Below are 71,270 nucleotides of genomic sequence, written 5' to 3' on the forward strand. Positions count from 1 at the left end.
GAGTGCAGGTTTACTGGGGTTCTTGAAAGCTTCCAGAGGCAGGGGAGAAGCAATAGCATTGCACACATCTTTAAGCAAAGCACTCAGAAAGGCAGCTTCTTCCATGACTTCAAGCACCATCTTCATTAGTTTCAAACCATGTTTCTACTAGCAAGTCCAAGACACCTGCATATAAAGTTCAGGTCCTCTGAAGTCACATCCCAGTCCTCCACATCTGAAATACATCTGAGAGTGTCTTAATGGTGCAAACAGGTGCCGGAGCAGAACAGCGTGACGGTGAAAGGTGCTGGATGGATGTGTCCACGTGAGCTGCTCCAGCCCCTGCTCCTGTACCGCAGGTACGTCCTGAACACATGCCAGACGAAAGTCTGTGAACAAAATATTTGGTTTACACAGAGAAAATATTAGCAAAACTATACAGAATTCAGTGCAGAGTACCAACCAAGAAGTCAGCAGAAACCAAACTTCAAGCCAAAATGCTCTCTTTGACAACTGGAAAATGCATGTGTTTGATCATTATCTTCAAAAAACCCATTTTGTTTCAAAATTGAGTGCTCTCCAGTCGTGGGGAAAGGGTAGAAAGCTGCTCAAAGCAGCTTGCCTCAGCCAAGGCCTGAGTTGGATGCGGGGCTGGCTTTGACCCCATGCCACGGGGCCAGGGCAGACCCTGTTTGCTGCTCGTTTCGGCTGTGCCTCGCTGCTGCTGGCGGGGAATAAGCTATCAAAGCATTTGCTTTTAGCTTTGTTACTGAGGCACTCAACCGGGCAGTTGTAAAACCCCCAAGCTGGGTTGTGACACAGCCTTGGCCTTGGCTGGGGCGCTCTGACCCGCGCAGAGAAGCTGCTCAGGGCCGAGGCCGGGAGAGGTGCCGCTGGGGTGGGCTGCCCCGGTGCCCCCCTGCCCTCTCCTGCCCCCCCCCAGGCCCTAGCACAGCATCACGGCGGATGGCCACACCTCATAAATCCTATTTTCTGTGTTTATTTTCTAAATGAAGCTGAGAATTCATGTGGTTGCAGTATGGCAGCCGCAGTCTGACCACAGGGGCTTGGCCTCTTCTTTCTCACGCTGGTGTGGAGTAAAGCACAGAAGGTGCCTGAAGTCCCACCCTGAGATCGGAGGGGGGGCGGGGGGGCAATCCCCGCGGGGAGCTGCTTGCCCGGGGCTCAGAACTGCGCAAGGGGACTGCTGAACCTGGAATTACTGCCGAGGCTCCCGCAGCGCACACGCTAGAATCAGTAACAAGCATTAAAACGACAGCGAAGGGGGTTGTTCTCACATAACTGCTTGAAAAAGTTCTTGCGAGGATGCGTTTGGCTCGAGGGGGGGTGGGGGGTGGCGCGCTGGCCGCGGAGCGGGGCTTGCAGCGGGCAACAAAGGCAGAGAAAACCCTCCTGCGACACGGAGAATGTGCAAACCTGTACCTCGGCTCCTCTCCCTTTTCCGCACCCCTGCCGGGAGCCGTCGGAGGCTCCTCGGCGGCTGCGACGGGTGCGGACAGCCCCGGCGCTCACGGCTGCCTGCCCGCCTCCTTCCCTCCCCGGGTCTCCGCTTCGGGCCGGGCCCGCTGCCCCCGATCTCCTCCGTGGGCAAAGAATAAACATAATCCTTCACCCTGACCGGCCATCCCCTCGGCGCAGCGCGGCGGCCGGCTCCGAGGTGGAAGGGGGGGGGGGGGCGAGTTCAGAGCCCGGTGGGGGGGGCGGGCGGGCTCTTGGCACGGCGGGAGCCTGGCCCCGGGGCTGCCCCGCCGCTCCCCGCCCCGTCCCGCCGTTGCCCGCCGCCGCCGCGCGGTGGCACCATCGGACCGGAGAGCGCGGCGGGTGCCCCGCTCCGAGCACCGGGCAGCCCCCACCCCCCCCGTCTCACACCCCCCCCCCCCCGCCCCGGGCAGGGCGGTGGCACCGCCGGGGGAGGGGGCGGCGTGCACCCCCCGGGACGGGCGCGCTCCTCCCCGCGGCGGCGGCCCGGGGGCTGCCGTCGGGGCGGGAGGAGGAGGAGGAGGAGGAGGAGAAGGAGGCGGCGGGCAGAGGCGCGCATGGAGCGGGCGGGGAGCAACGGGAGCTGCCCCGGCTGCCGGCCGGAGCGGGGTTCGTCGGCGCGGGCCGCCACCGCCTTGGCGGCCGTGCTCATCTTCACCATCGTGGGGGACGTGCTGGGCAACGCGCTGGTCATCCTCTCCGTGCTGAGGAACAAGAAGCTCCGCAACGCCGGTGAGCGCGGGGCGGGCGCGGGGGGCTGCGCGGCCGCGCTGCCAACTTGCCGGCGGCGGGTGGAGCGGAACGGAGCGGCACCGCACCGCGCCCGGGGCTGCCCCGGCCCCGCGCGGGAGTCGGCGGAGCCGCGGCCCCTCCTTGGCACCGGAGCGGTGAAGGGCTTCTTGGCCCCGGGAGCCGGTGGCGAGTTGCCCAGGAGGCAGAGGAGCACCCGCCCGCCGCTTCTCTGCGGTGACCCGAGCTACCGCGGGGTCCCCCCTCGCTGTCCGCCCGCCCCGTCCGACCTCCCGGGACGTGGCTCTGCCCCGGGCAGCCGCGGGTGGAGGAGCCTGAACTCCCGCCGCCGCGCAGGGAACGGCCGCAGCCCTCCCGCCGCACCGGGCTGGGGGGAGCCGGCGGCCAAGGAAAACCCGGGTGCCAGGCAGGGGCAGGGGAAGGACCGCTCCTGCCTTTAAGACGAGTCTGTGACAACGCTGAACACTTGCTTTTACGGCCCAGCCTTGCATCTGTTTTAACATATTCCTCTTAAAGCTGCTGAGCTTTAGGTGACCAACTGAACGCAGAACACAGATTTTTTTCCATGTTTTTTCCATGGGTAGTTTGAAAGTCTGCTTTGGAGCCTTAGGTATTGACCTCCCTAATGAATTAATCTAGGAAAATTACCAAAATTATATTGATATTAACCATTTCTAAGAAGGCTGTGGTTTTTTGAGGAGGAATGTTTTGCTTTCAAGGTGCTGTTATTTTAGCAAAGAAATAAAACTGGATATGAATTGCTCTGTAAAGAGTTAAAAGGAGTCTGTGTAGCGCTGCTTAAAACATATCACAGAGTATGTTTTGCTAAGGACTACACCACTGCCCACTTCTACAGTGAAAGATGTAAAATGACCTTTAGTTTTACAGATTATAAAATGGTTTTAATGAAATATTTCCAGTGTTTATAATGTGTAAAACAAAGTTGTAAGTGTTTTGGAGATGCTGATCTCTGTCCCTCTCAATCTTCTGTAAATATGGAGTAACTCAACAAAGTTTGGTAAAAGCAGCTGATGGCTAAGACTGACGGGACAATTTCCCCCCAGCGCCCTTAACATTTGATTTATTAACGATAGCACACAAATGGCTACTGGCTCGGGCAGGCGCTGGATGCAGTGACCTCCACCAGTGAGTTGCTCTGTAACTGGCTCACAAAACGTGACCCATAGCATCCACAGTACACAGACATGCTGTACTGGGTTTGTGAGAACTTTAATATAGTTGGGAAAGGGATTTTCCATTCTCTTCAGCTTTTTTTTTTTTTTTTTTTAATGTGAGGACTGTGAGCTTGTGATCAGTGGTTCTGGGAAAGATAAGTAGAGACACCCTTCCCTTCTCCCGGCAAAAGTAGTTTCTGTTATCTAGCTTGTTGAGCAGCAGGCACATTTGAAACTATTTATGTGCTTTCATCACCTTTCCAATTCTTAATCACGTGAATGCATTTCACTTCTTAAGACTGCCTGTGCTGTGAATTAAGCTGGAGTCCCTGTGAAAGTGAAAAAGAACAGCTTTCCCTTAAAGTGACCATGGAGATGTTTTCCAAACCTTAATCCTTGTCAGTAGCTTGTTGTCTGCTCTATGTACAAGCTATCGGGATGGAAGTGTAAAGCCAACACAAGTGAAATCTTTGCTGGCATCCCTGATTTGAGGGAAGGTGGCTCTCATTGCACACAGAACTGAAGGGTGACTAGTGGGGAATTTAGTGTTACCTGCTTCAAAATGGTGGTAGGTGTTGAGAGAGACGTCCTGCTTTGTTGACCTGAGCATCGTTCCCCCTTCAGTCAACAGCCTAAACTGGAAATGCCTTTGCCAAGGCACTGGAGGGATTCAGCAGGAAAGCGAGGTGGTCAGACTGATGGTGATGGTGTGAAGTTCAGTAAGGTAAAACGTCTAACCTCCATCTAACTGTTGTCATCTTGTTTTGCTGAAAAGATCCTGTGTATTTAGGATGTTCAGGCAATATCCTGCACCTGTCCATGTTGGGGAGTGAGTGGGCTGTCTGCCTCTCTGGATGCAGAATGAGAGCGAAGCCAGGGGTCAGCTCGGTTCATGTTCCTCCTGACACGTGAGCAATACCATGAACGAGAGGTCATGCTCAGCTGGAATGCAACAGCCAGGTTGAAGTCCTCTGGACAAAGCATTTCTCTGCTCATGTTCAAACCTACCCTGAGCCAGTCCACTAAATGAAAAGGAACCCATTATGGATGTGTCAGCTCTTGCCAAATCCTGGAAGCGCCAAGCCCTCTGTTTCTGGAGCAAGCTCACAGGGAAGGTAGCGAGAGCCCAGCTACAAGGTCATCCAGCTGGAGCTGGAGCATAAGCTGGATTCGGGCTGGGATGTCAAACTGGCACTGCATCAGTGGCTGTGGTGGGTGATCACTCTTGTGGGGCTGGCGTTTTTGGTCCATCCCCCTGGCCCTCTCTGCAGTATTTGGCACGCTTCAGCGCCTCTCTGCTGCAGCGGGCAGACAGTACGAGTGTGGCTGTCGAGCGGGCTGGCACAAGGAGTACCCTCACCGGCATGGTCAACTGCCTGGAGAACATCAGCAGTTGCCTGGTGCTGAATGAGCAGAAGGAGGTGAGCGATGCCTGGAGGAAATCCAGATTCACTGAAAGCCCCAGACTTCCTCCGTGGCGGACAGTTCGTGTCCACAGCTGGTTGTTCAGTCAGTCATGCTGGAGGACCGCTGGAGTTAAGCTTTCCTACAGCAGCATCCGGCTGCCCGGACACTTGGAGCTGCTTGTATGGTCTGGGAGGATCAAACAAGGGTCCTAGCTTTGGTCCATATGTCCACAGTGCAGGACATTTAAGTGGTTGAGGGTGAAGGGCGTGGGGAATAACTCTGCTCCTCTGACAGGAGGGATGTCTGTATGTCTTTATGGGAGACAGATGAGAAGGGGTGAACTTTTTTGGCAGCTGAAAGCCTTCACAAACCTGGCGACCCTTCTACCCCTGTGCTGGTGGGTTTTAAAAGCAAAAGACCTGACCCCTAAAACTTTCCAAGATAAATTGCTCCTTTCCCACACTCTGGGGAGGTGTAAGGTATATCGGGTGGATGATGGTGTGTGCTGCGGTGTTGCTGGAAGGAGCTCCGAGCGCTGAGTGCTGATTATGACCCTTGTAGGAGATGAGTGAGCTGTGTGCCTCTGCCTGTGCAGCATCACAGCCAGATGAAGGGTGCTGGCATGGCTGAGTCTACAACTTTTCATTTGTGGGTCCTGATGGCTCTACAAGTGTGAGAATCTGTACTAAAAACAGCCAATATTTTTCAATTACTTGGCCTGTTCTTTGGGCAGAGGCTCTGGAATTACCCTTCTCTAGCTCTCCTGAACTTGCTGCAAGCTTAGGCACACAGCCAAAACACGCATACCCTGAAAACCCGTGTCTCCCACCAGTGCCGCCCGGAGCTTCATGTGCAGAGAGCAATTTCTGCTGGCTCATGGGCCTTTTTCCCTCATGGAAACGTCGTCTCTCCGGGAGCCAAATCCTCCGTGGGGGCAGGCAGTGCAGGTACAACTCTGATGAGGTCACCAGGCTCAACTGGCTTTTAATCCTCTGGATATACACTATACACTGATGTTTGCATAGCGCTGGGGATTTTGTTCTTAGACTGTCACACCGGCCAAAGTCAAGCGTCACACACAAGTCTGCATGTATCATGTCAACACAGTTACCTTTGTCAGCCAGATGTGTACTCTTAGAAGAAATTCTAGATTAGTTTGACAAGCCCTCTGACCAGAAAACTTGTTGACTAGCACAAATTGTGTTTCCGTCTCTGAATACTGCCTCTGCCGAGGACCGCAGGCGGGGTAACCAGCCTGCACTTCCCGGGTTGGGCCGCTTGCCCTCTGAAAATATTGGCAAAACCCCAAGTTTTTGTTAGCTTGAGTGGGGTTTTTTATTTATTGTTCCAAGACCTCTGGAACTTCCTGGCTGGCCTCCAACATGTTTCTGTTAATTTTTTTGTAAGAAGTCAATGTTAGGGATTTAGTGAGCTCCTTCATACACTCTGATGTGCAGGTTTTGTAGTTAGAGATGTGAAAAATGGTTAGCAGGTGGTATTGGGTATCTTCCCAACTTGCTTCTCGGAGAATTTTGTTATAGCTGAGATATATCATCCTTATGTGCAAAGATAGTAAGTAATGCTTATATTTTCTACATCTTCTGTATCAGAAAAATTTCATTGTACCTTTTTAGCACCTAGCCTATTGCACTGATAGATTGTTGCTTTTATCCTGATATACCTATTGGCATTAGGCTTTTTGATATCTTTCAGTTTTCTTTATAAAATGTGATGATTTCCAGCTACTAATTCTATAGTGGATTTTATATCTGTTACATATTTTAGTTATTTTTAAATTTGGCTCTTGTCTTAAAAAAATTCTTATTTTAAACTAAATAAACCTTTTCTGAATACTTTTTTGGGGAGGGGAAAGAAGGGCTCTACTAAGGCATCTTTAACGTCTCCCAATAAGCACTGTCACATTTGCTTAATATTAGTGTTTTCTTGCAGTTATTTTTGTGTCTGATTTTTTCTAGCTTTGGGAAACTGAACTTTTAGAGACATTGTGTAGGACTATGTTCTGTTTCCTTATCTCAAATTCAATTGGGAACTGAAAGCTGGTTTTCTTCCAGCTACCTCAGGATTTCCTTGTCCTAGAAAGCTATCTATTATATGTAGGTGTGTTGAGATTATTATGGTGGGTTTGGGGTTTTTTTTAGCACCACAAACTCTATGTAGGTGTGTTGAGATTATTATGTTTTCAATATATATATTTTTTTTTAGCACTATAAACTCTCCAACATCTGCCACAAGCCTAAAATTTCATCTTTTCTTTTGGTACATTGCAAGTAGATGCTGCTCATCTGTTCTGCTGATTCATTTGTCTACAGCAAACTCCCACCAGTGCTTGTGATTGAGCCAGCCCCTGACCCTCTGAAATGTCAGGGATCTGCAGCGGGTTCTTGGATTTCTGGTGGGCTCTGTTGAGGGAAACGTGCTGTTTGTTGATGAAACCGTTTGAAGGTTCCTGGGACTCAAGGAATGTATGGCTGGTGCAGAAGAGATGTTGGAAGTGGTTGGTGGTATGAGCACCCAGCACCTGAGTGCACCCAGTGGGCTCAAGGAGCAGTGAAGAGGGTGTGCTGGTGGGGATGGGTCAGTCCCTCCCTGTGTCCTGCTGCTGCAGCCCCCTGCCCCTGTGGCTCTGCAGGCAAGGGCTGGAGCGGGGCCAGCGGCTGCAGGAGGTGGGAGAAGTGGGAGTGACAGTGGGATAGAACCTGGGAGAAAATTAATTTGGATTAAGGTAAAGCATGAGTTTTAAGTGTAATAACAGTGCAAAGCGAAGAACAGTCTTAACCTACGTTTTCCTAGAAGGTGATTTGCATAGAGAGACACAAGGAATGGTGCTTTGCTTGGTCTGTGTCACAACCCCGTGGCCAAGCTGATGTGGAGAGCTCTGACAGCATCACCTTCATGTGCCCTAGCTGTGGTGGGGGTTCAGGTCAGGCTCCTGCCCAGACCCTTGCCCATCTGTCCTCCCTGCAGGGCTGTGCTGGGCTCTCCCTGGGCTGCGGGAGCAGGGAGGTGCCCAGAGTGCCGAGGAGGAGGCTCAGAGCTGCCGTCCTGCTCTGAGCAGTGTTTGCAGCTCCCATGCTGGGCTGCTCCTTGAACTCTGGAGGAAGCGGCAGCTCATGTATTTTTTTTTTGGGGTGCAGTAGCTTCAAAATATTTCTAAATTGGTCATTTGTACAGCTCCATAAGGGATCCAAAGGGGATTCCATCCCATCGAGTGTGTGAGGTCAAAGCCATCAATTTTTGGTTCTGCTTTTTTCTTTCTCTTTCAATTTTTTTAAAGGAAAAAGCCCCCTCCTTACAGTTCATGTAGATGGTAGTATTTTTAGGAGTGCCAGAACTCTGGAGTCCCTTTGTGAAACTTCGTGGAACTTCCAGCAGAAATCTCTACTCCCCTGTCATGGTTTAACTTCAGCTGGCAACTGAGCCCTACACAGCCTCTCTCCCTCCCCATCAGTTGGGTGGGGAAGGGAATCAGAAGAGTAAAAGTGAGAAAACCTGTGGGTTAATAGGTAAAGCAAAAGCTGTGCACACAAGCAAAGCAAAACAAGGAATTCGTTCACCCCTTGCCGTGGGCAGGCAGGTGCTCGGCCATCCCCAGGGAAGCAGGGCTGCACGGTGGCTTGGGGAGACAAACGCCACCACTGCCAGCGTCCCCCCTTGCCCCTTCTTCCCCCAGCTCTATATGCTGAGCATGACACCACATGGCCTGGGATGTCCCTGGGGTCAGCTGGGCTCAGGGGTCCCGGCTGTGCCCCCTCCCGGCTCCTTGTGCCCCCCCAGGCTCCTCGCTGGTGGGGTGGGGTGAGGAGCAGGAAAGGCCTTGACTCTGTGTAAGCGCTGCCCAGCGGTAACGACAACATCCCTGTGCTGTCAGAGCTGTTTCCAGCACAAACCCAAACCACAGCCCCATACCAGCTAATAAGGAAAAAATTAACTCTACCCCAGTCAAAACCAGCACATTCTTCACTCCCACATGTTGGTTTTCAGGACAGCCCCCGTTTGGAGAAGGACTTAAACACAGCACCTTAAGTTGTGGATGTGCAGCTGGGGAATGGAGTTAAAATACCGTTAGTCACTCAGTAAGTCGTCAGTGCTCAGTGTGTGCTTCAGGTGTACCAGTGCTTTGATAGCCAGATGGTTCATGGTCAAACAAGTGATCATATTATTCCACTAGAAACAGTAATTCTGGTGTTTTGAAACTGAGGAATATTTGTCTTTGCAAAGTGTTTGACAAAAGTTTTATTACAAGTTGGTGCAGGTTTCTATACAGTTACCCTCAAATTAGTTGAAACAAAAATCTTCGATTAGGAAGTGTGATTCTGTGAAGATCTGTGTCTTGCATCATGCAAAATAACACCCTGACAACCTGGGAGGGTCACTTATGGACCTCTCAACAAGAGTTAGCAAGCCAAGTTCAGCCTGGTGGTGGGCTCGTTCTCCTTCTCTGAATCCTTCCAACTCCTTTGTCCTTCATTGCCTTTAGAAAAGGCTTTTCTTTTTTTATTTTCAGCCTCAAAGAACATTACTGCTCCAGGACTTGATGTTTCTGAAAGATTTGGAGAGGCAAGAACTGGCTTAGACAATGGCAGGTAGTTAATTACCTCGCAGACAGTCCTTCAACACAACCTGGAATGTGTTTCAGGAAGAGGGAAGGTGGGCATATGTGTTCAAAGTAGCTGTTCCCTGTGTGACTTGTGGAGTGATTAATTAAAAGGCTTAAGAAGACAACCATCATGTGATGGCCTATAAATAAAACAGAAATTAATTCAGAGATGGTTTTTGTATGCTTTTTTCCCTTTTTTCATTTTCATTGTGGTTTTTGCTTTTCTTTCTCAGTGCAGGATGCTTAATCTCTTCCAAGGCCATCCCACAGCAGAGCAGGGGTGGAGGAGGACAGGACCATCCTTTGGGCTGGTTGGCAAGGAGAAGGCTGTGCCACAGTCCCAGGACACTCTGTTCTTGACAGTCCTGGTCTGAGGGGACTGCTCTTTGTGGAAGATGTAGAAGGAAATCTGTGGTGTAGCTTTATGTTTTAACTATTCTCAGTCCCAAAAGTTGGAATGAGGGCTGGTGAGTCCCTGTCTTCTGAGACCCCCCCTTTTGATGTTTTCTGTTGAGAGACCTCAGATCTTGCTTTGTTGAAGGATCCCCAGCATCACCTTCAGATGTGATGCTGACAAACACTGCGATGGCTGCAGGGGACTGAGGTCCAGCAGCCAAGGGCTGACCTGCCCCGAATCCTTACCTGTTCTTTGACTTAGATGCAACACTCATGGGCCTGGGCTTGGCCCTGGGTTAAATTCAGGCACAGCTGAACTGGATGATGGAGGTGCTGAGGAGTGTGTGTCACAGCTGTGGATCCCAGGCCAGCATAAAAGGATCCAGGTAGAGATGGATGGATGGATGCTGATGAAGTGGTGGCAGGATGTGCCAATGCAGCCAAAAACAAACAAAGGTGGGTAATAGGATGCTTGGACTAGCCCAGGTGTACCTCTTCCCTGACACTGGGGAGGAAAGGTGGAGAGAACTGGCAGCTCATTGCAGACATTTTAGTTTGACAGTAAGGGTAGGTGGGCTCTAGAGACCCTGATGTCTTCTGGGAGGGAATGTAGCTGGCCCCGTGGGTGCTGAGCAGGCATGCAGCCTGCTGTTCCCATGGGCTCTGTGAGCCATAAGTTAAATGGAGTATAATGTATTTCACCTTATTCCTGGCCCTGTGCCTGATCTCCAGATCTCAGTTGTGAGTTTTATTTCTGCAGATATTGCAGAAGAAAGTAGAGCAAATTGAATCTTAATGGGTGGGTGAAACCCATAGCAGAGTCACATTTGGATGCATTAGAAACTGGAGCCCTGGCCTGTGCTGCCAGAGGGAAAAGCTGCCTGACAGGAGGGAGGGAGGGAACAGCTTCCCTAGTGTGCCCACAGCACAGCTCCTGCCAGGCACGGGCTGCCTGCACCCAGTGAGATGGGGGCACAGGGCTCTCCTGTGGCTTTAGCTCTGTCCTACTTGTGGGGTGATTCACAAGGAGGGATTTAGGAAAAGGAGATGTTCTCCACGTAGTCCAAGATTTTCCAGTGACTTGTGCAGGGTGACTAACTTGCTTTCCTGCATGCTGCGGGGTGAGAAGAGCCTACTGATTTAGTTGACCACAGCAGCTTAAGCCAGCCCTGCAACTGGCATACTAACATAGCATAGGAGCATTTGTGGAGTGGGCAGCAGGTAGAGAAGATAAGAGGGAGTAAAAGACTGGGATCCTGGTGTGTGGGAATGGGTTTGGGCTCTGCTTTTAGGGTGGAACTGTTGAAGACATGAAGGAGATGATCCGTGCTCAGGACTTCTGTACCTACCCAATCCACCCACTTATTCTCCCGCTTGTGTCTGCCGGCCAGTTTCAGTGGCAGCAGCCATTCAGATCTCGCTGTCCTCCCAGTTCTTCTTTGGCCACAAGTCCCATCTGTAGGCTGCTGGAATACTCCTGCCTGGCATTTGCCCTCCCCACGTATTGGTCAGCATTCAGCTTTGGGGCTTCCTTGGGCCCGTGGAGAGTCCCCTGGCCCGGAGGAGAGCAGAGTCACACCAGCATTGGCAGGAGGGATCAGTGCTCGCCCATGTGACAGGTGAGGGAAAGAGCTGATGGGAGCTGTGTTTTGAGGCATGCTGATGGAGGAGGGAAGGGTTGGGGATGTCAAGAGAGGTGTGCGGGGCTCTCATTCATGTCCCCGAGGGAACAGTGAGGCAGGGAAGGCAGTGTGGCAGCACTTCCCCCACACTCCTGTTGGTTTCCAAGCAATACCTAGTGTTGTTCTTGGCTGGTTCCTAGGAAAATGGATCATACCATATCCAAAATATTCACTCCTGGATTTAATAATAATAATGCGAAAATAACTTAAATGTATTTCTTTCAGAACCTTATGGTATTCCATGGAAATGATTTCTGTTTATCTGCTGGAGCTGCCAAACATGTACTCCAAAGCCAACGTTCATGCAAGTCGTTGCTCTTTTAAATAGAAGGGGAGAACAATAGCCTGTGACAGTAGCTTTGGCCCCATGCTGTCTGAGGACAACAGCTGTGCATTGCACCATTCACCACCTGCAGCTTTTCACCAAGGTTTCCTGGGTCATATCTCTGTGTTGACATCGCTAGAGAGGCGCCTTGGTGAGCAGAGCCAGGCCTAAGCACCTGGGTAACCTTCCTCTATGACTAACACCTTTTCCAGGTTAATTTGTTCTTCAGTCTCTACACGTCAAGGTCCTTCCTCCTTATTCTTTACTTGGAGATGCTCTAGAGCTTTTTGGAAGTTGCCTTAGTTGTGGAGGAGCTGAGAGGGTGGTGGAGGCCTCTTGTTGCTGGCCTGGTGTCTTCTTTGCAGTGCTGGCATGATCCAGCCCAAATAAAGGCAAACCCTGGCCCCTGTGGTTGATTCTCCAGCCCAGTGCAGTAGCCGAGCCTTATACAGCACCTCCAGGCCAAGGCTGTGGCTTTTCTGTGTGGTCAGGGTGGAGGTCAGAGCTGAAATTCAGGAGGAGTTTGGCCAATGGTGCCATAAGGACATGGGCATAAGGTGCATTAACTGTATCTCAAGGATAGTAAACACCCTTTCCATTTCCTGGTGCAGAGGCTAAAAGCAAGGCATGACAACATAAAATATCCCTGAAAGAGGCTTCCAGTAGCATTTGGGTAGTCTGGAGTTGGCAAAGTTCATATTCCTGCTTTTCACTTACCATTTCCATCATCCTCTCTCATGCTCTCCTCCCTCCACTCTTTTGACTCCTGGTGGAGGGCAGATCATGCTCACACTGATGGTATCTGTTAATATCTGACTGAAAATATATCTGTCTCTTCACAGGTTGCACCATTATCTTATTTACAAATGGCCAGTATGATTTCAGCATCTCAATAAATGGCAGCAGCAAAGATGAAGAGGAGTTAAGTCAGCTGTCCCCTGCTTTCCATCACTAGTTCTGCCTGTTTTCTTTCTGTCCAAAAATATTGGCACCATTTCTGGACTTTTCAGTTCTCTGCTTTGCAGGGAGAAATTAAGCTGAAATAAAGTATACTGTTCCCTTTTATGCAGAAGTAGATGTTATCAGGTCAGAGATTATATCTTGGCTTTTCCAAGGGAAGACTAGAAATGAAAGAAACCTTTTCTACTGTACCTAAGGTGTAAGTCAGCAGCAAGCTCTGCCTTCATGTCTTAGGTCTTATGTCTTAAACAGTCTTTCTACTAATCAAAACTGATTAGGCAAAACTAATTGGACTAAGCTGAAAGCTTGCTGACAAAACCCTTTAAGAGTAGGTGTTGTTGATAGGCTCTGAAATTATCAGATATTGCAGCATGGATTGCAAGCTCTGCTTCTTCCGTGCTTGTCCATGGGAGTTCCTGTAGGGAAGGCAGAAGTGTGGTGTGAGGACTTGCAGAAAAAATGCCTGTGTGGTGGGAGAAGGAAGGACTGGTTTGGTGGGAGACTGCCGAGCTAATCTCTGCCTTCAAACAGGCAGTGCTGCCTGCTGAGAGCTATCATGGCCAGCAGTTAGAGCAAAGAGGAGCAGCAGGAGTCACAGCTCTGTGCTATTCTAGATGAGAAGCAAGCTTGCAGCTCCCGCAGGTGATCTGCTTGTGTTCCTTGCTGTGATACATCTGGGTGCCTGGGGTGCAGAGTGGTGCCTTTCCGCATGTGCCAGCTGTGCCCTTGCACAGCACCCTGTGTTTTAAGGATTTGACAAACCTAGGCTATTGCAGGGTGCCCTCCTTCAGGGCACTTCTCGCCTAGGTTAGGAGTGGACTGAATGTCTAGGCATATGCAGTGGTCTTTATCCAGCTTTATCCTCCCAGGAAAAGAGAGAACTTGTTAGGCAATGTTCTTCCTGACAGAGGCTTACCAGCCAGTTCTTAATGACCCAGGACCTCACTGCGAAATTCAGAGGGCTCTGGTTTCAGGAGGACAGCTGCAGTGGACAAAACATTTCCAGCCTGGTCTAGATTAGCATTGGAAGGTGAGGTGATGCTGTCTGCCACCACCTAGCTAAGTCCTTCTAAAAGGCAAGTCAGGACAGAGGAGCTGGGAACTGACTTGAGGGAAGACCTTAGGTGGGGAAGGTAGGGTTTCCCATGCAAGGCAATGAGGGAGTAAAACTGCCTAATTAGGACAATAGACTAATTAGCTAATGAGAGAAGCCTTCCTGGTGTGGATGTACCATTGAAAGCCATTAATTAAAAGTCTTGCTAAATTCCAGGCTAGACAAAACCTTTGAGATTAGTGTGGGAGCAAGAAATAACCACTGGATGAACACCAGCATTGTATCCCTTAGCAGACACACAGCCTTCTCTGCCTTCTCCATGGAGTCTTTAAAATAATAAATTTGCTTTGGAATAAATTGTACAGGTACGGGAACAGAGAAGCTGGGCAAGCAACAACCAGGGCTTACAAGGAGCTAGACTGTTTGAGCCTTCCTGTGGCAGCATCTGTTCTTCCTTACTGGTATTTCGACTGCAGTTCTCATTTATTTATTTTTTTGAGACAAATTTCTCCCAGGAGAGGCTGGATTTCTTCTGATTGATTGTTAGCTTTACAAAAACAGTTACTGCTGCTGGAGTGTTCCTATTGTTTTGATGAACCAGTCTTTCACAGTTTTTTTCTACCTTTGAAAGTGATTCTTTTGCCCATTTGCAACAAATGTGGGAAGATACCCACATTTCCTCCCATGTGGAATGAAGACAAATGATCAAACGCTGGCACTTTTTTTCTAGAATGTGATCCTGGTTTGTAACCAACCCTTCTATTTTCCTCTCTGCTGTTTTAAAATGAGTTTCAATTCCTAACAATCAGCAAAACTGCGCTAAGAAGCAGTGACTCAGATGGCAAACTGTGATCCCTTTTCCACCTCCTATAGTGTTGATAACGTGGGCAGAAGCTTCTCCTGTGAGGGTGCTGCTGAATGGCATGCCACCACTGCCCTGGCTCCTGCAGAGGTGGCATGAGTGTGTCAGGCCTCTGTTCTCACTGATTTATGGTAGATGCTACTTTATAATGGACCCCTCCCCAGTAGATTTTACTCTATGGTTTAATATGCACATGCAACACCCAGTTAATGGGTGTGCACCGATGTATTTATCTCACTGGTGAGGTTTGCTTGTGAGGTTTTAAAGGTTTGTACTCACAGAAGATAAAAGTTGGCAAGCGAGGTGGCTGGCGTGAAGGTAGTTTTGGTGTTAAGGGAAGAGTGGTTGTGCTGCAAAGTTGTTGTGCACTGTGGTCCTGTATTTGCTGCCATATGGCTGTAGGACTTGGGGGACAGCCCTGTGTTACAAGGGTCCTTACTGCAAAGCTGGAGAGTTGCTTGGCCAAGCAAGAGCTTGCTTAGCCACAAGCTGTCCTTCAGTGTGGTAAAATCCCCCCCAACTGGGGCAGAAGGATACAGCACATCAGTGAAGAGAGATTGCTGAGCAGCACTTTGTCTGGTTTAGCTTTCTGCCATGGACACCTAAGGCAAGTTCATTTTGAAATAGAAGCTGACTGGTTATTCTGCACTGTGTCACCCAAGAAAAGCACATCTTTTCTTAAAGAAGAAGAGACAGAGAAGCCAATTCCTGCAAAGCATTAATTTCCTTCCACATACCCTTGCCTCTCTAATTCTGCTGAGATTGCTCTTTCACTGGGGAAACCAGGGAGGCAGGGGAAAGGTACTATGTCTAGGGTACCTAAATATGTTGGGTTGCTGACTGCAGGATGAGGATGCCAGCACAAATGGGCGCCTGGCAGTGTATTGCACTTCTATCTGTGGAAATCCAGCCGCCCTTTTTGTTCCGATGGGTCTGTTTTAACTCTTGGACTTTCCTCAGAGTGGGATTCTTAGTGTGGGCTGAATCCCTTTTAAAGTAAATTGGGTGGAATTTGAATTGGCAGCCCACTAAAGACCGTAAGTAACTGGTGGTGCAGCTGCATTTGGGCCAGGCACCCTGGCTGCAACGCCGCTAGCAGAGCATAGATGTGTTTCCCTTGGCATTAGAGGAACAGAGGGCTTCCTGTGGGTCCTGAGCATGAGCGTTGCCATTTTAATTCTAATAACAGCACAATTAGAGTGGGTGCTGGTCCCAGAACACATCCATCCCCGGTGTGCACTGGTCTTGTAGAGAGGAGATGGTCCTGGCCACACGTGCTGCGGGAAGGGGCCTGGGGAGGCTGCCGTGCCAGTGCTGCGTGCGGGGCTGGCTGCCCCACGGCCCCAGCTGGAGGCTGGACATTGCTGGGCTGGAGTGCTGATGTATGAGCTGCCACACGGATGGGGACTGCAGAGCCTGGCACATCGCTGTCGGGAACAAGCGGCGATGCGCACACTGTGTGTGATGCCCGTGTAGAGGGTATTGAGCACCCGTCCTGTTCCCCTGCTGTGCTGTGCGTTCTGGTGGGGAGGAGAGTCGGAGGAAAACAGCGTGGATTCAGGAGAAAGAATGACTCTCTCCCTTCTGGGCATCCTAGAGCTCAAAATACTTGAATATCTTTGCTGTAACAGGAAGAGAGATACTTTGCAATCATGCTAAAAAGATACATCATTAAAGACTTCTGATTTGGCACCCTTTGTCCTTCTGACTGGTGCCGACTTTAAAGCAGGTGAGGTAACAGCTGGAGTGGCCTTGAAGTGGCACAGGAATAGCAACAGAGAAAACTGGAGTTGAAACTCCCTGTAAAGCTGGTAAAAGGACAGCCTGAAACTGAAATGTTATTCAGCTGCAAAAGAGATTAAAGTAGTTTCTGCTTGAATACAGTCCCTTTCTTATACATCCACCAGTGATCTTTGTGACTATGTATTTGTCAAAAATGGTTTTCAGTTACCTGTTGTGGAGGGTGTGAGTAGTTAGAAAATTCTTGTTCTGGCTTTCTGGGCATCTGGGAATAAAACCCAATGCTGCTGATAGTCCTGCCATCAAACGGGGCCTGGCAGCTTTTATTCTTATCCTTCGCACTTGGGAAAGTAAGACAGAAGATTTGATCTCTTTAGCATGGTGACAAGCTGTGGACTGTAACAGCAGCATCCTTTCCAGGGGACTGCTGCTGGACGAAAACATTTCAGACACACTGTGTACTGCTTTCTATGAGACAAGGAGATTCAGAGCTGTGGTACCTGGAAGAAGCAAAGATGTGTTTGTGTCCATCCCATCATCAGTTTTACTTTATTCCTGTTATTTCTATTTATGCCTAGTTTGCATTTTAACAGATGCACCAGGGATAACGCTTCTTCCTCTTGAGTACTGTTGGCTGTAGGATGTGAGACCTATAGATCAGCTGCCTGTGGAGCTGTAGTTCCACCCACATTGTATTAGTTTCTCTGCCTTATTCCTTCTCTCGCAATTTAAAATTATCTTGCTTTTAAGAGCTTTTCCAAGCTGTGGAAAGCTACTGACATTCAGAAATTCTCAAACTCCACCACAGAGAACACAATTCTTCTGCATTCTCTATCAGCAAGTGTTTTATAATTCATTATTCTAGCAACACTGAAGTTTTCAAACATGTATGGGTTGCTTAAATATATTGTCTGTGAATTCAGAATGTACATGTCTGAGAACGCACCAGATCTCTTCCTCACAACTCTTGAATTTCCCTGTCTTCCTCACAATCATGCTGTATTAATTCTTTCAGTGATTAACAGTGTCTGCCTAGAATTGTGTTGGGAGTATCTTAAGAAGTAAGAAGCCAGTTAAAATTCAAAGCAGCACACAGCAATCTTGACATGGAACTTGAAAGTGCTGCAAAATTATGCCTAAAGAGACCAAGCACTTCTGTTTTAAAAGCTGCTCTGTCCTTTTCCCTTCCCTCTGAGCAGTAAAAGATCTGAATTAAAACAGTTCAGGTGAACAACAAAACATGTCTATATGTAAGCAGCAAAAAAAGAAATAGAGCAAGATGTGTCCAAAATTATTTTGTGAAGCAGCTTGGAGCCTTCTAACGTCAGATCTGCATACTGAATTATTATGCAGAAAAAAACCCCTTTGTCCATGTGAATGGATTCGGATAGGCTTTAAAAGGAAAGGGTGACGTGAAGTCTGGTGCTTGGGTGCTTGGGTTTGCCGTGTGATGAGGACACTGTCTTTTGGAGTCACCTCTACTGCCATCCTCTCAGTCCCCCCTTTCCTGTGACGCTTCCCTGGAAGTGGGGCAAGACAGTTTCACACTGGGAAGCAATGTAAAGCCAATGAGCAAGGTTTCATGGCATGGAAAATATTTGCTCTCTTCTGCCAGTCTTCTCCTTCCTTTTCCTTAATCTCTGAACATCTCCATGCATAATCTCTCCTCTAATTATAACCACATTGGAACCAACAGTGTGGTACCTAGTAATTACTTTATTAATGAATATTTATTCGTTCCTATGACTTTCTTTCTCTTACATTAAAAAATGGATTTTTATTTGCCATTGTTCAAAGTCAAGAATGTAGCATGTATTTAAAAACACACACAAACCCAAACTTTTTTTTCTGTTTGGGGGAAAAAGAATCCTAACCACAACCCATGTTCAAGACTTTCTAAGTGTCTAAGCAAAAGTAGTGATTGTTTTTGAGGAGTTAAACTTGTGGAGTTTTAACTGAGAACTACACAACCTTTCAAGGTCATTGTGGCAAAGAAAGATCGGGGGTGTGGGTGTGTGTGTGTGTGTGTCCAATTTGCAGTCCAGCTCTGGGACATCTGTTTTGCAAAGCTGCACCTGGGGAGGTTTAGGTGGCTGGGAAGGTGTAACACGAGTGACTTTACACTGCATCCTTCCCCTGCTCCTCCCGTGTGCTCAGGCTGCGGGCAGGGGCAATGCCTGGCCTGCCGGAATGGAGCCTGTGTGCTGAGCTCCAGCACTGCTGTGACTGGGCACTCGTACACCACCACCATCAGTGACTCACATGCTTTGCCATCTCACCAAAAGTTGCAACTTCTACTAAAAAAAAGAATCGTTTTATCAGTGGCTCTGGCAGCCCAAGGATGTGTATGAAGAGCTTCCTTAAAGGCTAAAGGGACTGACCAGGGATGGCTGTTTTACACTGTTGCTCTGAGAGAATGGAGATGAGCCTTCAAAGCTGGCTTGTGCTGACAGACACAGCCAGCCAAGATGTTTGAGCTGAACAGCGGACTTTTTGCATGATAATTGATATCCAGATATTGAAATATGCTGGTTAAAGAAAAACAAATTATTCTATCTGTAGTATATCAATGCATCATTCTAGCTCATGGCTTTATCTAATTCAACTTTTGATTTAGATTCTGATTTTTCACACCATTCAGAAAGCTTCACTGGACAAGGAGCAGGAAAGACTGTGGGAAGCTGAGCACTTGTTGACTCTAGCAGCCAAGTCCTCTGCAATCTTATTCCTCACCTAATTAGCAAAGCAAGATAACTAGAGGGTAGCATTTTGTATAAACTCAGAGATGCAACCCACCGTCTTGGTTGTGCAGAGCAGGTTGTAAATCAGGCAATGCCTCTTAACTTACACATGTCTTCACCTCCTGCTCTGAGTAGACAAAAGAAGTGCAATAGGGAGTATTGTATGTATTACACATACTTGGCTATGATTCTCCTTTTAGGAATGTTTCCTTCTCCAAAGAGCCAAATAAGAACTGTCATCCTAAGAATGACTGATTAAGAAACTGCAACATAGAAATATTAGGAGAGGGAACAGCATGTGGCCCTTATAAATGTCTGTAGCAAGTGTGGAGAACAAACCAACTGGATTTGACTGCTGGAGATACCTTTAACAATTAAAATGTGAAGTAGCCCAAGAAGAGCTGGTTGTACATCTGTGTGCATCATAGATGGTGTAGTTTGGTTTTGCTCAGCATCCAAGACTTTCAAGCCAAAACTTTGGGGATGTTTCAGTAAGAAAAGTATGTTGTAATTACACAGTGGTTAAAAAGGTATCTTTTCTTGTCAGAAGTGTATCTGGCCAAATTGTAATGGCTTTTTTTCTCTTCTTCCATGGCTATTTTTGTTTAAGACCTGCTTTGCAACAAAGCTGGTAAAGCTTTTTTACTTCAGAAAGAGGAGGAAGGTACTTCAGGTTAATCAGCAAGGCTTGGAGGTATTTTATTAACACCCCTATGGGGGAAGCCTGATTCTGATTTATTTGCAGAAATTTCACAATTTGTCAGTGCTGTCTGTCAGGCTTCCTCTTGAGTTTCAAATGACTGGATATTAGGACTGGTCCAAGTAGAAAGCTTTGTTTGAACGTGAACTTCACCAGAGATTACCTGTGAACTTTCTTGAGATCCTAATGGACACATGGAAATGTTAAGGGTTTAGAAGAAACCAGTAATTACTGATCAATGTAGTTGGTGTTTTAATTCACATATCCATTCTAAATAGAACTTTTCCAAAAGCTTCTGTCTAAATTTAAATGGACTGTTTATAGCAATCAGCCAGTAATACAATATACTGAGCAAAATGTGCTGAGCATATGAAACAAGCAGGGTTATTAAACCACGAATAAATTGTTGGTTCAAATCAGTTTGCACTAATGATAGTGCCAATTTAAAGAAAATGTACCATGTAATTCAGAGTGTTTCAGAATTAATAATAATAATTACATTCTTAATCACCAGGAGGCAATGTTTCTTTCCCTTGCAGCTGAGGAAACCTTAGTAATGTAGGATTTATACTTCTCTAGATGTAAACCTCTAATTTCTCCGTAGCAATCATATCGGACATGTGCCATTGTATGGGATTATTCCCCTATACTGCATGGGAAAAGACAAAAAAAGATTACAAATTTGGCCTCATATATTGTTTTAGGAAAAGAATGTTCCTGACTCTTCTTTTTTCTTCTGTGGGGAATTGTCATGTCCAGATTTGGGTTTTGGTGCTTAGAATTGGAACAAAAAGTCAAAATTCCCTGCAGACTGAAGAAGGTTGATTCCAGCTTGTCAAAACACTGAAAGATGAAAACATGTAAATGTGCATCTAAGGTAAAACTGAATGTTTGCATACAGTTAAGTTGAGATGAAGTAAGATGAAACATGTTTACCTATCAAGCTCATTAATTTAGTCATTTGCTACTAAAAACTCTGTCCAAATATCAGCATGTTTCCCATGTAGATTTTGGATTTTGGTGCAGCAATGTTTTCTTTACTTGAAGAACACTGCCTTTGAAAACGTGTGTTCCTAACAGCCCTGTACAGTTGGAAAAGGACCTGGGCCTTGGGGTATTCAGCCCCCAGCTCTGCCTGCGGGGTCACAGCTCCTGCAGCCGGTGGGCAACCATGCCTGGGGGATGCAAAGCTCACCTGTGCGAGGAGTGGCCAGCTGGGATTTGGCAGGGAACAGAGGTTATGTGTTTTTCTTGTACAATGAATCATTCTATAAATTGTGCAGACTTTGCTTTAGACAAGAAGGACCTCTCCTCTGGGTAACCACGTTGTCTCCAAGTATGGGTGGCTTCTTCCACCAGTTGTGCTGCGGGAGCCTGGTGCCCAGTGCAGCTCACCCACCCAGACACCCAGTTACGGCTCTCCTGGAGACTGCTGAGCTAACCGCAAAGTTAGGCTTAAATGATGCAGGCTTATTTTGAAGGAGACTTGTAGAGATCTGTCAGATTTATAAACATGCATTTTCTCTGAATACATCTTTTCTGGCCACTGTTCAAGCAAGGGCTCCTATAGCATCAGCTCGTGCCAGGCACAACATCTTCCCTCCCTGCCTGCCTAGGCTCAGCCACTGCTTTCTGGCATATTTTCTTCTCTAGGTAAGTAACTTGTTAAGTGAAAGCTTTGTGTCTCAAGTGTCTTGTAAGGTTTTCTTACAGGTTCACTGTAGTAGTGTTTAAAAATGAACTCTCTTATTAGAAAAGCTGCTATGTTTTATTAATATTATATATGACTCCAGTGTGCCTGTCTGTGTGTCAGGGAGGAGCCCTCCCTTGAAGGATCATTATCTCCCTGCTGCCCACTATGGTTTCCTTGAACTTTTCTGTTGGCAATGGGGCATAAGACCAAGTGACCCTCAGGTCTGCTTTGATGTGGCTGTTCTCATGCTGAGAGCGTTCATCATCCCTTTGATCTCCATGAGGTGTGAGTGTGTGCCCACAGCAATATCAGGTGTGCCAGCACACTTGTCCTTTGCTGAAAAGTAGAAGCAAGGACCAAGGGAGTGGTGGTAGAAATGAGAAGAGGAATGGTAAGGACATGAAGGATTCCCTAGGCTGTGGGAAGTAGATTTATGGGTGTCTTAATAAGACTCATGTTTGCAAATGTTTTTCTGCCTTTCCTAGTGAGCAGCAGCAGTTCAATTCTGTTCTCTTTAGGAGAAGGATCATTTATACTTTCAGCATGGATGCTATTTCCAATTTTCCACATCCTTTCAGTGCCTCAACAATTTCTTGTGAAGATAAAATGCATTTGTCTTTTTTTTTTTTTTTTTTTTTTCCCAGCTGAGATTGTGTGGTGTCCTCTATTAAGGCCTCTGGGACTGTGTATCTCTGGGAAATGAGTGGAGATAGGTAATCATTCACATGATATTGTATGCCAGCGTTGCAATCTGTGTAATTATCTAAAAGACTGCACACCCTGTGAGCTACAGAGTTGAAGAAATTTGTGGTTCCTAACCTGGACATTATCTATTATTTACTTTTGTGGGTAATTCACATTATGTTATTCGGGTTTCCAAAATACATCCCCAGAGTACTGGTAAATTCTGAATTTTGTTTTGTTGTGTATTAAGGATTGGAAGAGTTCTCAGATTATTTGTAATGAACATTAATCATAATTATAGGCATGCTATTTTTTGAGCTTTTGAATTTGTGTCCTCTCAGTGTTTGTGTGATTGTTGCAGCAGCTGCAAATATTGATGTAAACACAAGACCACATCCACGGAAGGAACTATGTAAATGATCAGAAGAGTGCTGCACACTGAAGTAGGGCTTTCCTTCCCTGGACTTTGAATAGCATTACCAGAACCGTTACCTTCCCAACACATTTTCACTTTTCTTCATAATACAGAGAAGTGTCAGCTTTGTCTTCCTTTACAACAAAACTCTGTACATGGATAATAATCCCACTAAGTCCTGATATCATATTTTTAAACCATTTGCACATTGCAGGAGAATGTATAAGTGAGGGAGGGTAAATATTTAGAGAAGAAAACTCTCATAGCCTGAAGAGAGGGGGTGTATGATATGGATGCATCATCCACGAACATGTAGGATGCACTGTGGTGAGGTAAGGCACAAAACATCTTTCTCATGATGTGCCCAAAGGCACTGGACCTGACACTTCCAAGAAACAGCAAACTTGGGTTTATTTTCAGAGGGCTTGTTCCCATGCAGTCTCTAGCATGCTACCCTGGCTCAGGGCTGCATGTTGTGAACAGAGCATTTTAATTTCCAGCTTTGCTTATGGAAAAATGAAGCAGCATGTTGTAAGACCTGCTACTTCTTGCAGAGGTCACACTGATTCAGTGAGAACTGGCTTTGGCTTTGTAAGATATGGCCATCTGAGGGGAAAAAAATCTGCGAATCCTGGCTTAAATGGATAATGTGAAATGCAGATGTGTCATTCTGCCTTGCCCTGATGTCCACAGGGGCAGGATTGAGCCTCCTGCTGCTCACATGGGTCTTGCATTGTTCCTTGAAAGTGTCAAAAGTGGAAAGCAAGCTGCACATTTTGGGTCCCAGAGGGAGCGTGCAGTGCCCTGACCCCCTGGCTTTCCCCAGCATTCCTTCCATCTTTGTTCCCTTCCTCATGCACAACCTGTCTCCTGGTTTTACTCTTCCTTCCTTCAGTGCAATCCTATATGCAAACAATGGGGAGAGAAATGGCAGGAGGTATTGTTTTCCTTCTTTCAGCTCTGCAGGCTGGAGCCATCCCAGGAGGGCAGGAGCACGGTGCTCCTGCTGTCATGTCCATCACAGAATGAATTTGAGGGTGGCTTCTGAATTTAAAATGAACTAGCAGCAGTTCTAAGCATCGTCCTGCATGTCCTGCTCTTGCTCCTGATTTTTCTCTCTCTACTTATTCATTGAACGCAACCTCATGTTAGAGAGGGAATTGTCCTACTGGCTCTGCAGCAGGAAGGCAGTACAGTAGGAGGGGACACTTTACTCCATCAGCTCCCATCGCTTTCATCTGTGCATCCTAGCAGTAGTTTTCCTCGGGCATTTTCTCACTTAAAATCCCTATGTCATCCTGTTTTTCTTATAACGTGTTTCCTCCTGCCCTACTTCGTCTCTCAAGAATGAAAAAGTTAAAAGTCAGCATTAAGGCTTTTACAGATAACTGCTTATTTTTACCATTTCCTGCAGGCAGAGCTCAAAAGTTGAAAAGAAAGATGCACTAAGCTGCAGCTGTGCCTCAGAGGGCTTCCTTCTTCATGGAGCATTCAGGCTCCAGCCAATTCTTTAGTCAAATTTTCTTTCTCAGCCTGCATTTCAGAATATGACCAGTTAATACTGAAGGAATATATGGCCTTCAGTTCTTACTCTTAGGTTGGCTTTCAGCCCTGTGAGACTTCTGAAATGTTGAGATACAGGTGTTTACAGGTTTCCTTCCAGGAAATGGGCAATGGCAGGACTGCACGTCCTCAAATGAGTGCAAGATGGTAATGTTTTACAGTAGAAACCCTTGTTGGTGAAAGGTGAAGTCATCTATTTCCTTGTGTTTTGCAAAACACAATTATTTTATATTATGGGGAAGAATAAAATAATGGTTTTGACATCTTCAGAAAAGAAGGTTTCCATGTAAAACTTTCTTGGAAAAAAACCCACTTCAGTTTTATTAAGAAAGTAAAAGAGCTTGAAATCACAGTGAAATATTCTGTTCCTATTTTATTCATTCAGAAATTTCTTCTTGGTCGATGTACTGGAAGTTAAATTTTCTGAAGTACTGAAGAACAAATTGTGTTGTAGCAGGAGCCAAACACTCTTGTTCCAAACAAAAGGTTGTTTGTACAACCTGTGTAGTGGTGTGTGCCGAGCAGCCAGAAAGCGTAAGAGAAAAGAGCAGCGAGAATCTAGACACGACAGTTTGCCAATCTTCCCGTTTTCCAGTTTTTTAATTACAAAGTTTCTCTTGTTTCTTGGATGGAATAACACACATCCAGAGCCAACAAGCAGTTGGCCTTCAGTGGCCTGATAAATTGTTCTTAATATCTGGAACAGGTTCATTTCATTTAAGTAAGGGAAGGCAAAAAGAGCAGGCTTTTCGGGGCACTGCCAAGTAAGAAGATTAAGTCACCATTAAATCCATGACTGAACTGATTTATCTATGTTGGCTAACACCATTTCAGCCTCTTTGTCTTGCCTTTTTTTTTTTTTTTTTTCCTTCCTTGGGTGGCAATTCAGGTAACCAACAATCTCGCTGCTGTATTGCAGCACTACATGGTTGTTGCTCTGCTTAAAACTAGGTTTACTGCCCTCTTAACATTTTTTAAGCAGATTTAGTTTAATTTTTTTCATGGCAACTTTTTTTTCTGCGAATGTACCATTTCTTTGAAAACATGGGACTTGATTTCTGGGAATATGCAGTCTTAGTTGTTGTAGGCTACTGCAGAACATGCCTGCAATGAAGAAGTTGCCTGTATTAATTGCCGCGTGTATGTGTCCATTACTATTCAGTACCAGCTTTGAGCTTCCTTTCAGGAGACCTATTCCTCACCTCCATTGTGGGCCTGCTTGTAGTTGTCTTGCCAATATTTGTTTTCCTCATTTTAGTTTCCTCCTGATTGGAGGACTGGAGCCAGTTGAATTCTGTTGGAGATTTTTTCCACCTGTGGGGTATTTATAAGGTGTCTGTCTTCTGTGGATTCTTTGCTAATTTCCTGGTCTTGGATTTTGCAAATTCTACCAAGAAACATATATGCCAACTATTATCCCTGCCTTTGTGAGTCTTGCTGGAGCAGTCGGGACTTCAGGGAAAAGTCTTGGTTTAGAAGAGACTTCTGCTAATAACTCCTTGCTCACAATGAGATATTCAGTTTTTTTCTTCTAGACTAAGACACAGAAGATGAGTTAGTTTGACTTGAAGCCAGCAGCAACCTCTCAACAGTATTGTGATGTTACCTCTGATTTTTTTAGTTTTTAGCATCATTTGTACAGAAGATGAGTAAAATGTTGTACATCAAAATGAAGCTAGTTTTCCCACAGGCTGGTTCTGCGTTGGGTGAGTATGAACTTAACTGAAACTCATCCCAGTCTGTGATTTTGTAACAACTGAATTACCCCCGTACCCCATTGTAAATGCTGCCATTATCCCAAAGCAGCCTTTGCATATGATTCAGCCCATGCCCGTCTTTCAGGCAGTCTAAGAAACTTGTAGCATTTACTATAACAATGATTCACAGTGTTTTGTCCTCCATAATTACAAGACCATCTGAGGATTGTGCAGAAAATGCTGATAAAGGAACCCAAATAATAAAGTGAAGTAAAGAGCATAGGTGTGTTCCTGTCACAGAACAATCCAAGGTCCACAGTGCAGCTGTAGCTGCTCCTGGTGGAAAAGCTTCTTTGCAGACACTTCAGTAGGTATCGCTTCCATGGAGCCACACCACTTTTGAATCTCTGCCACATGTGCTTAAATGTTCCCACGCTGGGCCCAGGGAACAGAGTCCTGTGGTATGTTGTGCTGTGCATGTGTAGCAGGAGGCATAGGGGGTATTTTGTTCTTTTGATGAAAATTTTGTCGCTTTTGCTCTTAGTACTTCAATGTCCTTCACATGTTCCTTTCCTGAGCAGATGTTGCAGTCCTATAGCTGCTTCAGTCTTCTTGGCTGTTACGTAGTGCTGTTGTTACGGCCAGGGTTACAAAGCCATGCTCTTGTATATAGACAGCAAAGCTCTTTTTCCTGGAATATGAGCAAGTGTTCAGTTTTGGGAAGCCAAGAGGTTTGTGTGAGCTTTTCGTGAAGTGAGACCCACTGGGAGATGTGCAAACAGCAGGAGCCTGAAGGGGAAACCAAAGCTGGACCTCAGTTCCTGATGCCATGGTCTCTGAGAACAAGGAATTAGCTTTGGGCTCCGGTTACAGAGAGGGAATTGTCTGCAGGCTGTGTGTGACCACCTCTGTTCCAAACCAAGCAGAGATTAAACAGGCAAAACTCATAGTTTACCCATGAGCCACATTACTGCTTTCTCAGATGCTGACCTGCGAGGCCATAGGCGGCTTCTACCCCATGCCAGGAGGACAACAGTGTGTTTGTCCTCATGCAGTGTGATTTAAAGTGGGTCTTCCCAATTATCCCCTAGAAATCAGCTAGTGAGGTTTTTCTGGAGACATCTTCAAGCACTTTGCAGACTGACAGGCTGCGAGCATGGAAGTGTTGACAGTCCAGGAATGGACCATGACTGTATTCAGTTGCATCCAGCTTAGAGCATGAAAGATCTCCAAGTCAAGTGGAAGCTGCAGGGTAACTGCTGGATGCAGAAGTCCAAGTTAGGAGTTAGTCAAGGGCTCTTCTGATGCAGACAGCTACTGTTACAAATCCCCGGTCGTGTTTGTTAACCCAGCTAGCTCTGTCCTTTTCCAGGGCCACAGCACCACGATGGGGTAGCAACTCCATTGAGTTCTGTGGGAAGAGTGTTGCCTGCTGAATTTATAGTTGCGTGTGCTGCAGTTCAGTATTTCTCATCTAAACCCCTCCCAGTTTGGGGACTGAGGGAAATGCCCAGACAGGTAAATAGGGCTGTGCTACTGCCAGTTTTATCCTGCTTCTTTCCATTGTTTTTGCATATCACAGGCTCCTGAGATTGCTCTGCACAAGGTGGTTCAAAATGAAGTGTTCAGCTTGGGAGAACTACCCAAGAGCCAAAAGGTGAGCACATCAGAAATACTTTAATTTCTATTTCTATTCTGCCTTCCACTGAATGACATCCTTGTACTTTTAAACACCAGTGAATGCAAGGAAAGCAGATCTTCTGCTGGCAGAGCAGGAAGCTGAAACACACAGAGGCAGGGGTTTGCTCAAGGCTACATGGCAATTAATTGGGGAAGCCCTTGCTCGAAACGAGTATGGGTCTCTTGTTTCTCCTTGGAGTCAATGCTTCAATATGAGACTAGCTCTGACTAATTAAATGCAGAATTACCCAGTGTGATCACTTCCAGCCCTCTGCCAGCACTGTACCCTCACACCATGGGGCTGGCTGGCTGGTTATCTACTTAATTTGTTTGGTTTTTCAGTGTTTCTTTTGGGCCTGACTGAAGCAGAATAATCCCATCCCCTCTGGAAATCAGCATCCTTGAGGCAAAATGTACAGCTTGGCTTGCAGGATACTTTTCAGTCCCAAATATTTCTTGGTGGCTGCTGTGGTACCTCTACAAAATCAACTTCAGGTGTGACTTGTGTAAGCCTTGTGCATTTCTGTTCCCTTCTGTCCATCCCAGCAGTCTTCATGGGTGAAACCAGTGCCTGGTGGTGGTGCAGAGAATTTGCGAGTGCTGATACCTGAGGACAGGTATGGCCTCGACCTATGTGGGAAGAAGGAAATGTGTGGTCTGTTCCAGAATGGCATTGGTATTGATGCTACAGACTCATCAGCATCCTTCACGTTGAATATGTGCATATTTTTAAGGAATATTGTAACACAAAGAGAATAATGTTAAAATTTGGTCTGGTAAGATTTATTACTTTAATATTGGAGGGTTCCAGCTGATACCAGATTAACATATTCATAGAGTTTTAGGAAACACTTGGATATTAACAGTTACCTTTTAATCTGAAATCTTTGCAAGGGTCTCATGTCACTTCTGAGCTAATGACTCAGCCTGTCTTTAGAAGAGGTTGAATTTCTTTACATGGCGTTTTGAGACTAAATATGAAAGAGGGAAACTGGCCCTTTATTTTACCGAGTTCCCATTTGATTTAACAGCTGCTGTGAGTTCTGTCTTGTCTTTTTGTCTGTATTTGCTGCTTTGGCAGTGTGTTTCTGGCTGTCAGAGTCTTACAGAGTTCTAATGAAGTACAACACTTTTTTCTATTCCCCACAGCTGTTATTTGTCATTTAATATAAATCTACCTTTTTATTCCTGAATAAATGACAAAAGGACAGTATCAGAAGGCAGTGCTGGCATGAGAATTTCTGCTTTGTTGCTAACGTATAAGCAGCCATCACTCTCCTTTTAAAGGATGTGTTATATAGCTGAATTTAGGAAAGGCTTTGAACTCCTAAGGAAACTAAAGCTGGACTCTTCCCCTGTTCTGCCCTTTGCTACTGCCTTGTCCTAATTAGCAGTTAAACTCCATGCTCTGCTCTCCTGGTGCTGAGGTACTGGTTTCCGGCAATCGTGCTGAGTTTGTTTTTCATTGAGGTGCAGTCATGTCCTGGTTTTGGCTGGGATAGAGCTAGTTTTCCTTCTTAGTAGCTTGAATAGTGCTGTGTTTTGAATTCAGTGTGGGAATCCAGTGTGAGAAGAATATTGATAATATACTGATGTTTCCACTTGTTGCTAAGAAATCAAGGACTTTTCAACTCCCCATATCTTGCTAGTGTGCAGGTGTACAAGAAGCTGGGAGGGAGCAGAGCCAGAGCACCAGACCCAAACTGGCCAGTGGAATATTCCATATCATATAACATCATGCTCAGTATATAGATTAAGGTTGGCCAGGACACTCACTCTCTTCCAGAATTATGGTTTCAGGATTTTTCCTCCTCTAGGATCACTAGCTGGAAACAGGCTGGGCGTTGGTTGATGGGTGGTGAGCAATCGTGTTGTGCATCACCTGTCTGTATATTCTATTATTGCTATTATTATTATAATTTTTATTTAAAATTTTATTTCCTTTCAATTATTAAATTGTTGTTATCTCAACCTATGAGTGTCCTTACCTTCATCCTTCCAATTCTCTCCCCCATCCTCTGGGGCGGAGTGAATGTGCAGCTGTGTGGTGTTGGACTGCTGACCAGGTTTAAACCATGACAAGTCAACACTGTGTTGCTTCATTTGTGCTCCCAAATGAAGGCTGTTAGATCTGCTGAGTTAGCAGACGTGGGCCCATGCTCCTTGGGGTGCATCTTCCCCACCCTGGAGCCAGGGAGATGCGACAGGGAGAGCTGGGTGATGCGATAGCCTGGGCACAGTGTGCTGCAAGAGCTGGTCTTGGTTATATTGTGTAAATCTGTTACTGAAGCTGCAAATCCTGGTTCCTTCTAGCTCTGACATTACAGATAACTTCCTGGATTCCTTAGAATACGTACAGATACTTGACAGAGCTATTTGGGTCTGTTAAAAACTTCATGTGGCTGGACAAGGGTGGTCCTGCTGGACTGAAGATGACCTCCTTGCTCTCAGAGGTGTTTCCTGAGCTGCCTAAATGACTGTACAACCCATGTTGGTGCGTTCACATGCCTGACAGGGAAATGCACATCATATCATGCCAAGCAGCCAGCTCTGCTCAGAAAGCAGAATGTGTTTGCTGGATTCCTCTCGGGTTTCTCATTAATGTGCAAAGTTCTCATCTGTTTCTGGTAATGCGTCAAGCAAACTTTTGAACAAAATTCCTGCAAAGCTTTTTTGTAGTGCATGCTAAGATCACCTTGGATCTCCCTGTCCTGTGTTTCTAACAGCTTGCTTTTGAGGCTCCCTATAAAAAGGAAGTGGGCAACATGCTGTGAATTCTTGTTGCCTGCCTTGACGTGCTTGTGTTACACTCCAGCTGAGGAGTAGAAATTCTCATCCTTTATAACCCTGTCAAATCAACCCCCTCTAGGAAGATATTTCTAATGATACGTGTTATTGCAAGTACCCTTAAGATTTCATGATGAATGCATGACATTGGTGTTTGCATTTGGACACAAGGATTTCTCACTAGAAGACTCTGCATTAAGTCCATGCCTCATTTAATCCTTAAATCTTCTGTTACTGTGGAGTTTGCTGATAGACAAAAGTACTTAACTGGGGACAGGAAACAACATGGGGATTACTAAGGAGAGGAAATGGAGAGTCACAAAAGGTTCTGAAGAGACTGGGAGGCAGGAAGTAATATCTTAAGCTTAATGAATGACAGCTCTTTAAAAAATGCTGTTGTTAGGTAAAGAAAGTCTAGGAGTGGGGAAGAGGGCTTTTCAGAAATTGCATAGAGTGAGTGAGGTTTTTCTTTTAGAAATTTATGAATCTTGATCGTTTCTCTTGTCTTTGGAGAGCATGGCAAATTAAAATGTCCTCTAGAACCGATAGACATTCCAATACTTCAGGAGCAAAAGGCAGTGTGAAAACCTGTAGCTCTTCTATTTTGCCCTGCTTGGGGGGAGGTCTCATGCTGGCTTAAGGTGCTGGTAAGTTATTCCTTTGTTTCTGAGCTTGCTCAACCAGCACATGCCTAAACCCTTTTTTTCTAGCAAGTGATGTGGAAGGCAGCTTGGATTTGGGTAATGGCAATGTTGATCTAGAAATGCTCCTTGTCAGTAATTTTTAGGAGACGCTGTGCCTGAGAGGGATGGTCAACCCAGGGGCCCTTCCAGCTCTGTTGGTGCTGACGGGTTTCGTAGTCATACCCTCGGCCATACAAACACGGAAGGGGGGAGCAGAGTCTCCCTTACCAACCACCAACTGGCTTAAAAGGTCCACGTGGGGTTTTCATTTAAAGGGTTGCACACAGCCCTCTCTAGGCCTTTCTGGCTCATCATGGGAGTCATAAGGCTCGAGTTACACTTTACCACTTTGAAGTATCCTGGTATGGATATTAAGTAGTTTCAGAGAGAAGAAATCTATGTGATTTATTTCTTGCTAAGGGAAGTTCAACAGGGATAAAAAAGGAAAGGGAGGGGAAAGTTTAAGGGGACACTCAAAGTACTATCACTTGATGGTGATTATACAACTCTAAAAATAGGCCTGCTCTTATCACTACAGACTAGAAAGTAGGACTCGGGGGCGTTTCAGGATTAGGCAACTGAGCTAAGTACATCAGAATTTCTTTGGCTTATATGGATGGCCTTTTTTCCTTTTTTTCAGAGCAAAATCCAGTGATGCTCTTGCACTGGAAACTGTCAGTGGCAGAGGTATCTGCCAGCCTCATCAGTTGTGATCCACAAGTGCAAGATCTCCCTTTTAATGTGCATATTGCTGCCTATGAGTACAACTACTTACTTCAAGAGCTTCCTCCAGTAATTTAGGTGTCAGTCCCATGAAATCTTATTCTTCTTCAGGCCAGCTGGATATTAGCCACCATTAGACTCTGTATTGAGATCAGTGCACCCATATGAACTATTTGTTCACACAGACTCGTGTCAGAACATGTTTACTGTGGGCTTTGCCACAAAATGTCTTTTTTCTGTTAATATACTACACATTGCACCTCAAAGATAATTAGGTTTTATAAGTCACTAGGAAAAAAACAGAACCAGATGCCTTCCAGCAATACCTGTGGACTCCCCAGTCCAAGTTCCTCATATCATCAATCATTTCTTGTGGCCCATCCTGTACCCAGCCTTGACATGAGTCCTGTAAACCCTGTGGCATATCTGGAGCGAAGCTCTTGCTTATGTTCTGGGAAACACTGTTTTTTTGGACTCATTTCTGGGAAAATGGAAAGGGTCCTTTAGGGCATGCGTTGTTTTTTTGAGGTAATTTTTTCCAGTATCATTTTTATTCTTATTTAATCAGCTTTAACTGTTTTCATTGGACTTTTGCCGATGCAGTTGTATCAGAGTCCCTAAAGTGTTCCCAGGTGAAAGTAACTCTCCTTTTCCAATGGGATTAGTAAATAGTTGTGAATGAACCACGAGGTACAGAATAGATTTTTTTTTTTTTTTTACTTTCTACTCTCCTCCTCTCACGGTTCACATAGTCTTGATGAAACCATCAAACTTTGGGTCTCTTTCTTTCCCCATCTGTAATGTAAGGAACATTACTCCTCTTCCTAGCAGACTGTGAAGGCTGGATGAACCATAATTCAGGTAGTTCAATCTTTTTCCTTGCCATGGGGCTGGATGCTGGCTTTGGAGGACTGACTATGCAGAGAAGTGTAAGTAGCTCCTCCAAAATATGCTGCTTTCCTGTCCCTCATGGTACCATTTCTCTTCCAGCCTCATCCTCACTGCATATGCATACTGTGGCAGTATCTGCTTCATTGCCAGGACCAATGTGAGGCCACAGGAGAAAAAAATGTGAGGAATTCTGTGGACTAAATCTACCTCATGGTTTATTTGTATAACCTGCTTTTATAACATTGGCCACCAAATGTTTGAAAAAATACATTAGGGTTATCAGAAGAAAAGCCAATGAATTGCAGTGTGGCATGGTAAAGCATACAAGGACTGTGCTGTAGCCTATAATGAGGTTATCACCTTGGAGATAAATGGGATCCCAGTTATATTTCTTTTTCCTAACCTAGTGGCAACTTCTGTGCACAGCAGAATAAATATCCTGCCCCGATTATCACCCTGATATTGCTCTAACACCCAAGCCTTCACTTTGGTAAACTTTATTCAGTTCAATATTTAACTAGCAGACCCTCTGTTTTCAGTGCTGAGAAGATGAGCAGAAAGGAGCTGGTTTGTTACAGTGATTGGCAAAAAGGCCATTCCTGAGAAAGCTGGTATGTTCCTAGCACATCTCCATCAACATCAAGGTGGGCTGGCCCCCGCCCATAAGTCGTGGTCAGTGAGGTCTTTGCTTGGCCAGTGAATTCCTCACCCCAAGCCCAAATCAACAAGTGACTTTAGGAGGTTAGCTTTGGTTTAGGAAGGCATCTAGCCTTTGATGATCACATCATGGAGTGCCAGGGTGCAAAGTTGGTGCATCAGAGAGGAAACCCCAAGTAGGTTAAGTCTGGAGAATATCTGAGAGCACCAAGGGGAGAGTAAAGATGGAGAGGAACAGGCCTCTTTTCCCTCCATCTCCTGCCAGCCACGTTTTCAGCATGTTTACTCAACACATTTATAGCAAGAGGAGGAGGGTGCTGTGTAATTACAGTGAGGACAGATTTAACAGCTAAGGCAAATTAAATGCAGATCTGTTACGGCAGACTGGAGTGTTCATTTGCCTGTGAACTGCTTCCTGCAACTCTCTGCATGATGGGCTCTTCATTACATCCCTGCACTTCCCTTTCTTTGGGCTTTGACACCTGCTTGCAGGACAGTTTTTCTTAATTAATAAACGTAAGATTTGCCCCGTAATACTGTAAGAAAAATGCAGGCTGATACAACTTCAGTTTCATGCTTTTCAAGACAGCTTGCAGAAGTAGCAGATTGGCAAGCCCACTTGCACTCGGTTTGTTTCAGATTTGCCCTACCTATGTGAGATCAGATTCTGGTTCAAGGAATGGCATTTGTTTACCCTCTCCAAAACAGATGGGAAAGCAATTTCAGCTAAATAGTCTGTATGGCACAGACTAACCTGTCTTGGCAGTGGAAAACAGGCATTCATGAAGTTTTTGAGGAGGCAAGATTTGCTGGGAAGGAAAATAGTCCTCCTTAGATCAACCCAGAATGGGAAAAGAGGATAAGATTCCTCTGGGCACATGACCCCATCTCAGCGTCACTGAGCTGAGGTTGCTCAGAGCACAGCTGCTCTGTGTTAGTGTGTGTACCCAGCAAAACTCTGTTCTGTTAACTCGAGCTCTCCTATTAATATTTCTCTAATTATTGAGTTAGGCTTTGTTATGTTAGGAATTATTTCTAGGTATTATTTTGGGCTTAGTTATATTAAGAATTGGCTCAATGGTTGCACTCAAAGAGCTGCAGTCAACAGCTCAGTGTCCAAGTGGAGAGCAGTGACGAGTGACATCCTCAGGGGTCGGTGTTGGGACCGGTGCTGTTTAACATCTTGGCAACATGGACAGTAGGATTGAGTGCACCCTCATCAAGTTCACCAATAACACTGTTGACATGTGGTGCAGTGGACACACTGGAGGGAAGGGATGTGCCCATCCAGACCTGGGCCTGTGCAAACCTCATGGAGTTCAACAAGGCCAAGTGCAAGGTCCTGCCCATAGGTCGGGGCAATCCCAAGCACAAATCCAGGCAGGGTGAGGAGTGGATTGAGAGCAGCCCTGCAGAGAAGGACTTGGGGGTCATAGTGGATGGAAAACTGACTGTGAGCCAGCAATGTGCGCTCACAGCCCAGAAAGGAACCGTGTCCTGGGCTGCATCCAGAGCAGTGTGGGCAGCAGGGCGAGGGAGGGGATTCTCCCCTTCTGCTCTGCTCTCATGAGACCCCCCCTGCAGTTCTGTGTCCATTTCTGGGGGCACCAACATCAGAAGGACATGGACCTGCTCAAGAGGGTCCAGAGGAGGCTATGAAGATGATCAGGGGCTGGAGCACCTCCCCTGTGAGGACAGGCTGAGAGAGTTGGGGGTGTTCAGCCTGGAGACGAGAAAGCTCTGGGGAGACCTTATAGTGGACTTCCAGTATTTAAAGGGGCTACAGGAAAGATGGGGAGGGACTCTTGATCAGGGGTTGTAGGGATATGATGGGGGGTAATGGTTTTAAACTGAAAGAGGGTAGATTTAGATTAGATATAAGAAAGCAATTCTTTGCTGTGAAGGTGGTGCAGGTTGCCCACAGAAGCTGTGGCTGCCCCCTCCCTGGCAGGGTTCAAGGCCAGGTTGGACGGGGCTTTGGGCAACCTGGGCTAGTGGAAGGTGTCCCTGCCCATGGCAGGGGGGTGGAACTGGGTGATCTTTAAGGTCCCTTCCAACCCAAACCATTCTATGATTCTGTGATTCTATTACTTATGTTGATTACTTTTTTGTCTAAAAATGACCTTTATATGGCAAATGACATTTTTTTGTTAGTCTCCTGTTCTTGTTGGATAGAGTGCTAGAGGAGATACTGATGCCAGGATCAGTATGTGTTAGAGATCTGTCCTGAGCTTCCATTAGAAAGTGACGCTGGATTTGGGGCAGCATTTTGTGTTGTGCTGGTCTGTGTCCAGACTGAGCTTCTCCTCTATGGTCTAAGAACACCTTGCTCTCTCCTGATGTGTGGTACTGTACAATGCTACTTTGTCTGAATCTTCAAAAAGGATATTAAACTGTGTCTTGAAAAGGGCATCTGAGTTTCGTATTACAACATCTAATACATCCCAAAAGTGAACCTATGTGTGTTCACAAACAACCCTATGAAAAGCACCTTTAAGTCTTAATAGGAAATCTGGCTGCTTTGAATCTGTGATTCTGTGAATCTCCATCTGTAGTCCTCACCTCACACAACTTCTGCTTTCTGTCCTAAGGCTTACCCAACAGACAAGCCACAGTCTGAAAACGTTTTGCCTGTAGCAGGCTTGGACAAGATTTGGCCCAGAATGAGTTAAAGGCTAAGCGACCTTCACTGATAGAAACATTTTTGTGTGGATTTTTTTTTAATAATAGCTTCATCATTTCCATATACAATTCAAAAGAGTTACAAGCACAAAAAATTGCCTCCCATCCCCACCAACTAACCAGAAAGAGCTGGAACTGGAGAGAGAGACTTATCCCTGGGATTGCAAGGCTGGGAGCCTGAAATAAGCTGTAAGACCTGTCCCTGCAGTGGATGTCCATGGGTGTAGTGACTGGTGTTGTCACTAGGGTTTAGTCAACAAACCGTGCTGGTGAAGCACAGGGAGGAGCAGGAGCCGGCTCCTGGGCTCAGCTGTGTTGGTTTGGCAGGGCTCACCAGGGCAGTCAGGCATGATATTTATTGCTAAAATCAGCTGTGTGTTCAGATCTGACTATATACTCTACCTGACAGCTGCCTAGGAATTGGTTTCTTGCATGTAGCTCCTTTCCTGGTCAGAAACACACTTTGACTGGCACGAATAGCAAAAGAGCATTTTTAAATCTATTAAGCCTGAGTTCACAGATTTTATTTAAGAATAGTAGCAGATAGCAAATGGTGTCAGTACAACTGCTAGGACTGGAAGAGGATGGATGCTGGTTTGTCATTTCAGTAGCTGCTGGCAATAATTCACATTTATGCTTATATAGGGCCTCTCCTGTTTCAGAGCACTTTACAAACCAGTTGATAAATAATGGACTTGGAGTTATCATGGGCTTGTAGAGCTCACCTCTCTGCTTGAGTGGCCAGTGTGTGAGGGTAAACATAAGGGCATCAGCCTGCACTCCCTACACAGTCTGGATGGGAATTAGGCAGCTGCTTAAAATCACATAGTACCACTCAGCAGGGTTTTCAGGCGGAGAAAGGAGGGTAAACAGATGGAATTCAAGGGTGTCCCTGATAGCCAGGGCATCATGTGGAAGTTTGGGTACCTGGACTCCCTCTCCCATGGCTGCAAGAGGTTTTGTTTAGACTCTTCCCACAAGAAGCTGCCATCAGGAGTGGGCAGCCATCAGCCATGGTGTCCCTGCAGAGTCAGAGGCTGCAGCCAGTGTGCGGGCTCGGCTGGCACCAACGGAGGTACAAATGGGAGGGGGGCCCCAAGGTCCTCCTGCCCTGGCACTTGCTCTCCATCAGCCTTGCTGGGATTTGTGGTGTTTCTGAGCCCATTTGGTAGTGATACAGGGAGGAACCGAGTTTTTAAGTTGAATGGGTTGTGATCTCATAGCCTTCCTGTAGGCTGTGGGTGTGGTAGGTGTAACAGTTCAATGACAGTAGTCTGGGGCACATAACCAGAAGGGGTACTTCTCAGCATTTTTTTTTGTATATGTAAAGAGCCAGATCAAGACCACTGCTTAGTCCTCCGTTACTAGCAGATCTAGTTGCCATAATTGCATCCAGAAAAAAACATCACACTAACAAAAGCTAAGTTTAGAAATCCAGAAGTATTGCAGCAGCATGGTTTTCCCTCATGTAAAGGGTCAGAACTTCCAGGAAAACACAGGAAAAAGTCATTAAAAGCCACATAAATGAGCAGAAAGTTGTATTTTTAAAAAGTTGAAAATTGTTGGAGTTAGGTAAAACATCAACTTTACATAGTTTCCCTTTTCTTTGTAATATCTCCAGATCATCTTTTCAGGAAGGTGTGCCTAAACTGATCGGGACATGTTAGGATTCATGTGGAAGAACAGGGGAAGCTTGCTAAACAGTGTTTCTCTGAGATAGTCTAAAAACTTCCTTCTTGTTTTTAAAATACTGAAACTCAGAAAATGGGGAAATTGCTCTGCACTGGTGCCAAAAGACAGCTGACCCCTTTTTAAAGGTCTGGAAGAAGGTGTAATTAAAATCATTTTCATTCAGTTGAGAGTGAATGTCCAGCTACCATCTGTGTCATCCCAAGGGAAAAATCACCTCTTTAACATTATTTCCAATGGTAAGTGATATAAGAAAAGATATGAAATCACACGAGCAGGGTTGGTCTCTAATTTCCAGCCTATTTCCACAGACTTCAGAGCTCAAATACAACTTTGAATCTGGCTGGCCTTAGCCAAATGAAAATTATGAATCTCTGGGGTGTAAACACTGCAAGTGATTGCACTCCACTGCATTCAATTAGAACAGCTGAAGGCATGGTTCAAATACGTTTTTGACAGCAATACAATTAGAAGGTCATGATTTAGAAGTAAGTCTAAAATCCAGTAATCCAGTCCTCCACCTGGCAGTGGAAGCAATTCCTTTCTTTACCCATCAGCCAAAATAATATATGGGGCATAACAAAATAAATGTAATTCCTGGGGAGCTAGTTCTTTCCACTTCAGTAAATACTGTGAGTTTTTTCTCCTGGAAGTAAGTCTTTCTCACAGGTCCAGAGGGAAAGGCAGCTTTCACACAGCCATGGCAATATCCTGATGAGATGGCTAACGAAGCTTGCAGTCGTGATACCAAAGTGATGCAGAAACATCTGGTCACAGAAGGATGCAGGAGGAGGCTGAGAGTTTGTTTTTCAGACTGCCTCCCTCTCTGCCTTGGCCTTGCTCCTGCATGGACATGGGGCTGGCACAAGGCTGGGAGCAGCACCAAGTGCCCACAGCTTTCCCATAGGGAATGATGCCAGTAAATCAGGTAATCATTGGTAGCCCACAGCACGCTGCTGTCCTCTGGCTTTGTGCCAGAGACTGTGCTGAGAGATCTCAAAGGACTTTTGCCAGGAAAAAGTTAAATTATTCTGGAGTTTTATGCTTTTGTCTAGGACCTTCATGGTGCCCTTAAACTGGATATTTCCATGTTCTCTAACCTTACATCCTAAGGATGCTGTGGGCTGGCAATACCTCCTGTCCTGTCCATTACCCTCCATATCATTTTATGCAGCACAGTCAGAATTTGAGACCAGCTGGCAGCCAACTGCATTGTCTGTTTAACTGCAGGAAAACACACTTTATCCCCCCCTGAATTCTGATGGGGTAATGATAACAGATAATTGAATGAATGCTTTTCCCATTCTTTTGTTTATTCCTTTCTTTGAACAGACTCCCTAAATACATAAATAAAATCCTGAATTAAAATTTGTGGATTAATGAATTGAACAACAGATCTGTTCGTTGTTTTTTTTTTTTTTTTCCTGTTGCCTGGATCTCAGGGAGAGTTTCTCTGATTTTCACTTGTTCTCTCCTGTCAAACATTTTCAGTTGTCAGAATGGGTAAGTAACATGCTGGGCTGTTGTATGGGCACGTCAGATGGATCAGTGTTTATCAGAGTGCTGAAGAGTGACAACAATTAACAGTCTGTGATTTCTCATGTGCCATTTTGTTGTTCTGTGTGTGGTGTTCACTGTGCCCTGGAAGCCAAGAGCTTGCGTGGAGCAGTGAAATGGGTTGTAGTCCCATATAGAAGGATGGTTCTTAAATGCTCTTTGATGGGGTAAACACTGTCTTCCCCAGAGTGATCCTTTAGAGTCTGTGTTGTAAGAAATTCTTGTCAGTGAGGGCTGCAGGCTCACGATCTCCCAACACCACAGTATTATCCTTCTAAATTGCAGCAGTGTATGATCAATATGATTGCACACGCTCAGTGATATCTTTATATTATAAAAAGAACAAAATTGGTCTGAAAGTGTTTTCTATGAACTGCCACTTAGTTTGCAGAACTGAGCACAGGCTTCACGTCTGCAGACTAGAGGTTGCTGAACTACAAGCAAACGCAGAGTGAATGGCAGGTAAAAACAAACAAGAAAAGGAGGCTATCAAAGCTAAGAAAGAGTCTCACTACATGCCGAATAAAGCTTTTTTGACTTTATCTTTTTGCCTGGGGCAAACAGTACATTTTGTTTCTGTTTTGCAGTGAGCATAAGGTTTGGAAGGTTAGAGAATATGACGTTACCGTAAGTGGTCATCAGAGGCTTGCTTTACAGTCATGATCTGTTAAATTTTTTACTGAACCTTATTATATATATATCTCTCTGAGGTTGATGTGGGTCTTAATTCCAGTTTATCTCCTTGTAGACATGAGTCTGAGTTTTTTATAAAACCCAAAAGGAATACCATAAAGTTTAAGATGTGTTTTATTATAAGCCACAAATAGTAAGGTGTCAGCACAAACATACCAGTTGCCCCAATAAACTTTTAGCCTTATGTCATTGTGTATCTTAGCATGTTTTTCTCAATGTAGGTTTTTATACCTGTTGTTTTACAACTGTCAGTTATTCTGGCTGCAGCTGGACAGACGCCAGGGTCTGATCTCATTGCTGGGAAGATGTTGGGACAGTGTGGGGACTGGTCAGGCAGTAAGGCCCCATGGCACTCATGTCCATTGTTCTTGTGGGTCAGCTTCTCACCTGCTGGCCTTGAGGCTGTTGTATGCAGGTTTGTGTGCCTTAAAATGCTGTGCTGAGCACAGCTCAGAGGGCTGCAAGGTGGCTGACAGGAAGAGGCAACCCGGACAGTAAAGCCCTCTTTAGCCCTTCCCCCTTTTCAACTTCCATCAGTTGAAGCTGGACTCTGCCAGACGAGCAGAAGTTGATCTGCAAAACTCTTGGCTTTGAAGCCACTCCTGTCACTCAGGACATTTAAATTTCAGGATTGGGTTCACAGCTAACAGTGTTAACTTCAGGCTGCACTGAACATCTGTATCTTGTTAACCTGAAGCAAACAGTTCTGTGGTATTTCAGCATGGAATGTGAGTGTAAGAGAGCTTTATATGGATAACAGAGAACAGGAGTTTTGGGTGCTTGGTTTGGACATTTTGAGATGTAGAAAAATAGCTAATTTTCAGAAAAATATTTTGCCTCCATTCCCTTCTCCCCCCTTCCCCTTTTAACCCTGTGTCTATGTTCAAGATATCTAAACCACAGCCCATGTATACTAAAGGACAGCCTCCAGCTCTTGTGTGGGAACAGCAGATCTCTGCAACTGGAGCTTGTGTACCGAGGGATTTCTGAGAGCCTCTGGAGGCAGGCGGGGACAATGACCCTTGTATTTGTATAGCAATTCTCAGTTAATCTCTGTGGAAGAATGATGTGCTTTTGTATGAAAGTCAGGTGCTGTTAGGGCAGCCTGTCATTGAACACCTCTATGTACGTGGTTTATTGATTTGCAGAACTCATTGCGGTATTTCGACATTTCCTAGCACCAGGACTTGACAATAAATCCTCAGATAACCTGTGTTGTTGGATAATCCAGGTAAAATGAGAGTCAGGGTCAAGGAACTGCTGGAATACAGGAGCAGGCTGTTGGAGTGAGCAGAAACAGTATTACAGGAGTGTGGGAGGGAGGAGGGGAGCTCAAAGGCAGCAGTACTAGGGCAGAAGATGTTCTGGGATAAATTCCCTTTTGTATTACTCACACATGTTTATAATCTGCTCTGCTGCTGGGCTTTAAGGTTGGTTTGTGTTGGGTTTTTTTTTTCAAACAATTTGTGGATTACACTGTGAACAGTGTATCATACCTCTAAACCTATAGCTTTGTGTTGGACCTCTGTAATGTAAGAAGATTAAAAGTTTCTCTGGAAAGGTGGCCAAGTCTGTATTACTAGAGTGCTTGTGACAGACTTGACTTTCTCATGCTTCTTCATGTATGACTCTAACTGGGGGATGGAGCACAGTGGCACACAAACCAAGTTACACCAAGTAGAAGTTAAAAACAGGATGGAAAATGTGAAAGCTAATAAGGAAATACAGTCACATGCCAACAAAGAGAAAAAAATACATCTGAAAATAGTGTCACAGAAGCAGATGATTTAAAATGTGAGATAAAGTCCTGATGGTATTATTTATGGGCAGGACTCCTTTGTTTTGTAGTGGAAAAATGTAAAAAAATACAGTAGTGAAGATCAGTGGCAGAAGACTGCTCTTTACATTGCCTAAAAGCTACAAATTAGATGGCTCCCCATTCTGCAATGTTTTTGGGAGTGAGGGTCCAATCTCATCCTACAGAGGACAAGGACAAGAGCCTTTGGCTGCAGGGCGCAGCACACAGTGGCCTCATAGCAAATTGAGGATTGCAAGGCTGAAGCAATTTTTAATTAAAGTTACTCTTATTTTTATAATTAGCCAGCAGCCCGTTCCCATACTTTGAAGGACATGTTCTGCTTTGTAAGCATGCAGTGTGCCCCCTTTTCTCAGTACTCAGTCATTAAAAAATTTTCAGGACTGCCTAACAAGTGGCTATTATATGGGTCTGACCTTCATGTTCATCTCACCAGAAGAAAAATGTGGAGTTCACCACACGGCCAAATAAAATGGAAGAGGAGTTTGTTTCTGTGAAATAGTACTGAGTGAACCTTTCTGACCTTATTTTCAGGGACCTGACACCCTGCCAGGGCGATAGCCTTCTAGCTGATAGGAGAGCCAAGACTGCAAGGTGAAAGCACAGAGCAGAGGATGGCAGGTTTGCTCTCCAAGTAAAGGAGGAGATTATTCTTGTCTTGACAAAACCATCTCATTTTTTCCCTGCTGGAGCAACATGCAATGAAGTTGTGTCAACTACTGAACTACTAAGTCCATCCTGTGAATATTTTTTATAGATTTTTTTTTTCTCCTATATTTTTACTTTCTTCCAACTATTTGAGTTGATGAAGAAAGACTGACAGAATGCTCCCAGCAGCTGGCAGTGATGTGGTGAGGCTAATAATTTTCCCTATGACTTTGCTAAGCTTTGAAATCCACTGGTGTGCTATCTTAAGTAGGGAATATCCAGCTTTGTTCTGCTTTGCCTGATTCAGAACAGGTTGTTGAATGTGGCTTTCATTCCCAGCAAATGCAGAGGCTTGCTCTCCAGACACCTGTGTATATAAATATGTATCCAAGTGGGACAGGTCCAGTGAAGAGGGAGGGTTGTGGTGCCATCAGTGGAATCTGTCTCTAGCATCCTCTGAAAGTCTCCTTAATTGGGTTGCTGATACCCCTCTGTCTCTGCTTTTCTGTCTTGAAAATTTTTTGGAAAAGCTTTCCAAAAGGAAATTCTGGTGCTGGAGACACATTTTGCTTTTTGTTGAAGTGTGTATTCATTTTTGATCAAATGAATAGAAGTTTCTCTGAAGAGCATTCCCTCTCTAGGGTGCCTGCATGAGCACTAAGCCTGACCACAGGTGGTTTTGCCCTTGACAGTGGGTATGGAGTTAATTATATGGGGACCAGGTTCAGTGACTGCATTTTAAAAGGCTCCAAGTAAGGTATTAAATCAGCAAAAAAGCAGCACTGAGGCACAGCAGCCACAGAAGTTGTGTGCTGTGGTAAACCTGTGTATGTGAAACCCCTCTCTGAAAAGATTTCAGCACTTCGCATGACCTCTGCTAATACTTCTTTTTAAAAGGCACTTTGTGTCAGCTGTTTCAGCTCCACACTGCTGCGGGTTATTCTCAAGTCTGGTCTGTTTTCCAGTCAGCGTGAAGTGGACTCTGCTGCCTGATATGAACTGTTGACTTGTCCTGATAGTTTCTGTTGTCAAAAAAACACAGCAATGAGCCAACTGCAATGGCAATGCAGCTGTGATTTCTGCCAGCCTCTGGGTATGTTTTCCAAATACTGAAGCCAGTGACCTAGCTGAACTGAAATCTCAGTGAGTCCTTTAATGGGTACTACTGAAAAAGACCTCTTCCTAGTGCTTTTTTTCATATAATCTAGTAGACAGCAGGATATGAGGGTTTGAAGAGAACCGTGATCAGTTGGATGGGATGTTGCCTATGACACTTAGGGGCATAGGTGTTAACACCTTAAATGTGTTAAACATAGCCTTTACTGGCACTCTAGAAATATTTTACTTCCTGCCACTGCAGATAGACCTGAAGGTGTATCTGGAAAAGCAGCTGATTTTTCTAGAGTGCTGTCCTATAACTGCAATGTTGAGCTCCTCCTGAAATGACAATTTGTCTAGTCATCAAAAAGCTGAGTATTGATAGATGTCCTTTTCAACATTATAGCTGATCCTGTAGTTAAACTAAAAGAACTCGAGGTCCCTTTCTTAACGCATTCCTCTATTCTGACTGGGAAACTAACAGAAAGGGGTTTTTGCATAACTAAAAATGAACCAGACTCATAAAATGAGTAGTAACTGCCGTTAGCAAGTCACTGGTTGCCCAGGTCATTGGAGGCTGGTGTTGTCCCACACAATGTGCCATTTTCAGTCCAGCAAGGCTTAAATTATTTTATATTTGCACAGACTCTTAACTCTCTCCATTTTAGAGCCTAAATGAACAACCTGCAACATACACTCTGCAAGGATGGCTGACATCAGCTTATTGATCATATTCCCCGCCCAGCCCAGACAGTGTAGGAGTGACTGACCTTCCGTATTGCATTGAAAAACTTTAATATTAAAGGAACATGAAAACATACCAAATAAGATAAGCCCATAAAGACTGGCTGAACCATGGGTCCCAGAAGAACACACGCTCCTTAGCATGAACACTGCAGAAATTCCGTTGAAAATATACCTGTTCACATGCAGAAGACCAAAAAATACCTTTCCTGTGCAACTGCTGTCAGTGCAATGAATAAATCACTTGAAAACTTAACCTGCCTGCCCCAATTCTTTGGCCCATGATGGACAAAGCTTATGTAAAGTGTCACTATGTGATGTTACAGAAAGTATTGTGTCCTATACAGTATTTAAAGGAATTAAGTTCTCTGCAGGACAGCAAATGCTAGTGGCTGCCTGGTGACTACAGCCATGCTGGCTGATTTACAAGGTGAGCAAAATCTTTTTCTCTTACATGACTTAGAGGGACACGGGAACCTGACCCACAGCCATAGCTGAGTTAAGGGTAACGCTTCCAGTTTAGAATTTTCTTAAGAAGGAATATGCACGTTAATCATGCCTAGTTATTTTCCATTGCTGCCACTGGTAGAGCAAAGTCTTATTTTCTAGGATTTCAAATCCTCAGTGGAGGGTAGAGTGAAGCCCATTAGAAGAGTTAGGCCTAAAGAGGAGTTCTGAGTTGTGAATTGTCTATCTGGACCTACACTAACCTCTCATCGTCTCTCTCCTTTTTGTAGGCAACATCTTTGTCGTCAGTTTGTCTGTTGCAGACCTTGTAGTTGCAGTTTATCCATATCCTCTGATCTTGAGTGCCATTTTCCATAATGGATGGACCATGGGAAACGTTCACTGCCAGATAAGTGGGTTCCTGATGGGCTTAAGTGTCATTGGGTCCATTTTCAACATCACAGCGATTGCAATCAACCGCTACTGCTACATCTGCCACAGCCTTCGGTACGATAAGCTCTTCAACCTGAAGAACACTTGCTGCTATCTCTGCCTGACCTGGATACTCACAGTAGTGGCAATTGTGCCAAACTTCTTTGTTGGCTCCTTGCAGTATGACCCCCGGATTTACTCCTGCACCTTTGCCCAGACAGTGAGTACATCATACACCATCACAGTGGTGGTGGTTCACTTCATCGTCCCACTGTCCATCGTGACGTTTTGCTACCTACGGATCTGGATTTTGGTAATTCAAGTCAAACACCGGGTAAGACAAGACTGCAAGCAGAAGCTCAGAGCAGCTGACATCCGGAATTTCTTGACTATGTTTGTGGTTTTTGTGCTTTTCGCTGTGTGCTGGGGACCATTAAACTTTATTGGCCTTGCTGTTTCAATTAATCCTTCAAAAGTGCAGCCACATATTCCAGAATGGCTTTTTGTCCTGAGCTATTTTATGGCCTATTTTAACAGCTGCCTCAATGCTGTGATCTATGGGCTTCTTAACCAGAATTTCCGGAAGGAGTACAAAAGGATACTGCTGACACTCCGGACTCCCAGGTTGCTGTTCACCGATGCGTCCAAGGGTGGGACGGAAGGGATGAAAAGCAAGCCATCTCCAGCCGTAACAAGCAACAACAACCAAGCTGAAATACACTTATAAGTCCCAACAGTACTATTTATTCTGGATTACAGTTGTATATATAATATAAAAGAGCCTTTCTATGTGTGCATTTCACAGCTGGTGTTGCTGGGCCTCATGCAAGGAAGGAGTCTGCTACCTTTCATGCTTAGCTTATTGCTGTGACATCAAGGCTTTGAGTAAGGAATGTCAGAACAGAAACGACTGATCTTTATTTTATTTTATTTTATTTTTTCATATGCTATCTTTCACCATGTGCCTAGCTAGTAAGTTTGGTTGCTTTTGCCACAAACATGCCAATACCCTCGGAAAGGGAAGCGTTCAGAGTGCATGGAGAAATAGTTATGCTTGAAATGCAGCCTTCAAGAACTGGCAAAATTCCCATGAGTTAAAACAAACCTTTCCTCCCTCCCTCTGAATTCTATTTTTTTTAGCATTAAAAACCCCCAAACTATAGCAAACAGAGTGTAAACTGCATGACTTGTTACCTTTTCAGTTAGGTAACAGTATTAGCCAGCAGGCATACATACTGGCATGATGACTTCCACTGCATGTGCATTTGTTTTTATTTTCTCTTAAGCTTTAGAAGCCATCCTGGGCTAGGTGTGAGGCAGGCATTTTAATTGAATATCTACAGATATTAAATACCCTTGTACTCTCCTTTCCAGGTCATGACTAAGAGTGTAACATATGATGTAATCTGAATGCAGGAAAATACTTGGAGCCTGATTCTAATTTAGGCAGTGTCCTGTCATGGCCTGCATTCATTCCAAACATCTTTCAGAAGTCCCTGCTACATGAACATCATAAAAAAGATGAACATAGCAGAATCCCATCTGTTTAATGCAGATGCCGGCTTGTAAGTTCCAGGAATATTTACACTTGTAGACAAAGGGAGAATGGGAAGGAAATGTTTGTTCCAAACACCTCTCCTTTTCCCCACCACATAACATGAAAAAACATGGAGATTTTTTTTCCATTTTATTTATGTACAAAACTGTAATTAATTCATGGAGCTGGGAGAGGAAAGCTACTTAAGCATATTCATGCATCAGTTCTCAGTTAATGCCTGAACTCTGTTTTTGTCATTGGAAACAATGTCCTGACGTGCTGGGAAGGCCAGTATCACCAGTTGGAAACAACACATGGGCAAAGAGAAGGCTGTTTCTTTAATGGAGTGTATGTGTGTGGTGGGGGTGATGGCAGCTGTCTGTAAATATGACTTTTTTTTTTTTCCCTTAGCTTCACTGTGAATTAATCTCTTTATAGTTTTAAACATCTGCTTTGACACAGTCCCATAAAATCAGCAGGTAAAACTCCCCTGGTGCAACTCTGCCTTCAAGCTAGTAAACCTGGCTTGATGCTGGTGTACTGAGAGGCACAGTGGGAGATGTGTGATGGAGAGGAGCAGGTCTGAGCCCCATGGGTCTAGAGGACAGCAGCCAGCCCTGCTCCTGATCATGGAGTGCAGCCTTCTCTCTTTGATCATAGTCAAAGCAGGTGTAGTTCCCAGGGCTGAACCCTCAAACACTGAGAACCAGGCTTTGCGATAGCATGTAGGTGCTTAGAGATGGTGGTTTGTAGGATTTATAAAAACCCTGAGCAGGATAAGGGTCTAATCCTTGGCGAAGTTAACAAGCCATTTGTGCGTTGTTTGCTGACAGCAACTTGTTGCTGAATGTCACCTCTGCTGATTTTTCGGGGGGAAGAGGAGTTGAGAGAAATTAAACCCCTTTATGAAATGGGGCAAGAAACATTGCATGGCACGTTGCTTTGGTGAGGACTGGTGTGCATGCTGCCACGTGGTGAAGGTTGCTGCAATGCAAGGGGGGGGGGGGGGGTCTATGTGTTTACAGGGCACCCTGGCATTTCATGAAGTTTCAGACTTGAACATCTCAGCCACTTCAGATGATTATTGTTTTAAAATGTACTGCAGCCAGTCTCCCATAATAGGAATCAAACTGAGTTCTGTTTTGGCCTCTCAATCTGCCTGAGTATGGCCAAATAAAGGTATCTTGACCCTCAGAAATAAAGTGGAATAATTCTGAGTCAAATGTGGATAAAAAAAGCACTGTGGAATCCATAACTGCACAAAGTGTTTGTCCTGTTGTGCCAAGAAGATAACCTGTGTTCTGTGACTAATCTTCAAAGTAATTTGCAATTAGCCACAACAGTGTTAGTTAGAATCACACTAGCAAATAATTTTAAGCATCTAGCGCCAAGCCAAATATGCTTCTTTCAATTATGAAGAATCTTGTACAGGTTTGCCAAATGTCTCAAATACCCCACAGGTGGGGTTTCATTTTATGGATTGTCTTTTTAATTGAATGTTCGGTGAAGACAATGTGATATTTTTTTTCTTAAGCTTGTATTTGCACTATATTTCTTACTCAGGCTCCAAAGTAATAGCCAGCAAGCATCTGAACCAACCAAGTAAGCCAAAGAGGTCCTGAGCAGGCAAGCTGTGGGAGTCTCTGCTAGCACCAGGTAGGAAGAGGAGCAGCACAAACATGATAGGGCACCTCTCCAGGACTTGCAGAGAGTCGCTGCTGAACCAAACTATGCAAAACGATAGGGGGATCTGCTCATCCTCTGCTGTAGGGTCTGAGCCCGACTCCTGCCCAGGTCTTTGCAGGGGACAGGCTAAGTACCTGCTGTGCTGGGGTGGTTCTGAGCAGCTCCTGCATGTGCAGACCCTGCCACTGCCCCACGGGGTGGCATGGGTCTGTGATGGGTGCCGTCCAACAGCACAGAGAGCTTGCTCTAGAACGACCTGTTCAGAAGTGCTTTGGGTGTCCCATAATAAGTGAGGACTGCCCAGGAGTGAGCCTGGAGCTGGGCCGATTAAGCTGCTATGGTTGGAGTCCTGAGCTCAGTCCTGCTAGAGCTGAGGTGTTGCAATATGAAACATGAACAGCAGGGAACATGGTTTCAAACAGAAGACACTGTGCCATTTGCTAGCACTTTGATACAGAGATGGTGCTTAGAATAAGATAGATTTTTATACTGATTTATTTTAAAACTACCCAAGCAGCTCCTTATTTTTATGTTAAGAAATGGATAACAGGGTACAGAGAGTTTATTTTGTTAACATTTGTTTACCATAAAAGGGAAGTGTGTCTTAAACTGGGAATCTTGAACAGTGTCAGAGTTTCCCTGTGGGAATATAGCTTTAATCCAAATTTGCGCTTTCAAGGAGATCCCACCGCTTAAATCACGCTCTGCCAATTCCACCTGTTGTTTACCTGGCCTTAAGTCTCAGAAATAACATTGAGATCTCCTAGAAACTAGTTTTAAATCACTTGCTTTGGATTTGACCTGGTGGTGTTGAATACATGTTCTAGCCCCAAACTCTAAAATTGTCTTAGTGAACATAAATTTATGGAGAGGCAGTATTGCCATGAACGAAGATGCATCTCCTGACACAAAGAAATACATTTGGATGTTGCTAATGAATGTTGCTTAATCAATTTAAGAAGAATGTAACCAATATATTTATATATAAATATATATTGCATTTGATGTTTCCGTTTTATCATTTGGTTAAGAATCCTTCAGTATACTTTCCTATTGCTATTTGTGTTCACGAAGTAGATTCATTCCCTTTACCTGTTAAAACTGTAATAAATCTGTCATCTGACTGCTTATTGATTTTTTTTCCACTTGCAGTTATTTTTTAATAAATATTTGGAACAACGGCTTGGGTTTTGTTGACACCCAGAAAGCAGATTGAATTGATGAATATAATTGAGTTCAGGCATACCTCATCTGCCCAGCTCAGACCTGGAAGAGAATGACCCAGTGTCTCTGGGACGCCTCCTTGGATTCATGTGTTTTTCTTCCACCTGCCTGTGAGCCAGCTGCCTGGTGCACTATGGCCTTCCTCATCAGGGAAGAAGCTTTCTTCATACTGCCCTTGGTCTCATCGCTGTGTGTCCCTCCAAGGCACCTTGACTTTCTTGTGTCTATCCATCGAGTGCTATGGAAGCAAAGACATCCATTTCCTTGCCCTACAAACTGTGTTGCAGCTGAGAAGGAAAGCACAGCCAAGCTGGGAATGGGAGGGTGTAGGAGCTGGGGTGGTTGCAAGTCAGAGCACAAGGTGGAGTTTGAGCTGTAGGGGAGGGTTGGAGACAGAGAGTCTCCCTGGGCTGCAGGCACAGTGAGAGCTGCCACACTCTTGGTCTCCACTGAGGAGCTTTATGAGGATTAGGACTGCTCTATCCAAGATGATTTTCCTTTATTTTTTCCCCACCTCTCTTTTGGAGCAGATTTTGCTGTATTCATGCAGTTCTTCAGACAATAGGCTCTGTCTGTAGGTTGCAACAATTATATTTCACAGAATCACAGAATCATCTAGGTTGGAAAGGACCCTGGAGATCATCTAGTCCAACCGTTCACCTAGCACAGTTCCCACCTACAGCATATCCTTAAGCTCTAAATCAACCCTACTCTTGAACACCTCCAGGGATGGGGACTCCACCACCTCCCTGGGCAGCCCATTCCAACACCCAACAACCCGTTCTGTAAAGAAATGCTTCCTAACATCTAGTCTGAACTTTCCCTGGCGCAACTTGAGGCCATTCCCTCTTGTCCTGTCGCTTTCTACTAGGCTAAAGAGGCTCAAACCCAGCTCTCTGCACCCTCCTTTCAGGGAGCTGTAGAGGGCGATGAGGTCTCCCCTCAGCCTCCTCTTCTCCAGACCAAACAATCCCAGTTCCCTCAGCCGCTCCTCACAGGACATTGTGTTCCAGACCCTGCACCAGCTTTGTAGCCCTTCTCTGGACATGTTCGAGTAACTCTGTGTCCTTTTTGTAATGAGGGGCCCAAACCTGAACACAGTGATCAAGGTGCGGCCTCACCAGTGCCGAGTACAGGGGTAAGATCCCTTCCCTGTCCCTGCTGGCCACACTATTGCTGACACAAGCCAGGATGCCATTGGCCTTCTTGGCCACCTGGGCACACTGCTGGCTCCTGTTCAGCTGGCTGTCAATCACCCCCCCCAGGTCCCTCTCTGACTGGCAGCTCTCCAGCCACTCCTCCCCAAGCCTGTAGCGCTGCTGGGGGTTGTTGTGGCCCAAGGGCAGCCCCCGGCATTTGCCCTTAGTGAAGCTCCTGCAGTTGGCCTCAGCCCATGGCTCCAGCCTGCCCAGGTCTCTCTGCAGAGCCTCCCTACCCTTGAGCAGATCAACACTCCCACCCAACTGGGTGTCATCTGCAAACTGACTGAGGGTGCCCTCGATCCCCTCATCAGATCATCAATAAAGATGTTAAACAGGAGTGGCCCCGAAACCGAGCCCTGGGGGACACCACTCATGACCGGCCGCCAGCTGGATTTAACTCCGTTTACCACAACTCTCTGGGCCCTGTCGTACAGCCAGTTTTTTACCCAGCGAAGTGTGCGATTGTCCAAACCTTCAGCAGCCATTTTTGCCAGGAGAATGCTGTGGGAAATGGTGTCAAAAGCCTTGTCGAGGTGAATTGCATCCACAGCCTTTCCCGCATCCAATAAGCAGGTCGCTCTGTCATAGAAGGAGATCAGGTTTGTCAGGCAGGACCTGCCTTTCATAAACCCATGCTGACTGGGCCCGAGCATCTGGTTGTCCCTCAGGTGTTGCATGATGGTGTTTAGGATGAGCTGCTCCATCAGCTTCCCAGGCACCAAAGTCAAGCTGACAGGCCTGTAATTTCCCGGATCATCCTTCCGACCCTTCTTATAGATGGGCGTCCCATTGGCCAATTTCCAATCAGTCGGGACCTCCCCGGTCAGCCAGGACTGCTGGTAAATGATGGAAAGGGGTCTGGCGAGCACCCAGCCAGCGCCTTCAGCACCCTCGGGTGTATCCCATCTGGTCCCACAGACTTGTGTATGTCTATGTGATGCAGCAGGTCACTGTCTCCTGGATTGCAGGGGGGTCGTTCTCCCAGTCTCTGTATTCTGGCTGAGGAGGCTGGATTGCATCGATACAACTAACCTTGCTATTAAAGACTGAGGCAAAGAAGGCGTTAAGCACCTCAGCCTTCTCCTCATCACTTGTTACCAAATTTCCTCCTGCATCTAGCAGGGGACGGAGACTCTCCCTGGACTTTCTTTTGCTACTGACATAGAAACTTTTCTTGTTATCCTTGATTGCAGAGGCCAAATTAATTTCCAGTTGGGCTTTAGCCCTTCTGATTTCCACCCTGCATAGCCTCACAGCCTCTCTGTAATCACTGTGTGTGGCTAGCCCCTTCTTCCAAAGGCTGTAAACTCTCCTTTTCTCCCTGAGTTGCAGCCAAAGCTCCCTGTTCAGCCAGGATGCTCTTCTCTGGCGTCGGCTTCTCTTAGAGCACCTGGGGACCGCCTGCTCCTGAGCCATTAACACTTCCTTCTTAAAGAGCGCCCAGCCCTCCTGGGCCCCTATACCCTTCAGGAGAGTCTCCCAGGGGATCCTTTCAAGCAGGTGCCTAAACAAGACAAAGTCAGCCCTTCTGAAGTCCGGGATGTCAGTCCTGCTTAGCTCTCTCCTGACCTCTCTAAGAATAGAGAACTCTGTTATTTCATGATCGCTGTGCCCTAGTCAGCCTCCAACCTCCACATCGTCCACCAGCCCTTCTCTGTTCACAAAGAGGAGATCCAGCAGGGCACCTTCTCTGGTCGGTTTACTCACCAGCTGCGTCAGGAAGTTGTCTCCCACACACTCTAGGAATCTCTGGGACTGGTCTCGTTCTGCCGTGTTGTATTTCCAGCAGATGTCTGGGAAGTTAAAGTCGCCCACAAGAACAAGGGCAAGCAATCGTGAGATTTCACCTAAGTGCCTATAAAATATCTCGTTCATATCTCTGTCCTGGTTGGGTGGCCTGTAGTAGACTCCTACTACAACATCTGCCCTGTTGGCCTTCCCCCTGATTCTAATGCAGAGACACTCTGCCCTGTCTTCACTGCACCTGTGCTCGGAGCAATCATAACAGTCCTTAACATACAGAGCCACCCCACCACCTCTCCTTACCTGTCTGTCCCTCCTAAAGAGCCTGTACCCATCAATTGGCACACTCCAGTCATGGGAGACATCCCACTATGTTTCTGTAATAGCAACAACATCGTAATTTTCCTGTTTCATCACAGCTACAAGCTCCTCCTGTTTGTTACCCACGCTGTGTGCATTGGTATACATGCCCTTCAGATGGGCCGATGTTTTGCCCCCTTGCCCCTTCAAATCTAGTTGAAAGCTCTGTCAATGAGCCCAGCTAACTCCTGCCCCAAGATCCCCTTCCCTCTCCAGGACAGGTGCATTCCCTCTAATGTCAAAAGGTCAGGTGCCCTGTATACCAACCCATGTTTGAAGAATCCAAAGCCCTGATGGTAACACCAGTCTTGGAGCCACCCATTCATCTGCTGAATTCTCTTGTAATCTTCCTCATCCATCCCCCCAACCAAAGGGATGGAGGAGAACACAATTTGTGCCCCCGACCCCTTAAGCAGTTTTCCCAAGGACCTGAAGCATTTCCATGCTGGCTTGACTGGATCTGTTTTTGGGAGAGTCTCAGTGCCATTTTCAAAGCACAGGAGATGGGAGTATGGAAGATGCTCCAGTTTTAACTTCAACTTGAGCTCTCCATACAATTTTTTTACACAGACCAAATGCCTTGTTGCTGTTTCCTAACCAGATGTGTAATCACGGTTTTAAGGTAGTAAAAGCTGAGATTATCCATTAAAAAAAACCCACTGCTGAACAACCGTGGAGCAGACATTTTGAATGAACAAGCACTGTTCATTCAGTGGCATTCCACAGCAGTACTGCTACGTTTTTTTGCTAACCTTTTCCAACAGGCACTGGACTTCATCTGCTGATTCCACAGTAAAGCCTGCAGTGCTCGATGATGTGACAGGCTGAAAGCAGTGCTTATGATAGTTGCAGATCCCAAAATGTTTGTCTGAGTAGAGCTGCTAGAAAACCCTTGCACAGATGCTGTTGCTATGTCTGCCACATGGAACTGAATGAATTGAACTGTCAGAAGTGAGGTAGTGTTATTTATTTACTTACTTGCCACAAAGTATAGTGGCTGGGAGATAAGATACAGCTATAAAAGACAAGAGGTGTGATAAATCAACACCAGGATAAAATCTCACTCATGGTGACTATTTAGAAATCAGTATTTGTCTTAATGTATTTCCAAGCTTATAATTTATAACATGAAGCCAGTCAGTAAAGAGGTGCTGCATATGTATTTAGAATTTTATTGGAAAAATGTAAATTACTGGGCCTAATGCAATATTTCTTACCATAAAACCCTGAGATAAGAAATGCAGAATGGGTTTTTCCAAGAACTCTGTGATGGGATATGCAAATTTTTTTCTTTGGTGATAAGAGCCATAAAATTTGTATCACTCATGAACTACATTTGTGAATGGAAACTCCATAATATTGTTAACTGAATTTTCATTTTGTAATGCTTGTTTATAACATCCATTATTCATATGTTAGAAGTAATGCACTGTACAGAAGAGATGGAATTTAAAGTAGGGGTCAGTCTCCAGAGCAAACAAGGTGGGTCTGAACCATTAACTGAAATATGTTTCTATGTTTTCTCCCCCGCATGGTGTGTCAGGGGCACCCGCCCCATGAGAGCAGAGCTTCTTGGCTGCTGAGGGGTGGCAGCTCCTGCCTGCCTTTGCTCTCAGGGCTCGCCATAGTTGGGGCCTTTGGCCAGTGGGAGCCGCTGTTGAGCACAGGTCAGGTCGGCCTGGGTATGAATGGAGGCCCCTGGGGAGCCATTGGGAGCTCGTCCCCTGGAGCAGCAGCTGCGGTCGAGGACTCTCCCCTTGGGTCAGGACGCTGCCCAAGGAAACTCCTCGAGGGGCCTTGGGTTGGGACGCTGCCCTGAGCAGGTCCTCGAGGTTGAGAGCCCTCACTTGTCAGGTGAGTGATAAAGCATTTTGGGTGGCTGTTAAACCCGAGGGAGTGGGGCTTTGTTCTGCGTTTTGGGTTGCCATTAAACCCTAGAAAGTAGTTCTGTTCTCCTCTCACAGATATTTGAATGTGTAATTTACGGAGAGATAGTTAATTGTGTAATAATAAATTTTTTAATTTTGGTGGTTGGTGTTTGAGAGCCTCCATAACACATGGTCTCCTGATAAGGTTTTTAACTCAAATAATAGCTTCTAGAAGGCCAGGGAAACTAATATCTTTTAGGTTAGTGGCAATGGCTGTGCAGTCATGGCTTGCTTAGATTACCTTTTAAAAAGACTGAGCCATCAAACCATTTTATAAATCTGACCATTTGAAGTACATTTATTTTGCATGTAGAATATTTTGAGTAACACATTTAATAAATTGTGATGTCTTCTGCACTGTACTCCTCCTGTGAGCAAAACTCCTGAATTTCCCTGGAAGTAGGATGCAAAATTGTTTCCTCAAACTGTAAGCAGGTTGCTTTGCGTTGAGATAGGTTGCCAGTGGTTTTGATAAGTGTGTAGGACAGAGGTATTAATGTAGCATCAAAATACAACCATCTCCTGGGTGGAAAGCAACAGCTGTTTTGCAATTAAAAAAAAAAAACAAAACAAAAATAGAAAAAAGTGCAAAAGAATTTGCAGGAAAAAAAAATGAAAAAGACATTTGTGATTGCATTGCAGCACCCTGGCTCCCTGCGACATTGTTCTGGCATATCTGGGGAAAAGTAATTTCTTCCAAGATTCTCCTACAAGAGGAAATGGGTCAAGAAAATTATTTCAGGAGGCTGGGGCATATGCAGCACCACTTCAGTTTGTGCTGGAGAGCAGGCCCACACCATGTTTGTGCTGCTGGCCTGGCTTTTCACACGGGCCAGTGAGGTGGCCACCATCACAGGAGCCCCTTATTGCCCAGCTTGGTTCAATCATAACCAAGCCATGCATGAAAGTGGTAGCAGGGCTAGAAGCAGCACTTAACCACAAACCTTGAGGACAATTTCTTCCACATGATACTCTCTCCTATGTCCTAGATCAGAAGTTAACCTCTTCCTTCTCCCTTGCTACTTCTTGGTCTCCCAAGCAACACTAAAGACTCATCCATAGGAGCCCCAGTCAGCAGGCCCTTGTCTGCAGGCCAGCGCTGAAACAGAGGGGATAGTTGAAGGAAAAAGAGCTGTGCTTTGGCCTGAAGCCCTTTGGATTCCAGTATAGACCTTCTACTGCTCTTCTCATTGTACAGAAACTTATATATACATGCAAAGCCAGGGTTTTCCTAAAGGAATTAATACCAATCATGACTTACAAAGTATTGACTATATAAAAGTTCTGATTTTTCTCCTGGATACTACAGAGCAGATGCAAAACACAGCAGGTGCTGGTAATGTTTTCCTGCCCTTGGGAGAACTTGTCAGTTTATCTTATTTTGACATTTCACTGCCTGACACTGCTCTATAATGTAAAAGCACATGCACGGTGGTTAGAGGTGAAGTCTTATAGATTCACTTATAGTTGAACAGCTGAAAATCAATGTTACAAGCAACCAAAAATGTCTTTTATGTGCATGCAGGGGAAAGCTGGTATTTTTATTTTTACTGAGGAAATATCAGAGAATACAGGGGTTTGCACTTTGTGTTATTAGTGACTAGAGAGGGTAAAATGAGCTTTGCTTTAGCTGCCATGCATGTGCTTTTCTTTTGCCTTGTCAATAGGTGATGGAAACCTCAGTTTATTTTTGGCATGTTCTTAGGACTGCACTGGCCCACAGAGTAGCCACCAGAGCTCCTGATGACACCTACATCCCACAGGAACCCTGGTGATGAAAGGTTAAAAATGAAAACACCAGACAAGGCCTTGGTAGGGAATAATAGGCAGATAAACCATGCACAGATGAGCACTGGGGGAAAATTGTCAGCATTTATTGGCTGTGGGCTGTGGGGGGACCAGCCCTCTCCCCAGTGGGCTCTGGGATGTCCTGTCGTGGTAGAGACAGACACGACAACTTTTTTGCAGCAGAATAGCCATCTTTATTGCTCCCCCCATATCTTATATACCTTATCCTTTTACCCGTACACCATTCTCATTGGTTACATGGCTGTTTGACTATTACTTTATTGGCTACTTTTCTTAAAATCCCCCACTGTTCGGGTATCTGACAAACACAGTATTTTTCTTTTCTCCTTATCTTCAGTTCCTTTCTCAAGCTGACACATCACTCCTCCGGGACTTTTCCAGCTGCTCAGGGGTACACAACAAGCTGGTCACGGTCAAACTGTTTTCTCTCTCTCTCAGGCACTCGGCAGGCCCGCTGCCTCCCCCAGCAGTGTCCCTCATGGGCTGCTCTGCTTCAGGGCCTTTCCTCCAGAGGCGGAGCCTGCGTGTCGGGGTTGTGGGTGTGATCCCTTCCAGGCTTTCTCTGGAGATGGACCAGGCACAGATGAGTGCTGAGGAAAAAACTGTCTTCTCTTGTTGGCCTCCGAAAGTGTCCATGGCTAAGCGGCAGCTGGCAGCACATTGGCCTCAGGGCAGCTGAATGCCTGGGGCCCTGTCCGTGCGCCAGTCCCTCGCGGGCTGCTCCCTCTGGACGCTGTGCAGACTCAGGGCCTCCCACCATTTCTGGGGACCTGCCTGGTGCTGTCAGCAGGGGGCCCCTCCTCTTTCTGTCCTGCCATGCAGAAAACCCTGCGCAGAGCCTTGAGAGCCCTCCTGAAGAGGGAGGGCCGTCGCCGTCGATTCAGGGTGTGCTGGAGGGCGGTGATGCCTGCGGGCAAAGGCGAGATATAAGCGAAGGTCTGGGTGAGCGGGAAAGCTCCCGCCTGAGCCCCAACACCCAGAGCTTCCCCCAGGGAGGGCTGGCAGGGACACGGCCAGTCCCTGTGCTCACAGTGCTGCCGGCCTGGGTCCTGAGACAAGGGAGAAGCTGCTGCGTCTCCTTTGTTGTCCACTTCATTGTCGTGCGCTGCCAGGGAGACAGTGTCTGTGCTGGCCTCTCCTCGATGGGCTCCGGACGTGGGAGAAGCCACGTTTTTTCCATCCTCGCATGCTGGTGGTTTGAATGGAGCTGTGCTGGCCTGTTGCAGAGGCTCTGCAGCCGAGGGAGACTCGGTGACCTGAGGTGCCACAGGTGTTGCTGCTGTCACGGCATCCACGCTTTGTGACAGAGTCCGCTGTTCCTCCGACTGCTGGCCGGGTCCCAGCATCACAGCCACAGCCCTGGACAGGACATTGCTCACAAGGCTCTGGGCTATGTCCTGAAGAGCTGTCTTGCAGGCTGCGGGGCTGTGCGGGGCAGGCACCTGGCTCTCTGCCTCTGCTGCTGTTACCCTCTCACTGAAGACAGGAGGAGATGGTGCCTCCTCTTGTGCCGTAGCAGCAAGAGTTGTGTGGTGCCCCTCAGGAGCTCCGGCCAGGGCAGAGGCTGCTGGCTCAGTGTCCCTGGGACCGGCTGGGGCCAGAGATGAGTTCTGCAGGTTGCCAGCTGACTCTCCTGCTGCCTCTGTGCCCATGCTGCTGGGTCTGCTGGGCTCCTCCTGGGGACCACCAACATGGGGGTCCGGGAAGAGCTCCAGGATAAAGGGTTTAACCCATATGTGGATGGTGACATGTCTCTGTTGGGATGGCTCAGCACTGACCTGGGTGTTGAGGATGGTGATGTATCTCCCTTGGGATGGCCCTTTGTTGGCCATCTGCAGGTCACCAGCTGACTCTCCTGCTGCCTCTGTGCCCATGCTGCTGGGTCTGCTGGGCCCCTCCTGGGGACCACCAACATGGGGGTCCGGGAAGAGCTCCAGGATAAAGGGTTTGACCCATATGTAGATGGTGACATGTCTCTGTTGGGATGGCTCAGCATTGACCTGGGTGTTGAGGATGGTGATGTATCTCCCTTGGGATGGCCCTTTGTTGGCCATCTGCAGGTCACCAGCTGACTCTCCTGCTGCCTCTGTGCCCATGCTGCTGGGTCTGCTGGGCCTCTCCTGGGGACCACCAACATGGGGGTCCGGGAAGAGCTCCAGGATAAAGGGTTTGACCCATATGTAGATGGTGACATGTCTCTGTTGGGATGGCTCAGCATTGACCTGGGTGTTGAGGATGGTGATGTATCTCCCTTGGGATGGCCCTTTGTTGGCCATCTGCAGGTCACCAGCTGACTCTCCTGCTGCCTCTGTGCCCATGCTGCTGGGTCTGCTGGGCCCCTCCTGGGGACCACCAACATGGGGGTCCGGGAAGAGCTCCAGGATAAAGGGTTTGACCCATATGTGGATGGTGACATGTCTCTGTCGGGATGGCTCAGCACTGACCCGGGTGTTGAGGATGGTGATGTATCTCCCTTGGGATGGCCCTTTGTTGGCCTCATTTTCCTTCTCCTCGGCCAAGGCCCATGGCTTGTCCTCTGCCACTTGCACCCCTGCTGTCCCCGCCTGCTGCAGAGTGGCTTCCCTGTGCTGAGCCAGGCTGAGCCCAACGCCGGTCAGGCAGCTCCTCTCCAGATCCTCCAGAGGGGCTGCCTCGATGGACAGAGCGTCCAGAAGTTCTGCAACAGCCTGGTGGTACAGCAGCGGCAACCTGCCTTCCCCCCTGCCCAGGGAAGGTGCTGCAGGGGCCCTGCCGGCAGCATCGATGACCCCACATGGCTGGGGACCAGGCAGGGGCTGAGCTGCGGGGGCCTCGCTGCTGTCAGCTGCCTGCATCTCTGCTGTTCTTTTTCTCGGTGCCTGATCGGTCCTGTGTAGATGATCCAGCTGCGCTGCTGGCAGCTGCCAGCAGGGTCCCTGGCTCCCAGGGAAAACCTCTTCCACGACATCACGCACAAACCAGCGGGCTGTCTTCTTCACAGCTGTGGCATGGGCTGTGCAGCTGGGCGGGTAGGGCGTCTGGATCTCCACTCTTGTTCTGGTGTACCGGTCATAGCCTATGCCCCGAGCAGATGAGAGGAGCTCTCGGCGGCCGATGGCTGCTGCTTCTGCACCCCTGGCAGAAGGTGCAGAGGGTGCTGGTGGCAGGGGCGGCAGCTTGGGGCAGGTGCTGGCAGCTCCTGCTGGCTGAGGTGCAGGTGCATGCCTGGGTGCCGCTGCCTTCCTGGGGAGATGCATCAGGATTTCCAGATGGTCTGGCTCCTCCTGCATCACTCTGATGTGGGGCTCTGTCACCCTGAGCACCCGGCTGTCATTCTGCAAGAGAAACCAAGGAGAGAGGCTGAGTGACTGTGGCCCTTTCCCCTGCACCGCTGCATCCTGGCTGGGAGACCTCCTCTGTCCAGGTTGCCCTGCCAGCCCCTGGGCAGTGCTCAGACCTGCAGGGGGCTGCTGCCCCTTCCCAGAGCTGTTTTGGGAGAGCGCTGGACCCCCTGTGGCCCTCTGTGAGACAGCCGGGAGCCCGGCTGCTCCGTGTTTTTCTGTTGAGAGTTCGTTAGCTTGGCAGCAGAGGGAGGGATGGAGGGGGGGAAGCCAGAGGCCAGCCCCATAAAGATACACACTGTCAAGCATCTGCAGGATCTTTCTCTGGGCCAGGGTAAAAACCTTGTGCCGAGCCCCCCGTGCTCTCCTGAAGAGGTAGGGTGGTTGCTGGCCAGGTGGGGCATGTGGGAGGATGGTGATGCCTGTGGGAGAAGCAGAGCTGGAGACGAGGGGCTGGGTGGGCGAAGCTGCCAGCTGCTGGGTGGGTCCCTGCTTTGCAGCTGCAAACTTAGCCCAGGACCTCACTCATGAGGTGCTGGGCTGTGTCCTGCAGAGCCACGGCATAGTTCTCGGCACTCACCTGCCTGAGACTGAGAGTGGGCCGTCGTGACTGTGTCTGGCAGAAACTCTGCTTCCCGTCCTCCTGCTGCCTGACCTGCCCTGGCCCCACTTTCCTGCCCAGGGAAGGTGCTGCAGGGGCCCTGCCGGCAGCACCGGTGACCCCACATGGCTGGGGACCAGGCAGGGGCTGAGCTGCAGGGGCCTCGCTGCTGTCAGCTGCCTGCACCTTGGCTGTTCTCATTGCCAGTGCCTCATCGGTCCTGTGTTTGTGCTCCAGCTGTGCTGCCAGCTGCCAGCAGCGGGGTCCCTGGCTCCCAGGGAAAACCTCTTCCACGACATCACGCACAAACCAGCGGGCTGTCTTCTTCACAGTTGTGGCATGGGCTGCGCAGCTGGGCGGGTAGGGCGTCTGGATCTCCACTCTTGTTCTGGTGTACCGGTCATAGCCTATGCCCCGAGCAGATGAGAGGAGCTCTCGGCGGCCGATGGCTGCTGCTTCTGCACCCCTGGCAGAAGGTGCAGAGGGTGCTGGTGGCAGGGGCGGCAGCTTGGGGCAGGTGCTGGCAGCTCCTGCTGGCTGAGGTGCAGGTGCGTGCCTGGGTGCCGCTGCCTTCCTGGGGAGATGCATCAGGATTTCCAGATGGTCTGGCTCCTCCTGCATCACTCTGATGTGGGGCTCTGTCACCCTGAGCACCCGGCTGTCATTCTGCAAGAGAAACCAAGGAGAGAGGCTGAGTGACTGTGGCCCTTTCCCCTGCACCGCTGCATCCTGGCTGGGAGACCTCCTCTGTCCAGGTTGCCCTGCCAGCCCCTGGGCAGTGCTCAGACCTGCAGGGGGCTGCTGCCCCTTCCCAGAGCTGTTTTGGGAGAGCGCTGGACCCCCTGTGGCCCTCTGTGAGACAGCCGGGAGCCCGGCTGCTCCGTGTTTTTCTGTTGAGAGTTCGTTAGCTTGGCAGCAGAGGGAGGGATGGAGGGGGGGAAGCCAGAGGCCAGCCCCATAAAGATACACACTGTCAAGCATCTGCAGGATCTTTCTCTGGGCCAGGGTAAAAACCTTGTGCCGAGCCCCCCGTGCTCTCCTGAAGAGGTAGGGTGGTTGCTGGCCAGGTGGGGCATGTGGGAGGATGGTGATGCCTGTGGGAGAAGCAGAGCTGGAGACGAGGGGCTGGGTGGGCGAAGCTGCCAGCTGCTGGGTGGGTCCCTGCTTTGCAGCTGCAAACTTAGCCCAGGACCTCACTCATGAGGTGCTGGGCTGTGTCCTGCAGAGCCACGGCATAGTTCTCGGCACTCACCTGCCTGAGACTGAGAGTGGGCCGTCGTGACTGTGTCTGGCAGAAACTCTGCTTCCCGTCCTCCTGCTGCCTGACCTGCCCTGGCCCCACTTTCCTGCCCAGGGAAGGTGCTGCAGGGGCCCTGCCGGCAGCACCGGTGACCCCACATGGCTGGGGACCAGGCAGGGGCTGAGCTGCAGGGGCCTCGCTGCTGTCAGCTGCCTGCACCTTGGCTGTTCTCATTGCCAGTGCCTCATCGGTCCTGTGTTTGTGCTCCAGCTGTGCTGCCAGCTGCCAGCAGCGGGGTCCCTGGCTCCCAGGGAAAACCTCTTCCACGACATCACGCACAAACCAGCGGGCTGTCTTCTTCACAGCTGTGGCATGGGCTGTGCAGCTGGGCGGGTAGGGCGTCTGGATTTCCACTCTTGTTCTGGTGTACCGGTCATAGCCTATGCCCCGAGCAGATGAGAGGAGCTCTCGGTGGCCGATGGCTGCTGCTTCTGCACCCCTGGCAGAAGGTGCAGAGGGTGCTGGTGGCAGGGGCGGCAGCTTGGGGCAGGTGCTGGCAGCTCCTGCTGGCTGAGGTGCAGGTGCATGCCTGGGTGCCGCTGCCTTCCTGGGGAGATGCATCAGGATTTCCAGATGGTCTGGCTCCTCCTGCATCACTCTGATGTGGGGCTCTGTCACCCTGAGCACCCGGCTGTCATTCTGCAAGAGAAACCAAGGAGAGAGGCTGAGTGACTGTGGCCCTTTCCCCTGCACCGCTGCATCCTGGCTGGGAGACCTCCTCTGTCCAGGTTGCCCTGCCAGCCCCTGGGCAGTGCTCAGACCTGCAGGGGGCTGCTGCCCTTTCCCAGAGCTGTTTTGGGAGAGCGCTGGACCCCCTGTGGCCCTCTGTGAGACACCCAGGATCTGTGCACATGGCACTTAGCTTGCTCTGGGTCCCAGGCCTGCCTGTCCCCTCTGTACCTCCCACCTGCCCGTCGCCAGCTCCCCGGGTTGGGAAGACGTTGGGCCCTGTCTCCCTCTGTCTCCTTACGTGTGTGCCGTGGCTCCCAAAGGCCTGTCAGCTCTCTGGGCAGGAGAGCTGTTGCTGCCTGTCCCCATGGAGGGACGAGGCCTGGCTCTGGCTGCCCTGCGGCACTGCCTGTGGCCCAGCTGGGGGCAGGAGGAGGAGCAGGCATGGGATGGAGGCAGCTGCCTTGGCACAGCAGCTGCCACCATGCCAACCAGGCCAGCCCTGGCACCGAGGCAGCTCCGTGCTGTCCTATCCCACCACCAGTCTCTCCTTCCCACCCCGTCCCTCACCTGCCACCTCTTCTCTCTTGTCAGGCGCTTGGGGGGCTGGGAGTGGCTGTTTGCCTCCTCTCCCATGGGCATCTTTGGTGTCCTCTTGCTCAGATCTACTATGGGTCTCACCCAGGGGAGATGCTGCCTCCTGGGGAAGCGTCTGCTCTCCTGGGAGTGAGCGCGCCCCAGGGCTCTCGCTCCTTACATATCTCCATGGTCACCACACAGGGCCATGGCACAATGGTACTGCACTGGCTATGTCACAATGGTCTCCGGGTTCCATGAGGCCCCCGCATCACAAAGCCCTGGCGGTAGCCATGGAGACGACCACACCCATGCTCTCCCCTCAGTGAGGCTCTGACCGGCCCGGGCCAACGCCTCTGCCATGGCCCCGGTGCCAGGGGCCTCTGCAGACCTCGGTCCTGTGTGCGTTCAGCAGCTCTGGGTGCCACCACCCTGTGCCTTATCCACAGGCATTGCTCCCACACAGGGCCCCCGGGCCTGGCGATGCTCTGGGGACCGTGTACAGAAGCCCCGGAGGGCGTGGTCACGGGTGTGGGCCTCTCCACTGTGACCCCCAGGGCTTCGTGATGTGGACGGCACCGTGCCCAGAGACCACTGGGCATGCCAGGGGTGCTCCTGGGAGTCACCGTGGGCCGCGGGGGGACCAGCCCTCTCCCCAGTGGGCTCTGGAAGGTCCCTCACGGGCTGCTTTTCTTCAGGGCCTTTCCTCCAGAGGTGGAGACCTGTCACAGCATCCGCGCTTTGTGCTAGGTCCACTGTTCTGCCAGCTGCTGGCCAGGTCCCTGCACTGCACCCAGAACCTTGGCCAGGACCTCGCTCAGGAGGCATGGATTGTGTCCTGCAGAGCCACGTCGTAGGCTGTGGGGCTGTGAGGGGCAGCCTAGCTCTCTGCCTCTGCTCCTGTGGTCTGCTTGCTGAGGACAGGAGAAGATGGTGCCTCCTCTTGTGCCGTAGGAACAAGAGTTGTGTTGTGCCCCTCTTCCTCAGGAGCTCCGACCAGGGCAGAATTTGCCAGCTTGGTGTCTGTGGGACCAGCTGGGGCAGGAGATGCATTCTGCAGGTCACCAGCTGTCTCTCCTGCCACCCTGGGTCCAGTGTTGAGGTCCCAGTGTGGGTTCCTCTCATGCCTCTCCTGTTACCCTGATTCCAGAATGGGGTTCCTTGAAGAGCTCTGGGATCAAGGGGTCCTGACTCTCTGGGGTAAGTGCAGCTCTGCATCAGGAATGGGCACTGCTCATTGCCTTCCTGCACTTGGCTCTGTAGTACCTCAGAAATGGGGATGCTTCTCCCCTGCTGATCCGGTGTGTAGACTGGAGGTACTTGGTCAGGTTTTATTCCTGGAAGGAAATAGGTTTTTTGTAGCTATGGGTCCTCTGGCTGTCAGACCATGTCCTTCCAAAGGCCAGACCTTCCCCCGCTCTGTTCCTGATACTGAAATTTTGAAAAGCAAAGAATAGTTTTTACTGCTCCTGCCCTAAAGGGTGGTATCTTGCAAGTGCTTGTAGCTTGCCTTGGAGCATGTTCATGGGTATTGTTTTTTGAGGAATTACTGTTGCATATAAGTGACCTCTTTGAAGGGGCACTGAGCTGGGTTGGAACAGCATAGTCAGTGAAAATACCTGGAATGGTAATTGCTCGCTGAAGACACCAGCTCCAGTGTAGGTAAGCCTGCACTGGGGGGGAATCGCAGCAAAAGGGACCGGCAAGGAGCTTTTCTGGGGGGCTTTTGAATCTTCTGGAGCCAGGAGGGCAGCCAGCCGGCTCTAAGGAGGCCGGGAAGCCGCCGGGCGGGCAGCCGAGGCGGCGGGGCTGAGTGCAGAGCCAAGGGCCGGCGGCGCGGGTTCTGAAGGAGCTGTAAGCACACCGGCGAGCACTGCCGAGGAGGGCAGCTCACACCTCCCCCGGTAACGGGATGGGGGGAACCGAGCTGTGTGGGCGGAACCAGCACCACCCGCCGCTGATCCAGGGTGGTAAGAACCTTGCGGGGGGGCAGCGAGTCGCAGAGCTCGGGGTGATCTGGCAGTACTTGGCTGTGAGTGCCCCGGGGACGTTCAGACTGGACATTAAGAAAAATTTTTCACAGAGTGGTCAGAGAGTGGAATAGGCTGCCCAGGGAGGGCGTGGAGTCACCATCCCTGGATGTGTTTAAGGGTCGTTTAGATGAGATGCTGGGGTATATGATGTAGGGGAGAACTTTGCAGAGTAGGGCTGATGGTTGGACTCAATGATCCCACGGGTCTTTTCCAACCTGAATTAATGATTCTATGATTGATGCTTTGTGGAGTATGGTAATGAGGCTTTTGGGTAAGGAACAAATTGCACCTCTCTAACTGTGTTGTAATTTAGGGCTGCAGTATAGAGTGCTTATAGACTGGGATGGATATGGGATGGCCTTCTTGTAGCAATTTCTGTAGGTCTTTTCATTTCTGAAAGTTTGTCTCTCAATTTGGTCACAACTCTGGCTTCTCCACTGCACAGTTGCATTTGAAATTCAGACCTTTGTTTGAGCCTCTGAAGTAAATCTAATCTCAAACAACTGTCTGAATTCAGAATTTTCAGCTGAGAGGTATGGCTTACTGTTTTAACAGAAATTAATGCTAGCCATTAAATATCTTAGCTGCTAATTAAATGGACTATTTCTATGTTATGTGTAAATCCATCAATATTTTCACTTTGCAGCCAGATAGAAATTCATTAAGGCACTTTAGTAACTGTAAAGGGACAGCAGCAGCTGGTATTTTGGGTTTAGTGAATTATATCACTATCTTTTACTGATTACTAAATACTTTAATGATATGTCTAGTAGAATTTATTTTTGTTTGGCAGGGACATTAGGGTGATAAACAGCTCAGCAAAGAAAAGTAAATTACAGCTGAGCTCAGAGGTGGTGCTTGAATCTTTAAGTCCATAGTTGCTGTAGTTATTACAAGGATATGTAAAAAGAACAAGATAACTTTGTATGCAAATCTATTTGTCAGACTTATTACATATCAAACACTGATTTAAACTGCAGTTCCTTTATATGATCAATGTGGAACGGCTCCCTATTCCCAGCCTCTGTTATAGTTTCTTTAGTTAGTGGCTGGCACTGACTGGTTTTCTGTGTTTTATGTCAACTTGAAGAGTGGTTGCTACCTAATGGTTAAAACAAGTAGCTGAATGGAGGTGACAAGTCTGGAGATCTTGCTTCTTTTCTTGCCTCTTTCTCACTTGTTTTGCGACCTTGGAATGAAGCATGCTGTAGTTTTTACCTTTAGTACAGAGGTATAATTAATTACACTGCAACACACTGAGGATGGGACAATTAACATTTATCTAAGGGAATTGCACAATGATTAAGCCTTTATTTGCTATATGATTTCTTTCTTTCTCATTAGCCCTGCTGAAGCAGGACCTTTGAAATGAAAATCAAAGGTGAATGTATTTTTTAGAAGTGTAGAGGTCTGAACAACTCAGCTGCAACACGGCTTTGCAGATCCCTTTGTTTTATACTGGCCTGGAACAAAATCCAGGACTTGGATACCGGGTAACAGGTTGTAACACTGCTGCAGTTGCCTGATTTTTATTTTTTTTTTACTGATTTGCTTCTCTGTGTGTGGGGATGGAGGGGAGAAGGGAACACACCCTCCCCCCCCCCAAAAAAAAACCAAACCACCATGTGGCAGAAAACCAGTGAAAACAAAGAAACAAAGCCAGCTGAGTTTTGATTTGGTTTTCTAGCTCATTATTTCCCCCTGAATGTGGTGTATGAAAGGCAGGAATATGTGCACTTTGCTATTGATACTTCGTCTGTAGGTTGGATATCGGTCTGCTTGGGAGGATAATAACTTGTCAACAGCAGCTGTGACAACAGGGGGAAGTTATCTTAGCAGGACACTTGGATGTCAAACACTGTGGCCAGAAATGTCCCCAAGTACCCAAATGGGATTGTGATCTGCCAGACCTTGGAAGGAGTAGGATCCTTTTGTCCTTAACAGAGCAAGTGTTGTGAGAACAGTCAAAAGCAGTGGGTGGATGACAGACCAGATCTGTATGTCATATTTAACTTGATTAAATACGTAATTGTCAGTAACACATTAGAGTTCAGTCAAGATAATTCATAATTTCCCTTGTGATATGTTGTTTTAATGAAGATACAGGACTGATTTTATTTTGGTTTATTTGGTGTTCATACTAATGTGTACTGTCTAATTCTGGTGTATGCAGGTGTTGTGATATCCTAAACAAGGCAGTTTCTTGGTGAAAATAACTAGCAGTAATGAAACATTATCAGATTTGCTGCAATACTATTTGGCCATACTAATTCTCCCACCAGAGCTTGGGTCATGCATATGTATTTGTGGACTAAACTCCTACTGTAAGTGTAGTAGGGAGAAAACAGTAGGACTGACCTTTTTTCTTTGTTTCCCAGCAGAGTGAACAAGACTAATTTCAGTGACAACTGTGGTTATGCTGATGTAACACTGGCCCAGTGAGAACTGGCCCAGTACAGTATGACTTTTTTATCAGTTAGGAACTAGAACTGTTGGAGTTTTTCTAAGTTATATTAATGGCAACAAAAAATGTGAGAAGTGATTTAATGATACAAATATAAATAGATTTAAAAAAATTATCTTAGATTGCTCCAGGAGTTCACATGCAGGCAAAATTAACAATACACATGATGTCGGGGGGGGGAAGTAACATGTTCAGCTGGCATGGGGCATGCAGAAGCAGCAGTCCTTTTCAGAGAGCAGTGCAGGAGTGTAGGCTGTGTGAAGTTGGAGGTTAGTCTGTCTCACTACACTAATTCCTTCTGGTATTAAAAATTAATTTCTGTACTCTACAAAACTACATCGTGTCTGAATTGAATAGTCTTTAATGGATGACTGTTTGAAGAGAGAAATCAGAGATACTGCATTAGTGTATATATATAAACACAGATAATACCATTACTGATAGAGTCTTTCAATTTGAAGAAATGTAGCAGGTTGCAGTACGAACTAGTGAGTGATAGATTTCTGTAGAAAATGTATATTTAAGCTAGAGAGTAAGCCTGTCAAAAGTGAGGCGTAATAACTTGTGCTCTTAACCAGAATATTTTATCACTTAGAATTGTTTATGTTGGGAAAGATCTTTAAGATCATTGTCCAACTTTTCACCTAACACAGCCAAGTCCACCACTAAGCCATGTCCCTAAGCACCACATCTACACATCTTTTAAATACATCCAGGAATGGTGACTCAACCATTCATGGTCACTCAACCCTGGGCAGCCTGGTCCAGTGCTTGACAACCCTTTAGGTGAATAAATTTTTCCTAATATTCAATCTAAACTTCCCCGGCACAACTTGTGCTCTAGACCTTTCACCAGTTTTGTTGCTCTTTTCTGTACACGCTCCAGCACGTCAATGTCTTTCTTGTAGTGAGGGACCCAAAACTGAACACAGTATTCGAGGTGCGGCCTCACCAGTGCTGAGTACAGGGGGACGATCCCTTCCCTAGTCCTGCTGGCCACACTATTTCTGACACAAGCCAGGGTCTATTAGATTTCTTGGCCACCTGGGCACACTGATGGCTCATGGTCAGTCAGGTGTTCACCAACACCCCCAGGTCCTTTCCCACCAGGCAGCTTTCCAGCCTCTCTTCCTCAAGCCTGCACCATTGCATGGGGTGGTTGTACCCCAAGTGCAGGACCCAGCACTGAGCCTTGTTGAACCTCATACTGTTGGCTTTGGCCTGTCCAGATCCCTCTGTAGAGCCTCCCTACCCTCGGAGCAGATCAACACTCCCACCCAACTTGGGACAGTGAGAAGTGTTACCATATCTTAAAAACACTTTTCCCCACTCCTCCCTTCTTCCTGGGCTCAGTTTTTTTCCTGATTTCTCTGCCTCCTCCCCCAGCCGTGCAGGGGCAGGGGATGGGGGCTGCAGTCAGTCCACCACTTCTTCCTCCAAGTGGGGGGTGAAGCACTCTTCTGCATTCTTCCCCTGCTCCATTGGGCGTCCCTCTCAGGGAGACAGTCCTCCACAAACTCTCTCTGCCGTGAGCCCTTCCATGGGATGCATCTTCTCAAGATGCTCCAGTGTGGGTCACCTCCACGTGTTACAGTCCTGTCAGTGCCGGACTACCACAGCGGGGACTTCTTCTTCCCACAGAGTCCTGGCCCAGTGCAGCCGCCTGCTCCACTGTGGGGTCCTCCGCAGGTGAATCTCTGCTCCTCCTGTACCTCCGTGCTGGGAGGGGGCGGCCCTGCCATCTCACCACAGGATACAGGGGGGCTCCCTGCTCTGACACACCTCCCCCCTTCCTCCTCCTTCCTTCCACTGACAGAATAATTAACATGATATTTCTTTCTGTAAAGGGAAGTGCAGTCACTTCTTTATTTGACTTATTTCTAATAATCATCTGGTTAAATCAGCTATTAAATCAGGTGAAAGGAAGGTATTCCATTTCATGCCCTCTATTCTGTTAACAGTGAAGCGTATAGTCAAAAGGGAGAAGTAATTCCAGTAAAGCCTGCAAAGCTGAAGATGAAGTGATTGTTCTGAGGGCTCCCTCGTTGTGGGAAATACACGCTTGGTCAGTCCAGAGGTCTGCAGTCCCTTATGCCAGGAGCACCATCACCCTGGCTTGGGACTGATGACTTGGCCTGTGGGATGCACTTCTGCCACAGAGACCTTTGCAGCACACAGCACTGCTCGGGAAAGTCTGTGGAAGAGGCTTTGGTAGCCAGCCAAACCCTGGCCAGTGCTCATCTGATGTTTATTTTTAGGTCTTTTCTTGTCAGGGAAAAATATGCTTGGGACTTTAGTGATGGGAAATGGGGATTAAGGAGTCTGCAGGAAAGGCTGAAGTGTGCCAAGATTACTGCTCCAGTCTTTTCTTGTCTCCATTTCTGTCCCATTGGCTGTATCTGACTGGTTCCAGATTGAGGGGTGTACCTGGACCAGGTGGCTCACTGTCATGGCACTCCAGCAAAACTGAGTGCAAGAAATGTTAAGAAATACCAAGCAGGTATTTGCAGTGAGGAGGTGAAAAATTGTATTTATTGATTACTTTCTGGGGTGAATCAATCCTAAAAAAAAAAAAAAAAAGCCAAAGAAACTTTTTATTATAGATAACATTATTAAGACTTAACTTGGGCAAACTGCTATTATAGCAATTACTGTACTTTGGTGTTCTTAAGGCTGTCTATTAGACAGGGTTGAGAGGTGAAACTTTTTGTTATTTCCTCTGCTATCCAAATAACATAAATTGTATGTCCTGTAACATTAAGTAAGGCTAGACTCTTCAAAGAGATCAGAAGCTCAATTATTCATGCTGTATATTAACATCAACATTTCATGGTGAAGAAGCATTTATGTGAGACTGGTGAGATTTTTAAGTCTCCTTTATTTTGTGTTGATTTAGAGAAAGTGTTTTAACTCTGGAAACAGACTTACAGACTGATAGCATTTGAGGTTGTTCTGTACAGTTAGAGCTTTAAAACAAGATGATAGAACCATGCTGTGCTTGATCCTTATCATGGTGCAGATTCCTCTTGTAAATATGACGTGGGACATGAAGCTCTTGAGACATGATGGGAAGTCTTGCTGTTAACTTAGCAGGAAGCTGGAGCAGATCCCATCCTGGGTGATGTTTAACTCAGCACCCCAGTTTTGATGTATTTGTGCACACAACTACAAATAATGTAGGTGCTGAGAGAGAAGCTTTACTGAAATACAGGTCACAGAGCCCAGCAGTGTTATTCAGAGGCCTTGCCTTATTAATCTTTGGGGTCTAACCTTGGAGGGTCGCATGATCTCATTTGACAAATGAGATGGAGGTGGTTGCTCTGGCCATGTGCAAAAGATGCTTAATGGTCCCCATCTTGGCTCTACTGTGTTTAAATTTATAAGCCTGTATTTGAACTTTGAATAGTTTATTCTAGCTCTGAAGAGGAGAGATTTAAATCCCTGGAGTAGCCTGAATTCCTCTGTTGGTGAGCACTGTAATCAAATCTAGATAAAGGGAAAGATCGGTTCAGAAAAGGCAGGAGGCATAAAACCTTGTGATTTCTACAGGGGAAAGGTCTGCTGAGGTAGGCAGAGAGCTTTCACTGAAGGAATTGTGGTCGTTTAGCCCTGCAATGTCATTGAGTATGGCTTCCCTCAGGCATGCCCTG

The 71,270-nt window shown here is 47.1% G+C and overlaps 1 protein-coding gene across 1 annotated transcript; it reads left to right on the forward strand.

Annotated features, from left to right (window-relative positions):
• Window positions 1-2,021: 2,021 nt before the first annotated feature.
• On the forward strand, window positions 2,022-45,895 carry GPR50 (G protein-coupled receptor 50). The gene is made up of 2 exons (XM_074915161.1): window positions 2,022-2,211; window positions 45,027-45,895. The coding sequence occupies exons 1-2, from the start codon at window positions 2,037-2,039 to the stop codon at window positions 45,893-45,895; spliced, it is 1,044 nt and encodes a 347-aa protein (XP_074771262.1). The 5' UTR covers window positions 2,022-2,036.
• The last annotated feature ends 25,375 nt before the right edge of the window (window positions 45,896-71,270 follow it).

Source organism: Athene noctua, chromosome 11 (assembly GCF_965140245.1).
Source record: "Athene noctua chromosome 11, bAthNoc1.hap1.1, whole genome shotgun sequence".
NCBI lineage: Eukaryota > Metazoa > Chordata > Aves > Strigiformes > Strigidae > Athene > Athene noctua.

What these genes read in the sequence shown, in the direction of transcription:
- GPR50 (XM_074915161.1), top strand. Translation starts at nt 2,037, where the DNA reads ATGGAGCGGGCGGGGAGCAACGGGAGCTGCCCCGGCTGCCGGCCGGAG. An exon ending in CAAGAAGCTCCGCAACGCCG is followed by an intron (nt 2,212 to 45,026) that starts GTGAGCGCGGGG and finishes TCCTTTTTGTAG; the next exon opens with GCAACATCTTTGTCGTCAGT.